At 42.8% G+C, this 62,881-nt stretch overlaps 1 protein-coding gene across 4 annotated transcripts; it reads left to right on the forward strand.

Annotated features, from left to right (window-relative positions):
• The first annotated feature begins 29,278 nt into the window (after positions 1-29,278).
• Positions 29,279-44,342, forward strand: igsf11 (immunoglobulin superfamily member 11). 4 transcript variants are annotated; one of them, XM_071546001.1, is made up of 7 exons: positions 29,279-29,427; positions 37,010-37,217; positions 37,752-37,907; positions 39,587-39,715; positions 41,852-41,909; positions 43,778-43,967; positions 44,082-44,342. In XM_071546001.1, the coding sequence occupies exons 1-7, from the start codon at positions 29,389-29,391 to the stop codon at positions 44,340-44,342; spliced, it is 1,041 nt and encodes a 346-aa protein (XP_071402102.1). In that variant the 5' UTR covers positions 29,279-29,388. The 4 variants fall into 4 exon arrangements, with proteins under 4 accessions (XP_071402102.1, XP_071402103.1, XP_071402100.1 ...); XM_071546002.1 differs by having other exon boundaries at positions 39,587-39,643; XM_071545999.1 differs by having other exon boundaries at positions 29,374-29,427; positions 39,587-39,709; positions 41,762-41,909.
• Positions 44,343-62,881: the final 18,539 nt, after the last annotated feature.

Consider the following 62,881-nt stretch of genomic DNA (forward strand, 5'->3'; position numbering starts at 1 on the left):
CGGAGGAAATTGTGTCAATGGTTATTTTGAGAGACCTGACTGAGTTTACACACCAGGTCAGGACATATCTTCTGTGAGTGAGAGAGAGTGAGAGAGAGAGAGAGAGAGAGAGAGAGAGAGAGAGAGAGAGAGAGAGAGAGAGAGAGGAGGAGGATTTGTGGGAAAGAAAGGGAGAAGGTGTGAGAGGCTTCTCTGACACGCAGTGAAAGTGAGGAAGAGATCGGGTTGCCGGTGCCGCTGAGCGAGGCGGCTATTCCAAGAGGCGGTTTACGGTGTCATCTTTGTCATGTTGAAATACCAAGGTCTGGCCCGGCCCGCCCGTCTGCCTTTCAAAGACGCGCTCTTCTAATTCTGCACCGTCTTCCAGACGCTGCTGCATACCACTGGATTCACGTCTCGAGAGGTCTCCGTCTCGCTCCGTGCCACGGAGGTGTGGAAGGAGAGTGTGTGTGTGTGTGTGTTTGTCTGCGTGTGGGGGGCCTCTGTGTGAGCGATACACAAATATCCCCTACCAGTTAATTGCTGTTGTGTCAATCATTATGTGTCAAGGTGATCTCTGCTCCTAATCTTGGTCGCTGCAATTATATGTTATCTAGCTGCTCTGGTGGTCCGGCTGTAATTAACTTCTAATACCATAAACTATATCCACTACCTGATGTCTCTAAAGACTTGTTGCACCACAGGGCCAAGCAATGTGTCTCTTATCATTCTGAGCTTATCTATCCCTTGGCTAGCATGTCTAATCACATACCATTTCTGTGAGGCGCCCAGCATGATTTACTAATTACATCGCAAAGACTTGTTTCAGAAGACTTATTTTCTGTACCTAAAAAGCAGATTTCATATGGGACAGATAATCAAATAAAACAGAATATGATTGTAGGACCTCCTCTTTTCATCTAGTAATGATGTAAATGTAAGTGTTGCACATCAGAAATGTCTTTTAATATGCAAAACGCCAGCACCAGAGGACATGTTCCACGCTAGCAGGCCTAACGAGCAGAAGTAACTAACGGGCAGAAATAATTAGTCTTCACCGGCGATCACCACGCTCGTTAATCAGCTGAGGGTAAACCATGAATACATAAGTAGCTTTCATACTACACTAAAACCACATAACATTGCAAGTATGTAATTACCAGCCGGATTACACAGAATATATGAGTCGTTAGTCATTACTTAACACGACTGTACACAGACTGTAATTCAGACTGTATTTCCACTGTAATCGTTTAGAGCTTATGTCAATGCAGTGAGTGCGCTCATGTACAGTCGATCAAAGCGTGCAAGGGGCTACGCAATAAATCAGCTGTAATCATTTCAGGTTTCTGGCAATTTAACGAGCAATCAGAATTACCAACAACCGAACAGCCCTTCATGCTTATAGTATGTGAATGCCTTACAGGCTGAGCATAGCTGTGTCTATGTACATATACAGTAAGTAAACAACACCATATAAACGCTCGGTCCATATCAGTTAGAGATTAATAGCCTTGATAATGTATTCTCATCGTGGGCCATACACATTTTCCTTGCACTATACATTCATCGTGATTTATGACAGAAGTCAACCCACTCGTTACTCCTTGGTTCCAACTGAGTTCTCACTCTCTCTCTCTCTCTCTCTCTTTCTAGGACTGTGATGGGGTGCGATTTGCTGATTTGCATCCCCCAATGCCTCTTAACTGCTTTCTCTCACTGCATATAGATAGGTAGATCAGATGTGGTGTTTGTACATGTGTGTGAGTGTATGTTTGTGTGAATGCGTGCATGGTTTGTGTGTGTAAGCGTGTGTGTGAGTGTGCTTGCGCGTGTATGTGCAGTTGTGTGTGTGTGTGTTTGAGAGAGTGTCTGCACTTGTACTATGTGTTTGAACAGCGAGTTAGCCGATATTATGCATGTCACGTCAGAGCCAATTAAGCCCCTGCTTACTGGAGCCCCTTTAAGTGCGATTTTTCACAGAAGCGAGTGTGAAATCTCGAGCATAGGATCGAAATTACACCGACTCTATATTCAGAGGCTGAATCAGGCTTCTGACTCCTCTCATCTAAACCAGCTAGTCTAGGTTACCTGCCTAATGAACGTGTTCATTCAGGCCACAGTTGCAGTCTGTGTTTTTTAACAATTGCATTCAAGTGAAAGAAACCTGAAAACATCTGCCTGGGTTTTCTGTCACATCATGTCCAAGTAACACACAGCCCATTCGGGACGGGTACAGTCACTCTTTATGCTTGACAGTATTAGCAAAGTGATCAATTTTCACCATGTTACAATCTGTTGACAAGGGCCAAATATTTTCAGTCTGACATTGCTAACATCATGATAGTTTAACAAAAACGCAAAGCCAGTGATTGAATCATTTGGATCCTGATTGTTCAATGAACAAAAGCACAATATTGGAGCATAATGCTGCCTCTCTGTACAGTATGTAACCGTTCCTTATAGTTTGGAAACTAACCCTCACACACATCCTACAGGTCTCAAGCTTCTCTAAGTCCATAGAAGTCCTTGTCTCTGGGTAGACCCCATATGGTGCCATACTTGGTAATTGATCCTGACCCTGTGTTATCATAGCGAGGTGTTTATGATTCTTCCTAGGCGCTGCCGCTGTCGTGGGAAGGGTTTTGAGGCTGCCTCTGATTCAAACTTAGTCTACCGTACCCCCTGGGCTGGAAATTATCCCTGGATAGGCTTACAGCAGAATCGCAGCCTCTCCGGGGTTCATGTGTGAAACCGAGTGTGCGATGGAGAGATAACTGCAAAGTGGGACTGACTGACAGATTGTATTTTTAGATGCCGAGTTTGTTAAAGATCTCCCCTCCCTGCGTCTCGCTCGCTCCTATCTGGTTACTGTGTTTTGCAGTCTTAATGTCCCGCCAGAGACATTAGATGGCTAATAGATGAATCGACTTGACACAAGAACGTTATTATATCAGCCTGTATTTTGGTCCTGAATGACTCGCCCTCCTCGTGTTGTGTCTGATTTTATCCTCATTTACAAGTGTGCTTTTCATCTGAGCGTCTTTTCCCCGTCACACTAACTTAAAAGAAATCTCCAAGTCGCTCGGATTAGATGCTGTGTCAGTTTATAAGAAGGTGGAAATGTTCCAGTTTTTAAATCGTGGCATCGGTTGGAGAAAATTGTGTTGTTAAGACTCGCTGTTTTGAATAAATCTACTCTTCTGGAAATCATACATCTTCCTTGGCTTGCAAAGTTGTTGTCTAGACATAAGATATCGTCCAGCTGTGTCCCTCGACCCAGAAATGTGTGTACGTCTTTGTATGTGCGTAAGAGAATCTGTGTGTTTGTTTATGTGAGTATGCGTCTGCCTCTCCGTGTGTGTGTCTCCACATCTGTGTGTGTGTGTGTGTGTGTGCCTGCATCTTCATGTGCATGAATGTGTTTAATAGGCATAGCCTTGTCGAATAGGGTTGCATCATGTGCTGATCATTCCTCTGTCTGTCCCCAGTGAGAACAGACAACAGGACTGTTTAGTCAGGCCAGCCAGAGGGACAGTCATGTGGATGGGGAGGGATACTCTCCAGCTTTTTCTAAAGGCCCTCTGTTTTCACTGCTGATCGGATTAGGGCGCCCGTCTTTGGATGTCACTGTATCTGTGTAGGAGTCCAGTGTGTTGAAGTTTGAATGCAGATCCCACCAAGCTACAGCTAATGTACTGCAGAGCGTGAGAAAGTTGATGAGTTACATTTGCCGTGACGAGCAGGTTACCAGCAGGTTTTCTATTATCTATTATTTATTTAAGTATGTTGGTGGCCTCAAACCACCTCTGCTGCTACTGATAAACATAAAAATACCAAGTGGTTTCAATATTCACTGCTTTTCTTGCAAACATACCACTTCTGGCTTCTCCAGCCACACTGGTGGAGTTGACAATTGGATAAGCTTATTGTGTAGATGCCACTTTTGTTGTGGTGGTCATTTATTTTTTAAAATGTTTGTCCTAAGGAAAGGAACTTTATGAGTCATCTGGGATATGGCAGAAATGGAAAGACCAATTTATAAACCCTTCTACCCAGTGTGACAAGTGTCTGGTGAGGAAAGATAACCAACAAAACACCAAGGTAGCTCTTATGCATTGAAACTAACCTGTAATTCCTGAATATACTTCGATACTGATCAACTTTATAACTTCTGAAGTCCACAACTTTTGCCTTTTTTGATAATAATAATCCACGACGGCCTTAATGCAACCCGTAAAGGTGCCAGTCGAGCCAATTATCTTTGCAGTAAAAATAAAGACCTCATCGCAAGGTTACACTCACATGGCCCAAATACATTAGCCACAGTTAAGCAACACCCTCCCCACCCTCCCTCCCACCACCACCCCTTTTTATCTTCACCGCCGCTTCCTCTTTGTATTAAGTAAAAAGAAAAAAAAAACTGCATCACCCAGAGCGGAATTTCAGAGAATCAGTTGATGCTAATTGATATTCTAAACTTGGCCCCTCCATGCCCTGAGGCAAACCCGTCTCTATTAAACGATATAGGATAACCAACAAAACTTCTTTTCTTGTCGATCTAAGCAGATTTTTTTGAATGCACTACCAGGAAGAGTTCCTAGAGGACAAGCTCCAGAGGAGAGAACATTTAGCTTTTTTTTCCCCTCAGTCCTCTTTTCTAGTGTTCTCTATCAGAGGGAGCGTATTAGGGAATGATATGCACAATCGTTGCAGCCTCATATGCTTGACATTGTTAGATGATGGCTCCCCGCTGTTGTAATTGTATTATACCACGGATACTGTAATGTTTAACTCACTGAGAAAAGAAGGTCATTTCTTTTGAAAAGCACTGTAGTCACTTTTCTTTCTCATTATGTCCAACATAATTTCCCATGTCCCTTGTCTTATGGAAACCTTTGTGGGTAATTATTCAGTAATGCGAGTCTCTAGTTTAAATCAGCTTGCGGTTTAAACAGTGGCTGTAATCAAAGCAGGCACCGTGAGCTTCACCTGTCTGGATCAGTGTGTAGGGTTCTTTCCAATGAGAATAGTGCCATTATGTATTTTGTAGTGAATTGGATATAGGTTAGGAGACCAGTGCCACATCTGTATAGCATGTCCCACTGCCTGAGCCAAGTCAACCTCTCCCTCTCGTTGCCATACCAAACACGTGCAGTGGGCTGTTTTGGTGCTTTGACTGAGCATGTTGATTACCTGAGCGTCTGATTAACCGGCTTTCCTCCTTGCCAGAAAATGTCAGCCGTAGCAACTCTAATTGCTGCTGGATAAAGACACAACACGCTGCGAGGGGATAAAATTGCTCCATCTCTCACTTTCACTCTCTCCCTTCCTTCCCTCTCTCCCCATCCCTCCCTCCGTCTCCTTGAGCCAGGCCCGAACCTAATAGAGTCTTTCTAGGACTATCCCCAAGACAAGATGTGGGTATACGAGTTTCAACCAAGGTCACCCATTCATTTTCCAGCCTGTGACAGTTCTGTGGTACAGATATGGGTCAAAGCTCTCAAAGCATAGCCGTACTCCCCCCCCCCCTTATTCTCCCTGACCCTCCGCTAAAGGGCTTTGGGGGGTTATTGTACATATATAGTCGCCATTTCTTCCGAGACGTCTCAGTGGAATTCCGGTGTAAATTTAGACTCTCCTGCTCGACACCGACATTAAGTGCTGGGAGGAATCCGCAATGATCTTTCATTGATTCCGTGGAGCCATATGGAGGCCCATTACATCGACTGTGGCGGCAGCAACGGGCGCAGCGGCACGCCTCACACCTCACGCCAGTAGATTTCCTCTGTGTCATTGTCACCTCTCACAAAGTCTATAATTTACCGGGTGCAGCCTCCCACGTCGCTCGCCTGATTGGTTTTCTCATTGTTTGTTAATCGTTCGGTCTGCAGACGGCCAAGTAATCACGACTTCATTAGGTGTTCCCCATGGGACCAGTGTGAATAGCGATGAGAGAGCAGCGAGGGACGGTGGAGTAAGGGTACGCTTTGGTACCAGAGGGTGAAAAGAACAACAATGAACAACATACCCTGACTAACTTCTTCTTCTTCTCATATTATACTGAAGGATCCCAAAGGACAGGCCCCCCTTGTTGAGAGTGGTGAATGGTGATAACGTTGGCCCTCGCAACACATACTGTCCTGGGTTTATTCCCATTGTCTCCATTCCTACTCATAATGAATGTACAGTAGATTAGCCAACAGAGACTCTACATTTGTGTGTGTGTGTGTGTGTGCCTGCCGTTTGCCTGTGTCTCCCCCCAACAATGAATCCTGTTCTTTGTCTAACAACAGCATATTGTGGTGCAGCGCGTTATCACTGCTATTCAATCAACATTAGAATTTACTGTAGCACACAATGATCACCTGCTATCACTCTTCCCCAGTCCCTGATAATCTAATGTGATCATATTCAGATGAGCTTATGTAAATATTCCCATGAAGGGCCCCGTGTGACATTTATTCCGAGGGTCGCGGCATATCCATTCACACGACTGAATTCATATTCCAAGGTTAGTGTTCAAATTAGCTCTGCGCCGTGCGACTGAAATAATGTTTCTGCATTATGCGTATATTAAAATATGGCTATTTAAAGACAGATAGACGTAAGCTCTCTCGTCCCTTATATGAAATATCAACCCACGACATTTTCCAGTCCGGCGAGTGGGGGGGGGGGGGGGGGGGGGCTGTGAAGTGATCCAGTTAAAAAATCGAAAGTTCTTCAAATACCGTTACTGATGAACCCATGAATCATTCATAATGTGAGCCGCTCTGAACATGATGGGTGCCTCATCTTTGCTTTCTATCTCTCTCTCTCTCTAATTCACTCTTTTTTACCCCCCACATTTACTTTACCTCCCCTCCTTTCTCTCATGCTCTCCCTGCTGTCTCTCTCTCTCTCTCTCTCTCTCTCTCTCTCTCACACTCTCTCTCGTGGAATGCCCTCTTCATCCTCCTGCTCTTCTCTGTGTTTTTTTTTTCTTCTTATTGAGGCAGTAGCCCATGTCATCGTCGCTGAGGAGGAGCTGAGAAAGGGATTGGAAATGATTTAGCTATTCAGCAGCTACTCTGATTGTTATCTCGACTGGGACCACAGATGGACGAGGGACAGTGAATACCAGATAAATGCCTGCTCTCTCTCTCTCTCTCTCTCTCTCTCTCTGTTTCTCCCTCTCTGTCTCTATCTTCTTTTAACTGTAGCACTAGTCAGGCAATCTGGCCTGCCTCTCACACACACTCTCTGTAAAGGGCTTAGCCCTTCACACTGGCCCACGTATGTCGAAACCGCAAAACAACTTCGGTCAAGATGAGGGTTGAGACCTGGTCAATCTCCTACCTCTTTCAGTAGGTGTTTTCAAAAGGTGTGTGTGTGTGTATGTGTGTGTGTAAGTGGGTTGATTCTTGTTTGTGGGAGCGCATGTATGTGTGTGTGAGTGAGAGAGCGGCGGGCAGAGAGGCGTAGAAAAGACAAGTCAACATAGTCAGTGAGGCAGACAGAAAGTGTAGAGAAAACAAGAAAGCCCAATGACATCTCTCACTGAAATAGAATCTGTAATAGTCATGTTGGGAAATCCTCTGGAGGTCCTCGGAGTAAAAGTGCAGCAGAAAGCTCTAAAGTCGAGTCAAGATGGACTGCCAAGTTTTAACGCAGAGCGCCGACTGAAGAGAAATATTGCTCCAAATGCGCGTAAATGTTTGACTTACATCCATATATATCTGCCAAAGTAGCTCTCCGTCTCCCTTTGAGAGTCAGAGGAACTAATGGTGACCCATGCGTTTTTTTTTTTTTTTATTCCCTTAAGAAGTCATGATGTGGAAAAATCCTCGTGGGATCATCTGTGTAAAGTGCAGTGAGACAGCAGTACTTTCTCTGCAACAGACAGAAAAATATTTTGTGGATTTGTATGTGCGTGCGTGTCTGTATCATCCCTGGATCTTCTGAGAGGCTGTGTGTGGACTTTATGCATTGTATCTCAAACCAGCACTGCATGATGCAGTGTGTATAGGCTTAATCCCTTTCATCCATATGTCAGAGGGCTACAGCACGAAACTGCGCATTGTATTCATAATCTGTTTTAACTCATATCTTCTGGGCGGAGAATGCAGAGCACAGTGCAAGATAACATTGACTTGTGATATAAATGAGATTACACATGCAACATTTACATGTCTTAAAGCTTAGCCTAGCATATCGGCCTATGGCATAACTCATTTTCTCTGAAGGTATTTAGCTTAAGCGTATAGCGCACTCGCGTGATACTCTAACCCTGATGACTCTTGCTTAGAGTTACTTAGTGGAGTTAACTTTACAGTATCAATTTGTGCCTCATCCATAATCTAAAGCAAAAACATTAACCAGCTCTTTCATGTCCAAGTTGCTTCATGCTCCTTTACCTTCCATCGCTCTCTCTCTCTCTCTCTCTCTCTCTCTCTCTCTCCCTCTCCATTTCCCTCACTCTACATCTACGTCTGAAGAATATATATGATGTATGATGATGGATAAAAAGTTCATAACGTTGGAGAGAGGATACTGCGGAATTATTCAATACTGAGAGTTGCATTTGCTGCTTGAAAACTGCAATGTCCTCATCTTTTTCTACATAGTTTTTGACTGAAAAGTCAATAGATACTGTTATGTTCAGTGGTGAATCTTTTGTGTGTTTGCACTGAAAACTATAGCCTTTCCTGACCACATGTACTGTGTGTGTGTGTGTGTGTGTGTGCGTGTGAAAGAGAGAGAGGGGGGATTAATTGTTTTATTTAAACATTGGTTGTATGCGTATTGTGTGTGCATAAATCTGTATCTGTGTGTATGTCTGTAAAGGGTTTGTGTGTGTGTGTGTGTGTGTGTGTCTATTCGCCCACATGGTCAAGATTTTCTTTTGCGTGCGCGTGTGTGTGTGTTTTCTCCCACATGGTCCAGGTGGCATGAGGAGGCATCCCTTCCGGCTTCCACTTGGAACACACACACACACACACACACACACACACACTCAGGCACACACAGACACACTCCGGTGGATGACTGCACGTTTCTACGGATGATTAGATTACGTAAGAAAACACTGCGGAGCCCTAATAGTTGGTAAACCCAGATTACGCCGGATTATCGTCCCTTTTGCTCCGCCTCTGTTCTCCCTCTGTGTGTGTGTCTGTGTGTGTGTGTGTGTGTGTATGGGGAGAGTGGATGGGGGGGGGGGGGGGGGGGGGGGGTGAAAAGGGAGGGGGAGGGGAGAAAGGGGTGATGGGTGCGGGGTGGGGGGGAATGATGCTGCAAACACCAGAGCCAGATGGGACAGAACCCCTAAGCAGCTTAGAGTCACAGTAATCACGCGGGCTAAGTTGCCATCAATGGTGTGTGTGCATGTGTGTGTGTGTGTGTGTGTGTGTGTGTGTGTGTGTGTTTGTGTACGTGTGGCCTCTCATACGTTAAACTGGGACCACACAGACGCACGTAACACACACTGATATCGGATCCCCCCCCTATGTAAGCAAAATGTAAGCGAGAAGAGAGAGAGAGAGAGAGAAAGAGAGAGAGAGAGAGAGAGAGAGAGAGAGAATAAGAGAAGCTTAACATACTGTACATCCTCATGCAATCAAGGTATCAGAGACAGAGAGGGAGGGAGAAAAGGAGTGGGAGAGAGAGAGAGACAGCGAGGCTGCAAGAGAGACAAAGGGAGAGAGTGTGTTAGCAATGTAGAAAGAGATAATAGAGACGAGCAGGACAAAGAGACAGTATTATTCTCGTCCCCGTACGGCTGAGATATTACAGAAACAATGGAGTGGGAAATGACACTGTGTATGTCACGCTACACGGATAAAGGCCCCAGGGGGCCAAGAATCAATAGCGCTCTGTCAATAGCAATCAGCTTTGAATTTCTGTTTGAAATTGATCACTGAGGGTCAAAATCATAATCATTTTAACATCAAAATCGTTGCGTTTGAAAACTTCCGGGTAAAAAAAACCATTCACTTACATGTCCAGATGTATGGTGCGTAAACACATAAAGAGCACTCATGTCAGGAAATGTCTTTTCAAAGCATTTTTTGTTGTGTGTCTCCCCGCACAGTGGGAGGGACGCTGGCTTTAAAACTACAGAAAAAAAAAAGAAAACCCAGGAGAGAGGATGGCATGAATGTATTTACCTACATGAATATTCAATAATGGGGGTGCAGCACTTCACAAAGGGAAGTAATCACTGATTTATTTATTAGTGTTTTTGACATGCTACGCAATTATGCCACCGCAGGCGAGCTGCCGGGTGGCTCTGCCCCGCCGCAGTGTGAGTGAGATGGCACTGGCTCAGTTTAAAGCTGTGTTATTGATTCAGATGGATCAATAGTGATGATTGTTCTGGTGCAAGCCAAGTAGCAGTGGTCGATGAACGATGGATATATGATAGGCTTTATTTCAATGGTGTGCAGATGGCCACAGTATGTGTTAGTTGTGATTAATTTGCCTTTTTCCATGTGCCAATCATGGCTTTGAAATGCTAAAATCAGAGGCTACTTTCACTCTCACCTTACCTCACTTTCACTATATCCCCCGCTTCTCTCTCTCTCTCTCTCTCTCTCTCTCTCTGCTCTCCTCTCTCCAGAGAAGAGGGTGATGACAGCTAGCCCCACTCTCTGCTCATTGAACATTCAGCTTTTGCTTTTTGATGGAATTAATTTGAATGCAAATGACGCTGTGACGAAAAAGCTTTCATTGGCCCCGGCGTAAAATTTCACACAGCGATACCACCCGCGCTACCCCCTGATGTGCGGGCTGTTCCACAGAGAGGGAAAAAAGCAGTAGAACAATATGGAGCTATTCTGTTTTTTTTTTCTGAGGCTATTAACAGCCGCGGTACATAATGAAAATGCCTCGTCACTCAACAGATTTAGTCAATGATTTGATCAATAAACGTCTTAAGTCTTAATTTGTAATTTTTGCTCAGCGCCAACGGGGCCGTTTGTGTCATGACTTATGGCCCCGGGGGGGTGGGGGGTGGGGGGTGGGTGGGGGGGGTGGTTCAAACAACACATTCTGCACCATTCAATTGCTGTTTTTTTTAAGCAAGAAGTCAAACAGAAAGGAAGTGTTGAAATTAAACATATAAATGATAATTTTTAGAAGGCAGTCAAGACTATGAATGAGATCTAAAAGACAATGATGTGCAGGAATAAGATCAATCATACTGATAAAGTAGTTACTGTTAGTATACTGTAGGATAAAATTCATAATCATTGGTTGTTTCACGTTTCATTTCGTTAAGTATCATTACTATTTACTGTACAGGTGATTTTTGGAGTGGATTTATCTCCATTTGTAATCTCACCTGTGTTTGGCCCTCAAGCTCTTTCTCCTCTCCTCTCCTCTCCTCTCCTCTCCTAGGTTCTTCTCTCCCTCCTCTCTACCTCCCCCCATGCCTCTGTGCCATCTCTCACCCCATCCACTCCTCCTTCTTGTTTCAGCTCTTTCTCTTACTTGTGCTTCACCTTTCTCATCCAACATTCATACGTCAGCCGTCTGCCTCTCTGCTCTTTCTATCTGTGTCTCAATCTAAAGTCCCCCCCTCTTTTTCTCACAAACTCTTTTTCCGCTTTCACACCCTTACTACTACTACTACTAGTACTATTACTAACAATAACATATAGGCCTACAACAAATAACCAATTGACAGACAGAAGGAAAAAACACAAAAATCACTGGAAGGTACGCTCATGAAAATCACAATAAAATGAGAATACACAGTAAATATTAGAAGTAAGTTTATCTGAGAGACAGAGGTTGAGAGAGGAAGAGATCAGCTATAGTTCAGAGTAAACAGACATATGTATTTATATTCTTCCCGGTCTCTATTAAACCCTTTTAAGATCATTTAGACACACAGTTTATATCCACCAATATCTGCGGTCAGCCCCTCTGCCACTAATCATTGTGTTTTATTAGGCAGCCTGAGCTTCCTTCGCGTTCCGAGATCCGACATGACGTTCACCGCCGTGCGTCTTTCACACCGCCATCGATTTCCACCGCTCACCCGATGGGCGCCTTCGGCCCGCTCGCCCCTCGCGCCGTACATCACCCGACATTAAGGCTTCACCTTTTATATCTCTCCCTTTATATCATCATATCCCTCGCAGACACCTCTGGTTTTACGGCTCTCTCAGCCCCCTCTGATTTCAGACTGATGCCTCTCTGAATTGCCACTTATCGCCTCTGTGAGGAAAAAGGTTGTATTTTTGAAGATATTTCTTGGGATGAGAGAGGCTTTAAAGATTTATCAGCCTATTCAATCATTCACGCATCCGCCGCTCCCTGAATTCTCTTCTTTTCAGCCATACGGGCTTGAGAGTGGATGTGTGAATTAGTCAAGATGGCACTTTGATGCTGCGTAATTCCCGTTCTGTGGTGTTCGTCTTTTTCCCGACTTTCCTTAGACGGAGGTATAAAAATCTCATAATATCTTTTGGAAATCTTATGCGTTCAGTGTTCTCTCTGGGGCTCTTGGAGACAGGAATAGACCGATGAAGTGTGTGACTGCCTCCACAGTAATTACGTGATGAATGCGTTCATTCTGCGTTTAGCCCCGAGCACAGAGCGATGTGAATAGCTCAGCTGATTATTGAGGGGTTTGTTCTGTGTGTGTGTGTGTGTGTGTGTGTGTGTGTGTGCGTGCGTCCTCACACAGGGCGGGAGCGAAGTAGATGGATTGAAACAAAGAATGTCAAAGACGAGGCCTGCCTGTCTAGAGACAGCGTGTGCTATTAACTCTCATCGATTCCACTGAACTTGCACCCAGTTTGGACTCTGGCACACAGCATTGACGTCTCAAAGAACATTGATGGAGCAACATCCCACATACACAAATCATCGACATGTGTGGTAATGGTAAAGCTGTGTTAGGAACAACCAGTTAGCTTTCCACTGGCCTCTTCCATCAGCGTGAAGCAGACATTCAGCTGTATTGAACCGGAGGCCAGATTTGCTATTTCTATAACAACACCATTTCTCGCCGCTTTGACCAAAAACGTTTAGGCTAACATATCAAGCCTTCAACATTTTAACCCCCCTTAGATAGATGTTAAGCCCCATTAATAATACCTACGGTCTCGCTGTCTGGATCATATGGATTTTCCTTCACAGGTGGGATATAGAGAGAGAGGCGGAAAGCGACAGAGCTGGGGGGGGGGGGGGGGGGGGGGCAGTGAGAGATGGATCATAGAGGGATAATGTACAATAGCTCCTATCTCCAACCGCTGCATAGAGCTAAGCCTCACCTCCTGTGTTCTAACTGGAAGGCCCTCTAGTCCATTTATGATCACACAAAAAAACAAGGCACTAATACAGTGTGTTTGCTCTCACACACACACACACACACACACACACACACACACACACACACACATTCCCGCTCTCAGGCCCAGAACCAACTCACTGCCTGTCAGTCAGGCCCTTCCTGAGGAGCCTCAGCGGACTCTCATACACCCACACACACACCCACACACACACACACACACACACAGACACACAGGGAAGATCAATGGGCTTGTGTTTATACAGCAACGTACCCCCCCCCCCCCCTCACCCACCTCCCCCACCCCTCCAAGTCTCTGACCTGCCCCTCGACAGCAGACGTAGCGGAGGTATTGATTTCCTCATATCAACACAGCCTTCATCGCAAGCCCCGGGCAGCAGAGGAGAGGAGAGGAGAGGAGAAGAGGAGGGGGGGGGGGGGGGGGGAGTAAAGAAAGAGGAAAGCGAGAGAGAGCAAGTAGTTGGAGATAAGAAGCGATAGGGGGGAGGAAGAGGAGGGCAGAAGTGGGGAGATGAGAGAGGAGAAGAGGATGAGTATGAGAAAGGGGGGGGGGGATGAGGGAGGGGGGAGGAGGGCGAGAGGAAGAGTGAGGAGCACGTCCCGGTGCCTTTGATACTGTACATCTTGCTCAAAAAGATCCACGCGTCAGATATGAGCGAGGCCTGAACATCAATACATGCTCCTGCCTTCGAAACGCTCCAAAGCTAAATTAATAGTTTGCACTGTACAGTATGTGTTTGTCTGGTATTTGTATGTGTGCATATGGTATCCTCTGAGGGGCCGGGGGATGGGAGTGCCCAGTTGCATTTACATATGGATGCACACAATGCCTTAATAATTTGTATTCGGCACAGAGAAGATCTGGATCGAATAATAATTCAAATAATTATGATTACATCTCGTTAGCTGCAGCTATAAAGTTTTGAACAGGCAAATCATGTATTTTTTGCTGGCCTGGTATTGCTTCTTATAATGTTGCATCGTTTTAATGCGGTAACACCAATAGCTGGCAAACACTAATTAGCATTGATTGGAAATTAACAGAAAAACTCAATAAAATGACCTCAGAGCTTAACATCAACCGCATCGTTTTTTAGACTTTATTCTTGTAGCCTTTCAATTAAAAGTTGTAGAGAACTGGGAAGCTTTGACTGGCTGTAATCAACTTCTCCTGCATTTTGCACTTGCCAGGCGGAACTATTTGTCATGGGACAAAATCACATCAGTAGGGAAACAAGGAAGTGTGAAAATGGGTTTGGCTGTTGACAACCGATGACTGTGAAAGTTCAGCTGTGGCCAACTTTCCCTCAGCCAACAAGCTTATTGACTGTCAACACATCGGCAGAGCTTCCCTGCTCACTCAGCTGTATAGGAAATGAATGGACTTCTGATGACTTGTTGATCATGTGAAGGCATGGTTAGTACCATACAATGAGCACCAGTAAGTTCAGGCAATCACTGGCAAGTATTTGATAGAAAACTAAGGATACTTTACTGTGTGACTGATAACTTAGCTAGCACTGTTGTCGGGCGAAAACCTTGTATCTTCAAAGCGTCAACATCTCAGGAACTAAGAAAGCAGCCTTGTTTTTAGCTTGATGTATTTTTCAGTTTTGAAAGGGTTTCATAAACCCAAAGGTCGCAGAATTCTCTCAAATTATAGAAGACCATACAGTTCTTTAGTTGAAGTTAAAACATGAAAATCACCAAAATTGGAGTTATGTTTTAGGTTTTCACTTGACAATCATGCTGTAACACCATTTGATTTGTCCTGAAGTGGTAATCCCCACTCATCTAGCACTCCAAGCAGGTAAAAACTGTCACTAAGAAGTATTATGCAAGCAGTATTTGATTTGGCCCGGTGCGGATAGTAGAAAACAGTATTGTTGGGGTGTTCAGGACATTAGTGTGTTTGGGAGTGGAGTGGATCCGTCAGCTGAGCGTAATGGGAGGCACGTGCTGCTCCTCACTCATCAGCTGTTACTCTCTTCTGCCTTCCTTCCCTCGCGCTCACTTTTCTCTGTCATGCACGCACATTCATTTTCGCTCATTTTCTCTTTTCACTCCATGCTCTCTCTTTCTCTCTCTCTCTGTGGAGGAGGAGTAGGAGGCGTGCTTGCCAGCCATATGGCAGTGCCAGGGGCGTCCGGAGCAGATGTGCTCGGCATTGGGGCTCTGCTCCATCAAACACACAAATGCACACACACACACACACATACACACTCACACACATGTACACAGGCTTATGAGGCGCCTGTTACCGAGGAAGAGGTCACAGACTGACAACAGCATTAACTAACTCCCAAAGTGCTGCCGTGCTGGCTACAGGAACTACAAAACCCACAGTGCTGCACCTCTGAACTCTCAATGGGACTACAAATTGATGAGTACTACTTTCTGAATCTCATTAAGCAACTTTAGTGTCTCAGAGTGCCGTCTATTTGGTGGAGCTAAGAGTCCCATAATAATGTTACATAGCAAGAAGCATGGCATACACTATTAGCCCTTTCTGCTTTCACCAGCCACCATCCAGGCTTTAAGAAGAGCTACAGAATTTATTTGGAAACATAACTTGAAATATATTCACATAGATTCTTGAAGAGTTTGGCTTGGACTCAGGTTTGCTTGCATACCGATGTAAGTGAACCTTTTACAGACCCAAAATGCATGTAAACTCGCTCAGCTGTCATACATTCAGTACTTGAATCAAACAACTCAGTCTATCAATTTGAGTCAAAGTATCTGAAATCAAATCAAAACACAAACAAAGCCAGTGGTGGGGTGAAACACAGAAGCAAGCACTGAGGACTTTATCAAACAGTCCAATTCATTATTGCATAATGTTTAACAGGAAACAATGCACCCTTGAACCTCTGCTCTTTAAATCTGCTGTAATAATGTGGAGAGCCAACAGTTTATACACTCACACTGGACTGTAAATTTGTAGATCTGTTAACAGCAATCATCTGTTAATCTGTCAATAGTCAACATTGCAGGAATTCTTTCAAGCCAGTCAGAGCTCTGTATGAGCATAATGAAGACTCTGTATCTTGATGTTTATCTGAAATTTGTTCCATTTATTGGGTTATCCTCAATAAGGTTTATCTGTTGTATTATCTTATTATGTTCCATTTAATAATATCTTGTCCTATTTGTTGTTGTTTTTGTATCCATATCGCATTCTTTTGTTGATCATTAAGGTTTTATCTTATCTTGTTGCAGTATATCATCCCTGTTGAAACACTATCGCCCTGCCACTGACTTTGTTTATGTGGTGATTTATTGGATTTAAGGGCTTTTCTTCACACTGAAAAATGATACAAGACTGAAAGTATGTGACAGTTTTACATGTGTTTTGCAGCTGTGAAGTTTCCTACGCAATGTTTGTAAAATGTAGATTAACCCAGACTTGTATTTTCAGTTTTGAAGCATTTAGAAAGTTCCAAAAAGTCAGTTTTCCATCTACATTCCCATCAACTCTTCAAGATCATATGAACAATTTAATTCTAAAACTCTATATATCCATTTTGAGTGAACCCCCCCCCCCCTCAAATAATTATGTATATACACTAAAATATTAGTATTTTGTCACTTTTTGTCAGTTTTACTCTACCAACAAAGTTAATTGTCACATTTTCCAAATGGTGGAAGTCTCCTTTTCAGATCAGGCTCTTGATATAGTTTTTAGCATATTCATATGAATATGCTAAAATCTTAGATGGTCAAATGCTCAAGGCCTTGCTTTTGACTGATCAGTATGTAAGAAAACTTCGTCTTTACAGTAATCACTGTTCGGTTCTCTTGAGTTCGTGGTTTCTATGCTGTGCAGGAAACAGCCCCCCAAAGAGCGCCGACTCAGCGTGTTTGTGTTGATTTTTTTTAGAGCTGCTTTTTGCTGAATACTAGAAGAATGATAGAGGGTGTGTGTGTGTGTGTGTGTGTGTGTGTGTGTGTGTGTGTGTGTGTGTGTGTGTGTGTGTGTGTGTGTGTGTGTGTGTGTGTGTGTGTGCGTGTGTGTGCTAATATGCACACGCCCATGCCAAGCGGTGTGTAAGTACAGTAAAGTTTACCCTGAATGAAATGGGATGTAAATTTGACCAGCGTGCAGAATGAGAATGTAGCCTGGTGTTCCCAGTGTTTGCTGAGCCAGCGTTCGACCCGCACCGACATTCCAAGAGCGGAATGAGTTTAAAACCATCACCGTGCCGGTCGACACCTAGACAGAAGCACACATCAAAGGGAGTGGGGCCGAAAGACCAAAACTCCCCAGGCAGAAGCACTTTCTGAGTTATTCCCAAATTACTATTTTAAATTTACCTCAAAGTTATTCTTTCTACCTGATTAGTGGAGATAGATCAGAGATACAGAAATGAAAGAAAAGAATGTGATGGTGATGCCGGTACAATTATATCAAAATTACCTGTTTGGGTCTGGTGTTTCGTTGACTGATGTTAGTCCACATGAGTGTATTTCCATTTGAAAGTATAAGCACTCACATAACATGCTCAGGTAACCATGGGATATTTTGTATTTGTGCTATTACAAAGGGCATCTATAGAGTTCCATACCTCTTTGTGATGTCATAATAGATTGAACAGGACAAGGCTGAGCTTGGGTAATAAATGATAAATGGGGTAATAAATGTAATAAATAGTATAATAGGAGTGTATCCAATGTATCTTTATGTTGCATCCTTGATATGTGTATTATGCCAGTGCAAAAGGGCATCTGTGTATCAATGCAGTATTCACTGTTAGAGCAGTTGTTTATGCAAAACTGGAAATGGGAAATTTCTGTTTTGGAAGGATCCAGTTGTTGCTCTTTCAAATAGGAAATAGGTTTCCAAAACAATTACTAGATAGGATGGGGGAGAAAAAAAAGATTGCTAAATAAGATCAAAATGGATTTAGAGCAAATCAATAGTTGTTGTTTAATAAACAACAACATGCATCACTTGGTGGGTCGCACGTCACAGCGGAGTCAGCTGAGAGCAGTTGTCCACAGGGAGATCGCAAACTCTAACCTTTGAACCGGAGACATGTGGGGCAAAAAAGTTGTGTGTGTGTGCGAGGCTGGCTGTGACTATGGTGGTGTCTCAGAGGACTGGTGTGTGTGTGTGTGTGTGTGTGTGTGTGTGTGTGTGTGTGTGTGTGTGTGTGTGTGTGTGTGTGCGTGTGTGTGTGGGAGTGTGACAGCTGGTGAAGTTTAGTCAACGGCTTCGCAAACCTTTCCTTAAAATATAGCACAAGTTTGACAGCACTAATCTTACATAGCGTGTGTGTGTGTTTTGTATGTTTGTTATTTCGACAAGTCGTGGAGAATGAGGGAAAGACAGATGACATGGAGAAAGAAAGAAAGGAAAGAAGGAAGGAAGAAAGAAAGTGAAGAGAAAGGTCAGGAAGGACAGCATTTTGACATTGCTGAAACAATTTTGATGCGTATCCCTAAGAGAGATGTTGAAGTAGGAAGTAGCGGCAGCTCCTGTGGGGAAACGGCCTTAGTTGTGCTGTGGTGTGGCTCTAACACACTCCCTCTGTTCTCTGCTGTCCCCTGACAGCCTCTCCTCCTGTCTGGCTGACTGACAGACATGCTGTCCTTAGAAAACACATCCATTCAGGACTGCTGAGGCATCCTGCCTGCTCTAGCACTATATTGCTAGGCTTTAGGGATGCACTGATACCTGGCTGACAGATATCAGGCTGACATATTTATCAACTAACAGTCTAAGTTTCTATAATTAAGCAAAAGTAATGGATTGCGTCAACTGGAAAATGCTTATTCCGACCTTATTCTGACACTCATGCATCGTACGCTCTCCCACCCTCATGTGTGTGTGTTTCCTTCTCCTCTCTCCTTGCTTGAGTTAAGACATGCCCCCCTCTGCCCCTACTTTGCTCTGATTTTCACATACTGTGCACTCAGAGCCAGCCCCTCTCTCTCTCTCTCTCTCTCTCTCTCTCTCTCTCTCTCTCTCTCTCTTTCTTCAGTCTGAATTCAGACATGAATTCAGACAAGAACAACAATATGACTTCACTATTTGACATCTACTACTACTACTACTACTATTGCTACTACTACTATAGCTACCTCCCATTGGTTATTATTGGTTTAACTGTTTATTGGTTTAATGGTTATTCTTTGTCCTTAGTCGTAGACTTTCCCCTGACTATATAGGGGTTAAGAAACAAAGATAGATGCTAGCCTATATACATTTGAAGCACCACCACAACTTATAATTAACTTCGCCCAGTTTAAAATATCTCAAATCAAATACAGCACAGGTCTTTGCCACAGCACAACTCCAGGTGCACATTTCAGCCTTGCTGAAAGTGTACAGTACAGTATATATAAGTCAGTTGCACTGAGTTGAACTAGAGTTCATTCTGAAGGTAAGTCACAGAGAGACTCAAATGGACGATAAATCATTATCGGCCCCTCATTCCTGGAGCACTGTACTGACCAAGTCACCTGCAGAAACACTGCGGCTCCCAAGTGTCCTACAGAGAGAGAGAGAGGGAGGGAGAGAGAGAGAGAGAGAGAGAGAGGGGGAGAGGAACAAAAAAATAAGTGGAAAAGGGAACAAAGAGGAGAAAGACAATCAAAGAGAGGGCAATCTGTGCCTGCAGGCCAATTACTAACTAAGGGGCCGCAGACAAGGTTACCTGAGGCTAAACGCTGCTTCCAGGAATAGCCCTCTAGTATTATCCGCTGGCTGGCTGTGTGAGGCAATGACTGGCTGACTGAGAAGCTTAGACTGTATATACCGGTAACCTGTGGCCTGCAGACAGTGGAGAGAGTGCCGGAGGTCTAGTCGTACCTGCAGACACGCAGCACAGAGAGGGAAGCTATGCTGGTTTTCTACAATACAGTGGTTTTCTCAGTGGGTTCAAAGTGGTATCTACAGTATGATATTGATGATTTTGAAGACACACTATTCCTCTTATCCAAGCTGAGTTAAGGCACTGTGAGTCGGTTTGGTTTGGGTTTGCTATGTTTACACCCCTTATCCCACCAACTGCTATTCCTATACCAGCTATTGCTTCCATACCTACCAGACAGCGAGACTCTGCCTAATGCGGCTTCATTTTTGACGTCTTTGGCATCCGTCGAACGCGGCCCGTTGTCACCCAGTTAAAAGGGACTTCAGGATGGCAGCTGCCAAATAGCAAAACAGAGCCCCTTGCCAATCATGTCATCTTACTGGCAGATCAGTATGCTTGCCAGGATGTTAGATTTACGTGCAGACACTGTGACAGGTTTGCCAAACAAGCAAGTCTGCCAGGGAGCGGAGTTACTACACACACAGACGGTATGGAGGCTGCTTGGTGGCTGGCGGCTGACGGGAACAGAGGCTATTTCTTTGGGGAAATCCAGGTCCGAGGCTTCAGCTGTCTTTTGAAAGAGTATACAGGGCTACAAGCAGCGGCAACATGCAAAGCGGTGTATTTTTTGCCGTATGCAGTATTTGTGACCATGTGAACATATGAACAGTGTTTCAGATTAGAGTTGTGTATTTGTGATTAGTGTATTCTAGTGAAGTTGGTGCTTGAGTGCATGTTTTTGGATGTGTGTGTGTGTGTGTGTGTAGCTGTGTCCAGGGCTGCATGTGCAGAGCCATCTGTTTGCTGCTTTAGCGGTAGTCTTCCAGTGCCCAGGCTTATCTGTGCACGAGGGGCAGTGGCCTACTTTAACTTTCTGCTCACTCACTCAGTGCGTGCAGCCTGGCCCGCTGCTTTGTTTGATAGCCCGCTAGCTTGTTCTCTATAGCTTCCCCCGGTTCGTTTGCATTAGTAATCAGTCTTGCGCTCATTACTAATTCTGTAATTCATAACACTACTCGTAATTACTTTTCTATTACACCCCCAAATTGACGATTGCATCCACTTACCGTCAAAAATCTGGATAATTCAATTATTTCTCCTGTTAATTTCTGTGGCATGTGGTGCTACATTATTTATGTGCCCATGCTTGTTTGTACACAACACAAAGCCAGTTTTAGATGTGTAAGCTCATTTACACGTGGTATCATAAGCACTGATGTAGCGACAGTGGTAAATAAAACTATGACCCCAAGTCAGTCATCATCATAAGGCAACCACCAACATAATGTAAATGAACATCAATTATATTTTCAGAAAAGCATTCATTTATGTTTTTTTGCCCTTAAATATCTTTCTGTAACTATGTTAATATAACATCACTTTGGTATTACTTACTATGATTTATACTATGAATTTACTATGGTTTACAAGGATTTACCCTCCACTGCATATGTTTGTGAGCCAGGCTAAAAGTGAATAGTGTGAGCAGTGCTACATGCTATGATTGCATTGATTTACTATAAACTGTATGTGGGCTATGTGGCCTGGTGTTTACAGTAGTAGTGCATTAGGAGCGCATTAAGCTGGGCTAGTCAGTCCAGTTTAGCAGGAGAGTATTAAGCTATGTAGGCTAGTCAGTGGGCCCTGTTAGGGAGTTGGCTGTTGTGGCTAATAGGTCAACCAGGATGGGCGGGGCAGGGGATGAGGGGGAGGATGAGCAAGAGGTTTTTAAGGCTCTTTCATTGGGTGAGGCTGAGGAGGGAAGGATGGAGAGAGGGAGGGAGGAGAGGAGAGGATTAAACAGGCAGAGTCATGTGAGCAAAACTTCAGGCAGACGTTCAGCTGACATCATCGCTTGAGTTTCCTTTGACCGGCCGAAGTCCATCTGCAAATGAGAGCAACCCCCTGATTCCTCCCCAAATGAGAGGGAACCATTGAGTTTTCCCAGCCAAAGAGATTAACCTGCACAAGTTCCTAACCTTTTATAGATTGATTCCTCAAACTGATGCATATTGCGGTTTTGTGTTTGTGTATTGTATTCAGTAGTTCGGATCATGCAGTTATGCATAAAGTCTGCAACCTTTCAACAAGGACAGTGCATGCAAAACAGGCAGAAGCTAAAGACTTTCCACGGCTTTAGCTCATCTGGTTTTCTTGTAAGCAGAGGTTGTGTGCTCTGTACACAGTGGAGGAGAGGACCAACATTTGCTTCTGTGTGAAATATGAATGAGGACCTTTTCTAATGTGCTCCCTATGGTCTGTGGTTATAAACAGGCCTGTCCAGAAGACTCTGCTTGTTTACTGATGTGTAACTTCCTCTTATATAAGAGCCTTATGTACAGTAGTGTGCAAAGAATTAAATAGCTTTGTTATCACACTCAGATGTACAGTAGCAGGAGCAGTTATTCAAAAGATTTAACGCAATAGGGAAAGTTGCACAAAAGTACAGTTCTTGCTTATGTGTGACACCAAGGAGAGACAAAAAGCTTAAACTTTTTCAGAAAGTGGAAGAGTGCTTGCCAAAGTGTGTAGAAAAAGTATTTAAAAGAACAACCGTTAGAAAAAGGTGTATGGAATCCTTCAGTCGAACACCATTAAAGCGGCGTACAGTAATTGAGTGGCATTTCAGGAAGGAAACTGGGTTGGTTTGTTGTTTTTTTTTTTTTTTATTCAGTGCTTTGAGCATGGTGCTTGATGAGGTTCCAGCGAGCAGCTGGGTACACAATTATACCACCTGAGTTTCACACGGATGTCTTCGCTCGCTCGCTCGTCGGTCCGCCCCGGTGCCTCGCGGGCAGCGGCAACATCACAGGGTCCTTTACATAGACGCAGCTCGCTACGAAGCCCCTGGGTCTTCGGCAAAACACAGAGCTGTTTATGTGTGTGTGTGTGTGTGTGTGTGTGGGCACAGGTGTAGGTGCACATGCGTGAATCCATGTGTAGAGGCGTTCATGCTTTGCGCTTACTTTCACGGTCTTGGAGAGCGCTTTGGTCTTGCTGCAGAGGTTGTGAGACGCGGCGGCGGCTGCACGAGGGTTAGTTCGAACGGGATGTGGGTATTCTGAAAGGATGCCGGTAAAACATGAAATGCGATCAGAGCTGCCAACTGTCACGTCTGGAGCAGGAGACGCGTGATTTTTACACTCGATCGCTCCCTCTCGCTCTTCCTTATGTGGTCGCACGCTCAGAAGAAATGATCGTGTGTGATCAGCGTTTGTGCCTGTGTGTGTGTTGGCCAATTTGAAAACGCCACGGCATGCAGCTCACAAAAGTTGACAATCGTGCATGAAACGGGTAAACGGTGATGTTTTCAATCCTTTTTTTCTGGTTTGAAAACCTGAAAATCATTTGTAATAATAAATGAAGAGGTTTGAACCAAAACAGCAGCCCAGCCAAGAGACTGTTCTGTATTCAGTGTTTAAAAGTTGAGGAATTCAGCTTGAGTGTCAGAAAAAAGGGAGATATATTTCATTCTTACATGTGTATCACGTCTTTCTCTGGTCAGGTCTTTGCTCTGTCATCAATCATCACAGTTAAACAGCAGCGTGTGTGTGTGTGTTCGCCCCCATCCCACCCAGTGAAGCTGTGCCAGAGACTCATCACATCACAGCGTCACGGGCATCTGTTTGAAACTGAAATAAAAGTAAAGCATATGAATAAAAGAGCCACATGAATAAAAACGCAGGCCTGTGATGCAAATGAATTGCGAGGCAGGGATCGAGTGTGTGTGTGTGCGTGTGTGTGTGTGTGTGTGTGTGTGTATGTGTTGCATTCACCTACCATTTGTTCTCCATGCAATCATGGCTGCACCTTGCGCTGAGTAAGTAAGCAGTCATGCACACACACGCACACACACACACACACACACACACAGATTTCCAGGCTCTCTATGGTTTTCTCATGCATTAATCAACAGCAGTTTTGACACTCGGCTCCCGAATGAGAGGAGAGAGCTGTTTTAACGGAGCCGCGCTGCTGGTTCCCTCCCTTCACTCCACAAGCACTGCCAGCGCTGCCCGGGGTGACTTTATCAATTAGGCCTCCCTGGAAACAGAGCCGCATCCTCCCTCCTCCATTTCACTCCTCCCCTCTCCCCTCTCTTTCTTCCTTTTGATTTATTCTTCTCCTCTCTACCTCCCTCCCCTCCCTATGGTGCATCCTTCTCTTTTGCCTTTTGTCTTCCTCCGCCTCTTCCGCTACCCTTTCTCTTCAAACTTTTGCCCACTCGTCACGCCGTCTCTAACTCCTTCTCCTCGCTCTTTGCCCTTCCCCTTCTGTAACTTTGCCCCCATCATCCTCTCTCCATCACTTTGTCCATTTTACACTATAGTATACAAAACATTAGGATGCTGAGTTGAACCGCCCTTGTCTCAATTGTGTCAAATCTTCAACGTCCTTCTTTAACTTGACTTCTACGTTCTGCATCTCCTTCTATTCACTGTTGAAATGGATTTAACAAGTGAAATCAACAAGGGATCACAGCTTTCGACTGGCTTCAGCTGGTCAGTCTACTTCATGAAAAGAAGTTGGTGGAGCTCATATTTTGTACACTCTGTGTATTTGGACTGTTTCCAGTGTTAATATCAGCATAAAATGAATAAGGATTATGCTCACTGACAAACTTCATTTTTTATTTAGTAACAATACCAATGATGAATAGAAATTCTCTACCATGCTGACATGGTAGGGAATAAACAGTTTTTTTTTCCATTCTATTATTAAAAAATATGTCAAAATGTAAAACACTCCAATCACAGACATGCATTTACCCTTACAGACCAGACCATGCTTATCTTTGGAGGCATGATTTAATCACAGACATGCACATTAATGTACACCACACAACGCCTGTTTTTCTATCTTGACAACGTTCCCAAAAACATCAGACAGCTCCCAGATCAACTGATAACTTGTGAAATGTCGAAATGTTGCAAATGGAATCTACAGCACATTAATAAAGTGCTAATTTTGCTACACAGTAGACATATTTTTGTTGAAACTCATACACCAATTTAGTCGCTGGTTAATTGACTAAATTAAATCAAGTTGACAAGACTACATTTTTGGCAAAAGACTCAGAATGGAACACTGATTCAGAGGCAATGCTAACATGTTAACATCCCACGGCAATCTATAGGTCTTTGACTCCTATAAGGCAGGAGCCATGGGACAGTGTTTGCAGCACTCCTCTATTATGCATATCTCTGGGCTGTAGCTGATTACCATGAGGGGATGCTAGCGTAGTTAGTTAGCTGGTTCCTGTCAGTCAGGCTCGTCTGAAACGGCTGAGCTGTGCCTCGGGGCAGCTCGGGGCTAGAGAAGAGAGCAGGAGAGAACAAGATGTTTGTTGACAGAAAAAATGGAAAGACTTGACTGGTAAACCGAGTGAGATGGACAGCCCATTTGCATCACACCCAATGCACAACATCAGCCCAGAGACATGGGGAAGACTGCATAACTACTGTGTTGTGCTCAGCCCAGGGCGAGAGTAGCAAGGAAACACGCTCGAAAAGCACAAAACAAGGGGAAAACATAATGGAACATAACGACTGTATCAAACGCTGCCCCGTCTGTGGAAATATTCCCTAAAAGGAAGATAACATGAGGCTGTTAGTGCAGTTTGCTGGGCTGGTGATGGAAAAATGTAACCTGTTCTGTTTTGGTTATAGTGATGACTATATTTTCCAGCAGACAGAGGTCCTTTGTGCTTGAGTGTTCCTTTGAACACAGCACAGCCACAGTGGCTACTGTCTCTCAATAGTGTGATACTCTGCAGTGTTACAGTAATGTGGGTGGCCATATTGGTCACTGAGTTTCTCACCCTTCAGCCTGGACAGACCAGTAGGAATGGGACGATATGTTTATCTCACGATACGATTCGATACACGATATGGGCTTCACGATACACGATACAACCATGATATGTTCTAATCAATAAAAGTCAAACAAAGTATGACTATACAGAAATATGTTTATTTCTGAGCTACAAATCATTCTAGTGATGGCACTGGCTTGCTAGAATGCAAACAATTTAAAAATGTCATTACAAAGTCACTATGATTACTACAGCAGAATAAAATGGAGCTAATATCACAATTCATTTTTCTGCCCCACGATACATTTATCACTTTTTTGCATTTCGATATATTGAATTTCGATACATCGTCCCATCCCTACAGACCACAAATCCACATCAAGCCCTTTAGATTATGTATTTTACAAGTACAATTGTGTACCGGACATACTTCAAGACCGGAGTTGAGAGGAGCTTTGGCAGAAGTCTGTGCAATGATGAGGCAATGCCAAGCAATCCCACAGTTTAGTTGGTGAGCTGTCTAGCCTTTCCTGTCTCTGTCTCTCAGATGTGTCCCTAAAGGGCCACCATACATGCCACCGGTGACACATGCTGATGCATTTGAACATGTTTGTATACGTGTGTGTGTGTGTGTGTGTGTGTGTGGTGGGTAGTGGTGTTGGTGGTGGGGGGTATGTTGTGTGTGTGTTTCTGTGGGAGTCTGTGTTCGGGGGAGCATGTGTATATATGCACATGTGTACAGTATATGGATGTGAACATATGTTTACTTTTGTGTGTGTGTATGTGCGTCTGTTTGTGACTGTGTGTGTGTGGTGTGTGTGTGTGTGGTGTGTGTGTGTGTGTGTTCCTTCTTTGGTCATGGAAGCTTACAGGCTCTGTGCGTAGTGGTTCCCTAATCCAGTGTTTTGAAATGAGCCCTCCAGCTGTTGTGGGCTTGAGAGACCGCTGCCTTGGAGGAGGCTTAGAGACGATAAAATGCTCCTTCCATCTCCATCCCTCTAGGACCTCTTCTTTCTTTTCTTTTCTTCTTTCTTTCTTTCTTTCTTTCTTTCTTTCTTTCTTTCTTTCTTCCTTTCTTTCTTTCTTTCTTTCTTTCATTACTTTTCTCCTGTTCCTTTCCTGACTTTTTCCTTCCTTCCTTCCTTCCTTCCTTCCTTCCTTCCTTCCTCACTCCCTCCCTCCCTTCCTTCCTTCCTTCCTTCCTTCCTTCCTTCCTCTCTTCCTTCCTTCCTGACTAATCTAGTACTTTCAATATCTATGCAGACATGAGAATGAAAAGTTACAGTAATCTCATGCTGCTACTACAATCACACTCACTGCTGAGGTCTTAACCTTCCGTATGAACTTCCTCCTCTTCTCCGTTAATCCTCCAATAAGAACGCAGATTGATTCTGCGCAGGAAGTGAACATTGTGTACACAGAGGATGAAAGAAGATCTCTGGGATTAGAGTAGTGACCTAAGAATTATTTATTTTATTTACAATGACGATCTGAGATTGATGTGTTAAGGGGCATTGGGACTTTTATGGGACAATGAGGCAGCACAAAGAAGAACCTGAAGATGATACTTAAAAAAACACAAACGGAATAAAATGTTCAGCAGAAAGATGAAAATGAACTTTGACTCACACTAGGCTGTCATTACGAATGAGAAGGCTTATTAAAAATGAATAATAGATAAAAATATACATATATATTGAAATTCTAGTGGAGTACAGTGCCACCAAGTAAAATTACTGGCATATTTCATCGGAAGCCTTTTCAATGCCTGAAAGAATATTATACAAGAGTCTTGTATAATATTCCATAATTGAGTGGAGCAGTGAGATCCTCTGCAGAGTGTCTCCTATCTCCTATCTGTCAGCAGTGAGGCTGCAGGTTGTGTGTGGCGTCTGCCAGCAGAAGGGAGGCGTAGGAAGGCCAGCATGCTTCGGACAGACAGAGAGGGAGCAACAAGCTGTCTGTCAGCTAGAATGTGACGGTGATATTCAAAGCCCAAACTTGGCAGAACCGACACATGCTTAAATGGAAGCCCAGATTTCATAGCGGATGGAAAAATGCCTTTTAAATGCTGTGCCTTAGAAATACTACAAATATATGGATGTGTAGAAATAAATGATATAATTTAATATATGATATTTAACATGTGAGAGGTCTTCTTTTCTTGCACTATAACATCATGACATCTGGCTTGACTCCGACCGACCATAATAAATGTGTTAGCGGCTTATACTGTTGGCTCATGACGTGCTTATCATTTTACATTACTAACAAGGACGATTCACAGGACATGATCAATTACCTGAAATCAAATCACTGCCATCATCCTCCTCACCACGTTCAGATAAGATTACTTCCCATCAGGGTTTTTGGACATGGATACATGTTTGCGGGGGAGCTCTAACTTAATTTAGGCTGTAATGTCTTTAGCTAGTCTAGAAATAGGATGATTCATGTACATATTTGTCTCTCTGGGTCTGTTATGCCTGACAAGAAGAGCGGCTCTTGGGTTCCTTGGAGAGGATGCACCTTTGTTGCAACAAGACAACAAGCTATCGCAGTTGTTGAGTATGCAGCCTGTGCACAGGAGGCACCTAAAATACCCATTATTATCCCCACTTGTCAGATTCATTTAGTATGTATTGATAAAAACCCGCACAAGAGCCGTGCAAGAGGCGAGTTGAGAATAACTCGAGAGACGGCCTATCGCATTTCCCCATTTAACTGCTACATATTTCATGTGAACGTTCACAGCGTGGTTTGGATGTTTGCTGAGTTTCTCCGAACATTTCAGAAGAGCAGCTCGGTTCAAAAATCATGTTTGTTTTGCTGTAAAGATGAAAAGGCGGAGGAGAAGGGGACGATGTGTTGAGAGATTAAACGTGACCTTTCTCCTCTGAAGATATACTGTGCATTAATCTGTACATGGCAGAGATTTCACTCACTATGTCTGGTATTTATAGAGCTACTTCTCTCTCTCTCGCTCTCTCACTCTTTAAAGGCAAATTTGCCAATATAGTCATATATACATAGACCCAGCCAAAATTGTCTTGATGATCTTTCCCCTCTTTGTACCATATAGCCTGCAGATAGACTTTGAACATCAAGAACTAGTTTCTCTTGCCAAACTCAAAGGTCTATGAGAGAGATCATGGACGATGAATCCATTGGGAATTGTTATTGGTTGAGTGCTTCAGTAAGACGGCTGATCCGCTCTCTCTATCTCTCTCTCTTTCCGTTCTCCTTCTGTCTATGGGTAGCTTGCTTTTTGTTTGTCAGTTATGAAGTGTGTTTGTCAGTTATGAAGTGTGTGTTATTCACGCTCTCCTCCTCCCTCCTGCAGTGTGTGTGCGGGCGCTGGACGTGACGGTGTCCCAGAGCAGCATCCAGGTGGCCCGCGGGGCCAGGCGGCCATCCTGCCCTGCTCCTTCACCACCAGCGCTGCCCTCAACAACCTCAACATCATCTGGATGGTCATACCGCTGTCCAACGCCAACCAGCCAGAACAGGTACAGGGCACGGACTTTACAAAAAACAGCGAGTTCTCAAGCTTCTTCAGCCGAGGACCTGTCAGAGTCAATTCACTGTCACTGTGTTAAAGGATCCTTGCAAAACATACTCTTGTTATTTGGACCCAGCAGGGATAGTTCCCAGTTCTTAGTCACTAATTTAAGAGCCATTGTGATGAGAGTATTGCTGTGATGTTTGTGATTGTGTAAATGTGTAGATCATATGCCAAACAGCCAGAGCGGGTGTACATTGTTTAGAGACATACTGAGATATACTGTACTATCTATCCCTTGTTTCAATGCTACTGTTTATGCATCATCTGGATGGTCATACCGCTTTCCAACATCAACCTTACAGCCAAAGCAGGTACAGATGTTTTATTATTGATTTGCTTTAGGCTATTATAAAGTTATAGATATATTAGAGTAATATAGAGTTAGAAGCCTACAGGTGTGTCCTTAGTCTAGATAACTGTACCACTATTCATTGGCAAGCAGCCAGTGCGCTTTAATAAGTTCCACTGTAGCTTGCAGATTGCTATATGATTTCTACCTCTAAAGGAATACATCAACTTTAAGACAAAGAAGATCAACTTTGAAGAAGTTCAACTTACTGTTTTGCAGTCGTGTGAGAAGATGATGAGTAGCAGTTTCACTGATGTGTGTTCAGTATTTTGTGTGCTTTATCATGCAAAGGTAGCAAGGACCAGTAAACACACACAGATTGCTTGAGTATTTGCATGCAAAAAAATACTGGAAACACAGAAGGAAACTGCTTCTCTTTGCTAAATATGGAGCTGATCAAAAGCTTGCCAACATGTTGGCGGAACAGGAAAGATGACTCTTCACTCGGTTGGCCGTATAAATCCGAAACTCAACAGAATGAGACGTGCTGGGTGAGGTTTAGATGAAGTTAAACGGTGGTCAGTACACAGCTGTACCTGTGCCACCATTGTCACCACTAGAATGATATTTTCCCTGAAACGGGGAGCATGTGTGGCCAAGGTCAAACGTGTGCAAGCTGCTAAACCACATGCATAGAAGCGTGCTCTCTCTCTCTCTCTCTCTCTCACACACACACACACACACACACAATAACCAAAAAAAACCCTACATAATCAGGAGGTGGCCCTCTCTCTCTTTCTCTCACTCTCTCTATATCTCACCTTAAGCTATGTGCCTCTCAGTTTTGCCTCATATTGGCCCTTCTCCATCATCCCTTCCTGGCTCTCTACTCTTATTTTCTTTTGTTTTCTCTCACCTTCTCTCTCACCTTCTCTCTCCCTCCCTCTCTCTCTCTCTCTCTCTCTCCTCTCTCTCTCTCTTCTCTCTCTCTCTCTCTCTCTCTCTCTCTCTCTCCCCCCTCTCTCTCTGCGGGACCTCTGTGATTCCATTTGAGTTGTTTAACATGCAGCTGCAGGCCCTACAAGCTCACCTGCCTCCCTTCACTTTGAACCCCGGCGCTGGTCGGCCGTCCACATAATACAATCATCTTCTGCACTAATTACCCCACGCCCACGACAGGCTCTATATCGCAGCTGTTCTCACCACACACACCAGCACACGAACACACACACACACACACACGCACACACACACACACACGCACACGCACACACACACAGACTGGCAAAAGACAGAGTGCTGGTACAAATGCAATGCGGACAGACATGCATACATGCAGAACTTATACATAGTTACTGGGTTCACACACACATACACACAGAGGGTGCACAAGAAGAGTGTGAAAACTGACACACACATCCACAAATTCAGATAGTCACACATAACGTTGCACTTATGTGCACACCTAGGATAAATGCATATACTGTCGCACACACACATGAATACACACACACACACACCCACACACACAGAAAAAAAAACACAAACATGTATAGGCACTTACTCAGGGATGAATGCATGCAATGTTCAAATGCCAACCAGGTGATGATGGGTGCTGATACATGCAGAAGGCCGTATAAAAGTACTAACATGCACCTTGCTCTCACACCATACCTTCACACCGCTTCACTGCACATGCATGGACAAATAAACTATCTATATAAAATATGTATATATATATATATATATATATATATATAACTGTATGTCCATGTAAACCAGGGAACAATGGATACAAGCACACTGAAGCACATACACAAGTATTAAAGTGCGCATGAACACACTCAACACATACAAATTCACACACACTGACACACAGACATAAATAAACACACACACACTTATATATAGAAAGTAAACTAGTATTTGAGATATGCTGTGTATAGCTGCACAGTAGTTGCCATCAAATTGTGTGCGTGAATCTGGCTAGTGAGCTCTCCAAAAAGTGAGCTATGACATAAAGTGCTGCATGGAGCGACAGTACAAGGTAATTTCAGAGGAAGCGAATGTCATAAGTCGTTATGGTTGATGCTAAAAGCCATTAAGAATTACTGAACAGAACTTCATACACTTACACACCCGTACTTTGGTGAGTGCACTTGGACCATCCATTTCTCTCTCTTTGAGAATCTGTCACATATGGACACCTTGTTCAGATAGGGCAACAATTCAGAAGGGTAACAATGCCCAGTGAGATTTCTCAGCACTCTAACATTGCTTATATGGCTGTTTCTTGTTGCCCAGATAAATTCTGTTGTATATTTTAACCCTAACCCTAACCCACAATCAACTCCACATTATACAGCATATTACTCGATGAGTGGAGTTAAAAGTAAGAAATCCCCTCATATATCAGAGACCTCACACTGCGCATGATTATCTTATGTATCCATCCACCACCATGGCAACACTTCTGTTTGTTTATGCACAGAGCGAGTGTGTCTGCCTGGTGTGTCTGGAGCTCCCTGAGGTATAATGAATAAGAAACCTTTTTTTGTTTGTTTGTTTGTTTTACCACTAATGTTGTTTAGCTTCTTAACCCCCCTCTCTCTCCCCACTCTACAACCTCATGTAATGGTAGTCGAATAAAGGAGCAGTCCATGAAAACTTTATAAAACAGCTTTAGCTAGTTTTCTAATGATTTTCAGGTATTTGTAATATATTTATAATGAATTCCATGTCATTTTCAATGAAGCAGCCACTGGTGAAAATGCAGTGAGGGAAATCTGTATAAACCATAAAAATTCATGCAGTTAATCCCGAATGCTCAAAAGAATGACAGTAATGCCCATCCTCCAATCTGGTTCTGTGTCATTGTCTAAACCTTAAGCCTGACATTCACTTAAACCAAGCTGGTCAGTAGAACTAGCTGTGGTAGTAGCGCTGTTTGTATACACTAATCATCTGACATGTCCAGCCCCAGATTACACATAGCTCAGTGGAGTGTACAGTATATACCGTGTATATATGTGTGTGTGTGTGTGTGTGTGTGTGTGTGTGTGTTTGGGTGGGTGTGTGCATGTTCATGTGTGTGTTCTCCGTGTAATAATCTGTCCATCATGCTGTTGTGATCAAATGTCCTGACCCCTCACTCCTGAGCCACTAGGTGTGAGATAATCCAGATAAAACACACACACACACACACACACACACACACACACACACACACACACACACACACACACACACACACACACACACATCCAACCAGACAGTAGTATTAAGGTTCCAAACTGTTGGCTGGATATTGATGTTTTTTTTTTTTTTCCTTTAATAAAAGCCACAGTTTCACTGTCCTCTTGCAACACCTATGAAACTGATTTTGCAGTTATATCAAACTTATATCAAACTTATATCAAACACTTTCAAGGAGATGTGCCTTCGATGTGGCGAGCCTGGCAGTTTACTGTAATATCACCAGTGTTGCCTGAAATCATTTAAAATCCAATTTTGCTACTTATTTTTCTGTATTTACTTGAATTGAAGAGAGAAAGCTGAGGAAGCTTCATAACTCCTGGACTGATGAAAATCCTTCACAAAGTCATTGTATCATTTCAAAACAGTCATCAGTCAGGCGAAAAAAGGATTAAAGAAAACTTACAAAATATTTTCAGCAGTTCCTGTGAAGCGAGTCTTTTGTCAGTGCAAGATTTTCACAGAATTTATCAACGTTTTGTAATACAAATTGTACAATTGCACATTTCCAGGGAAATGAAGCCCTGGTGAAATTGAGGCCATAAAGACCTCGCGGTGCAGAAATGATGTTAATCTGTAATGGAGAACATCTGTCGTAGTGTTTTAGATGATCAGGTTCTGATCCTTGGCTGAACCTAGCAATCTGCTGGAGGATGGATCAAGCAGAGGCGGCATTCAAATACTCTCAGAGTGTGACCTTGTTACCTTCCCTTACCCCCCTCTGTAATTTTTTAGCTGGATAGATCAAAGAAAAATAACAAGAGCTATTTTAGACAACATTGAACACGGCATATGTCTGAGGTTTCTGTGGCTGGAACTCCTTACTTGTGGAGAGGTTGAGAAGAGGTTATGTTAGGTAAGCTTGGAAACTACTGATAGTGAGACTACAACTTAAAACTCAGCTTCAGCTTCAACACAATCTCCTATACAATAATGTGATACTTTTTTGTGCAAGGGAGTGAACCTTGACCTTAACGATTTCCTCCAAATAGGACAAAGTCCATCAGAAACCTGTCCATCAGCCTCAAAGCATATACAGCGTTTTTCAGTCTAAAGGGCATAGTTTGAGTTTAAAGCTGTCATAGTAGCACAAGGTTGCTGGGGTTAAGCCTGGGAATCCGGGTTCATATATGGTACTGCGGGATGGATCTGGGCCAATATTGTTCAGAACATATCTGAGAGGATAGAGAGAGATAACAGCGGAGGCTTACAGTCAGTGGATCGAAGGGAGGCTGTGGCGGTTTAGAGGTTTATTCAGGCTTTATTGAGGGGATGGCAGTGTCCCTAGTGTCCGGGGGCCAACAGGCTCCTTATAAAGGGATCGGAGATGGGGTCAGCGCTAGGGTCAGTTAGAAGTAGGCTATGTTCAGGAGACTGGTAGAGAGAGAGAGAATATCCAGAGGTTTTACTGTGCGTCCGGTCGAGCCTGTGGTCAACACAGTTCTGACAGGGGGGGATCGCGGAGCTGGGGATGTAATTGGAGTGTGGGTGAATGCTTGTGTGTGTGTGTGTGTGTGTGTGTGTGTTCATGTGTCTCTGTACACGCACAACTGGATGTGTTCGGCGAGGGTTTTACCAGGGGACGGGATGTAGCAGAGGTTTACCGGCGGGCCAGCAGCGGTACGTCCAGTTATTCGCTCGGGCCAACAGAGTTCTTAGGGCCGTCCGCCATCTGTACGCCAGCCATGACCTCCTTTCTCCCCCGCGCCTGGCTACAAAGCCAACCAGGTCACGCGAGAGGCCGAGGTGATCTCACACAAACACACACACACACACACGCACACAGATATGGATCAACACAGTCGACAGAGACACAAAGCACAGAAAGAGGTGAGATGTGGCATTTTCTGCTGGCAGAACTATTATGTGCATATTATTGTGCTCATAAATGTGAAAATGACACATCCAGACACAATAATAGAGAGTATGAATGCAGTTAAATACTGCACATGTGGTGCTCTTGATTGCTTGTTGTAGTATTGTCAGGAAGCACACAGGAACACAGAAAAATACAAATATTATAAGATGCAACTGTACGCTCATTGAGTATTGAAAACACATACGGGTAAGAAGTGATATGCACTCTCAGAGCTTCCATTAAGGCTTGACTCGCACACAGACACACACACACACACACACACACACACACTCACACATACACTTGTGCGTGAGGCCGATTGATTGGATCGCTTTCACCCAGCATGCAGATTATAGTGTCAGGTCATCAGGAGTGTAGAGCCAGGTCAAACCAGTGCCGTCTGTTAGAGAGAGAGAGAGAGAAAAAGAGAGAGGGAGAAAGAGAGAGAGAGACCACACAGAAAAAGGAAGGACAGACAGTATATCACAGTCAGACTACACTTATTGGCACCTTGTAGAGACTGGGAGAGAGATACCGTGGTGGAATAATCACACACACAGACACACACACACACAAACACATACAGCTGAACACTGATACACTCCCCTCGAGTAAATGCATCTACACTGAGACACTGACATGCACTCACACACACACAGACACACACACACACACACACACACACAGAGGAGATGCAGTTGCAGGCTCTCATCACAGCTGAGGAGCTGCCTATTCATCTGCACATAAGAGGACAAAGCGAGCGTACTGCACTCAGGAAATTGCAGTAGCGCAATTTACAACCGTTAAGCAGCAGTGGAGGACACACACACACTCACACACACACACACTCCTACACTTTCATCAGAACTCTGCCACATAGACTCACACACACAGACACACACACACACACACACAGACACACACGCAGCTTCACTGTGCTGGTTGTTTCCCTGCCTGGGTCTTTGAACTGTTCAATGAGGGCTCTTTTCACCAAAGTGAATAGCCCCTCTGATTCCTCTCCACGTTTTGTGTGTGTGTGTGTGTGTGTGTGTGTGTGTGTGAGAGAGATCGTGTGAGTTGGTGTGTACTGTGTATGCGCACACAGCCTTGACTCGTGTGTGTGTGTGTGTGTGTGCACATACCATGCGTTTGTGTGTGTCCTCTTCATCTTTTGTGTGGGCCCAGCTGAGGGGTGAGAGCTGTTTTTCATGCGACTGGGTCTCACAAATGAGCCGTTCAGCCTGAGTTGGAAGCCTGAGGGAAGCTTTTCAACACCTTGGTCCTTCATCGCTCTTAAATTTGGACCTTGGAGACGGGCCCGCCTCGACCCGAGGGCTCAAATGCACCGGCGCTACAAGTGTTTCCTCGCCACGATTATTCCAAAAGGTCACTCGATAATGATAAAGGGTTAGGTTTTGATTGAATTTGACTCGACTAAATGGATTACATGTGCAGAGGACTGCCTGCCCGGCTGCTCTCGGATTCATCAGATTGCAGTTTATATGTTTCAAGTTAAAATGTTTTCAATTATACATGCCATTTAGTGGATGCTTTTATCCGAAGTGCCTCACAGTACCAAGAGAGGATACTTTTAGTGTGGGAGGCCACCGAGGGAAACGAGTCCCTTACGCTGGAATCGTTAGCCATTCTCTTCCCACTGAGCTAAAAAGTACCATTTACAAATAAAAGGTTTCTTGGTTTGTTTGTTTGTTTTTTTTCCCCCAGAAAAAAAAAAAAAAACCTTGTCTGTGCATAACAGTCTATCCACCCAACCACTTCTTCGATCCACTGTTGAGCTATGTTTCAGTATTGTAGTAGAACTAGGTCTCCCTCTAGTGAGAGATATTTGTAACTCGCCTCTTAAGAAAATGATCACAGCTGTGTGCGAGAATCACATTCATAAACAAAGATGTTCCTTTGAATATTCACCCCATGACATGATGTTCAGTGACAGACATGAAGACATGAAGTTACCAGGACTACAAAGAGCCTTCTGAGGCTTCCTTGGAAAACAGGAACTTTTTTGTAAGATTAAGAACTATGACCGAGTGGCTGATTCTTTCTCTCCTTTTTCTCTGTCCCATTTTTTCTCCCTTCCTCCCTCCCTCTGATGTCCCAATCCAGGTGATCATTTACCAGGGCGGCCAGGTGTTCAGCCTAGCCAACCACCTCAATGGCCGTGTGGGCTTTGTGGCCACCATGCCTAGCACAAGTGCCTCCATCTTCATCAACAACACCCAGCTGTCAGACACGGGGACCTACCAGTGCCTGGTCAACAACCTCCCGGACAGAGGGGGGCGCAACATCGGTGTCATCGGGCTCACCGTGTTGGGTAACTGACCACACAACACCGCTGAGTCAGGAAGCAATAGTGATGCAATTGTGAATGAGGAAGCCCTGCATGTGGGAGCATAACTCATGTCCCCAGTTGCAATTTAGTTATTCTCACAGTTACAAGGGGCTTAACAAAAAAGAATCAAAACATACACTGAACCTGCAAAATATTAGGGATCTTCCTGATATTGAGCTGCAGCCCCTTTCCACATGTCTCAAAGCTAAAAAAGATCCTTTGCTAACTCATCTGCTTCTCTTTATCTACATCTCCTCCTTTGTTATTGTAAAGATTGAATAAGGGAAATGAATGAGGGATAATGGGTTTTACCTGGAGTCACCTCATCAGTGAACTTCATGAAAAGAGTTCAGTGTCCCTAATAATAATCCCTGTTTTATCAGTCTAAAGAAGAAGAAGAGAAGAGCATCCCATTCCCTGTACTAATTGCTGTGCTAACATTTTGTGTATCAGTGTCTAAGTTCTTTGTCAGGATCCATACGTTTCTGACCTCACCCACTCTCTCCCTCTGCGCAGTCCCCCCCTCGGTGCCGGCGTGTCGGATCCAGGGCACGCTGGACGTGGGCAGTGACATCATGCTGATGTGCAGCTCGGACGAAGGCATCCCCACGCCGTCCTACTCCTGGGAGAAGCTGGACGCGCTGCCCAAGCTGCCGCACAACGCCATGCAAGGTACTAAAAACAAGCTGGCCGTCGGAGTGCCCTTTTGCCCCACCTTCGCTGGTAAATCTTACACACATAGTGTTGCCAGACTCAAGCAACAACCCCACCATCACCGCCACCTCCCATCTGCCAGGCCCAAACAACCACCCGCCCGAAGATCCCCCACTGATCCTGCTGAGGGGTGATGATGGATGGATGGATGTGTGAGTGTGAGGTGTGAGTCAACACCTTGTGAATTTTGTGAATGAGTGTGAGTGTGTGGGTGTGTGCGTCAGGTATGTGTTTTACGCTTTTGTGGTGTTGTTTTTTTTTTCTCATGCTGCACACCAACTGTGCCCCAGTTTTTCCACCCAATCCCAACACTTGTCGTTCTGAGAGCTGGACTGGTGTAATCAATATGGTCTATTTCCTTGGTCTCTGCCAAGCAAAGACCATTACACTCATTCAACTTCTCTCAGATTGATCAGGATGACAAGGGCAGGTGTGTCGGGGCTGCAGTTGGTCTTCAGCATTGCAGAGCATTGGTGTAGTGGCCTCTCCTCTCTTCCCCAGCTGTGCCATTAGCACGGTCGAATGATCATCTCCAGTCACCTGCTCTACCTCTACACTACTGGTCAACATAAGGTTACTATAGAAGGAGACAGGCATCTTCATCCATCAGTCAACTGCAGACAGTGCAAAAAAACGATTGTTTTTGTACAGCTGCGATATACAGTAGATCCACACAACTATCTTGCACAATCCATGTTTCCATTGTCTCAAGGTTTAAAAGCCCTCTTGTAATCTGCCTCCTCCCCTTCATCTGCATCTCCCCTTCTTGACTGAAGTGGATTTAAATGATGGAGCAGATAAGGGGTCAAAGCTTTCACCTGGATTGACATGGTCAGTCTATTTCATTGAAAGAACAAGTGGTCTTAATATTTTGTGCGCTCCGTTTATATTTGGGTTCGTCTTCTGCTGTTTGCGTGCGATTCAAATTGAAATGGGCTGTTGGATTTGTCCCTGTCACTCCTACTCGTGTCTCTCTGTGTGTATAGTTTGACACAGACAGCTGTTGAGCAGCGACAGCGATATCTATGTGCCAACCATCACATGTCGCTGTCAAGAGAGCAGACGAGAAATCTGGGTCAAAAATCTGGCTCACTTCCACAACTCATCACTGAAACACCCCAGTGGTAGCCTTGTTATGAATCCAGTAGTGTATTGCCCTAAGACTCTAAACTCATCTGTTCATTATCAACCGACAAATCATTTGTGAGAGAACGTGACTTGCACCTTCACCTTCAGATTCAACATACAGTATGTCCCAGTGAATCACTATATTTTTTATAGATAAAATTACACTTGTATATGGCACCCTCCATTGGTTGTTAGAAGTAGTTCAACTGCACGTATTCTCACATTGAAGAGATTTATGTGAGAGAAAAAAACCCAAAATGTCATAGCTGTTATGCAGATTTAAAACCAACAAATGATTAAATTTAATTTGAGTTCATTGTGTTTTTAGTGTTGATTTTCTTCCATACAATAATTGACTAATGTGCTTTTTACTGTTTGTGTAAATGAGTTAGGGTGCTTGGGCATTTGCGTGCGTGTGTGTGTGTGTGTGTGTGTGTGTGTGTGTGTGTGTGTGTGTGCGTGTGTGTGTGTGTTTCTAATTGCCCTGTCTCTCTCTCTGTGTCTTCCAGACCAGATGCAGGGCACTGTGACACTGAGGAACATCAGTACCAGCACCTCAGGACTCTACCAGTGTACCTCCAGCAATGCTATTGGCAAGAGCACCTGTCTGCTCAACCTGCAGGTTGTAGCACGTAAGTACACATACACACACACACACACACATTCACACATACATCTTTTCAAAATGGATTTAATAGGTGAAATCAATCTTAGCTTTCATCTGGATTCATCTGCTATTTTATGGAAGGAGCAAGTCTTAATGTTTTGTACACAAAACGTAACGTGGAAATTCCACCTTGGTTCCCAACATCCATTTATAACTCTTGTATTATAAGACCATAATAAACCAAGCTCCCATCACCATGAGTTGCATTTTCACCATATGACAGGTTCTTATGAGTCATACATGCTGCTCATTATGCTGATGCAAGATGACACTGTTATTGTCATATACAGATGGGCTGACAGATGGCTGTGTTAAGGGATGAACATTTTATAAACGGAAAAGCCGTCTCCTCATCTCACTCAGACAGACAGACAGACAGACGGACAGGGATGAAGTTAGACGCCCTCTCCTTGAATGACACTTGTCAAACAGACAGACAGATAGAAAGAAAAACAATAAAAAACAAACAAAAACCAAACAAACAAAGGACGGGACAGGAAGATCTTGCAGTCTCCTCGTCTGACGCTAATCATATTATAGACAGACAGAGTTTGTTAGGGGCCATACAGGCAGACGGACAGTTTGGATCGCTCAGCTGGGAGGATTGTAACAAGGATTTTATTCTCCTCTGATCTGGCTCTGTGTGACAGGCTCTTGCTCAGTTTCAGAAATATAGGCACCCAGACAGCTGAGCACTAACAGAGCCTGTCAGGTAGTGCTGAAACCATTAGTCGTTTAATCAATTAGTCGATTAAGTATCCCTTATTGATTTCCATTATAATTTTGATAATCGATTTATCGCTTTAGTCATTTTATCAAGTAAAAGTACCAATCATTTGCTGGTTATAGCTTGCTTTTCTCCATTCATATTGTTATAAAATGAATACTTCTTTGGCTGCTGTTCAGACTAAGCAAGCAATTAAGACATCACTTTGGGCTCTGGGAACTTGTGCTTTTATCATTTCATAGACTAAGTGATAATTAATTAATCAAATAATTGTTAGATTAACCGATAATGAAAATAATAATTGGTTGCAGCACCTATTGTCAGATATAACAGCGGGTCTCAATCCTTTTCGGTTTGCGAATCTGGAAAACAAAGCTAGTCCTAACTCTGCTCAGAATGGTTAAGTTTTACAAGGGCAAGAGACAAGGGCACTCATCACAAAGATGAATAAATATGATATTAAATTTGTGTATTAGAAATTATCTTTTTCAAATTCTATAAATGAACACAGAACACCTCAAATCCCAGCCCCCCAGGTTGAGAACCACTGGATTATAAGACCTCCGTTCTCCAATTTGCCTGCCTAAGTCAGTCAGTCAAACAGACAGACAGTGACATTGCTAGATACTTTGTCACTCTGACAACCCTGTCTCATGATATCTAACAGGATATCAGTGTATATACTGTTACTGCTGGTGTGCTGTCACTCTGTGAAAGACAGAAAAATTGTCATCTGAGACAGTAGATTTGACAGTTAAGAACAACAGGAGCTCATTATATTATATAAGACTCTTATAGTGCGAGCTGTCTCACCTGTTCAAGCCCATACTCCTCTTTTTTGCTCTCTTTCTCTTGCTCTCTCCCTCTTTCCATCCATCTCTACTGCATGTTTAGTTCAGGATTGAGAGAAAGGCCACCAGAGAAACCACAATATCATTAACATTCAACCTCAGCTCACATACTCCATGTTTTATTCATATCATAATGTACACAGTGGCTTTTTAGAATAGGCTGAGGACCAAAAGTACTGTAGTGTGATGGACTATGATTAGGTTTACAGGTATTTTAAGAGTTGAATTATAAGCATAATCTTTCTGTGTCCTTACTAAAATCAATAATTGCTTGAAGGAGTACACAAATAAACTTTTTGATCAATTTACTGTATTACTGTCTCACTGCCTGGTATTAATTTAGTTTGCTGCAGCCCCAGGAGACACAGTAGGACTTGACTACTGACTATTTCCCCCGGTAAATTATTTGGTACCTTCCTCCTCCCTCTCTGTCCCACAGCTCAGCCTCAGAGTGTGGGTCTGATAGCAGGGACCATCGCCACAGGAGTCCTGGCTGTCATCATCTGCTCCCTACTCGCCGTGGTGACGCTCTTCTACTGGAGGAACAAGAACAAGTACGATGAGGAGGAGATCCCCAATGAGATCAGGTCGGGCTTCAGCTGATCATCTTCTCTCTCCTTCACAGTATGCCGCTTTGGGTCAGTTGCAACCAAGAGCAGCGATAGTCTCCGGTGCATAAAGAATAGATAGAATTTGCTTAGTGCCTCTGTTGGAATCAAGCAGAAGTTGCTTCTATGAAGGCTGTGCTGCAGTGGAGGCTAAATGAGGCCGATCTGCTGTATTTTCAATGGTAATGAGATGCATAATGCAACCATGGCGTTGTGTTTCTTATTGTAGAATACTAAATGTGGCAGCGTTGCAATCACAATTATTCAGCGCAGAAAACCCAGACCAGTAAATTGGATTTGAAGTTTTGAGTTTTCAACTTTTATCTCTTGGCAGCAACTTTTTTTGTATTCATCACAGCCTCATTTGTCTTTTCAAACAGTCTGTGAAGCTGTGCGACTTGTTAAAATGGGCGGCAATTCCTCCCCTAAATTACTTCATAAATCAATTGGAAGATAATCTTTGTTCAAATATTTCAGGCTTTGGCTGGTTGGGATAACATCTGCCTCATTTTGGGCTCAGCTACATCCCTGCATTCACAATTTCCTCCCCTACAGGCTTCTGTTTTCCCCACTTGCACAGCAAATCACAATGGAGGTTTTCCTCCTCAGTCAAATGTGTCAGGAGCCAAGCTCTTCTACCCAATATAGGCTAGCACCATTTAAATGAGTGGCGTTCGAATAAACAGGAACTCATAGGAAATGTTTTTGTCAGTTTAATTTCAAAACCTCGACTGTATAGTTCCTGAAATCATTGGATTTTCTAATTAAATCTGGTAGTGTTGATTGAAACTATATGTAACATGCTGCAGAGGTATCTGTGGGCAGAAATGAATAAAAATGGTATTTAGGTTTTCTGTGTGCATCGTTACTTGACTGCCTGGAGGTGCCCCCAAGCTCTTTTAACTATTAATTCCTGATAGAGGATTTTTGATAAATATTTGAAGATGCTCTAATTGGCTGTCTCGCTGCTATCTTTTCCTATATTACTGATGCCTTCACAGCTATCAAGTCCAAATGTTGATTCAGTGGAGAAGGATCAGGCTATTCACACAGTTGTATTTCTAACTAGTCTGTGATCAAACAGGGTGTTTTGATAATGTTTGCTTTGTTTCAAATTCAGAGTACAACACATACCTAGACTCATAGTTAGACACTCTTTCCTGTTAAATCAATATGTTCAAGCCTTTGCAAAGAAACTGTTACCTGTGAATCTTCTAAAACATTCAAATGAAAATTTAACCAAGGCTTGTGTTTTGTATTTGTCTTTCTGATATTAGATAGAATTTTTGAGCTGATCAGCTAAAACCAAAAGATATCTGAAGTAGCAATCCCTACGAAAAAGTAGAATACTTCAAGTTAACTTTTTAAAGTATACATAAAAAGTAGGCTACACTAAATTTGGTGAACTGAGTGTACTTATAAGTATACTTTTCTGTTATTCTTTGGGACTAAATTGGCTTATTTTTTAGTTGAAATATAAAAATGTAAAAATATACTTGTAAGTATCCTTAAAGTACGCTACCAGTATACTAGATGGGACTGAAATAGTCAGTTTAAGTTTGTATATGTATACTTTTAGTAGGCTGTACTTGAAGTTGACTCACACAAATAGTAAAAGTGTGCTAAAATACACTTCTCGGAAAACTGCAAGTACTATCCCAGCATTCCAGAAGGTCAGGAGCAATCCCTCTTTTAAAACCTGTCAATAGATTGGATCATCTTTTAATTTCTTTCAAACAATTCAACAAATTCTGGATTTATAGATAAGTGACTGAATCTCGTTTATCTGTCTTGTTTGTCTGTGTAACTACACTGGCTGACCTGTGTTTGAATCATCTTCTCAACAGAGAAGACGACCTTCCTCCTAAGAGGTCGTCATCAGTGAAGGCGTTCCACGCGGACGCCTCGTCCTCGGAGAACGACACGCTGACCTCCACCAACACCTACAACAGCCGCTACTGGCACAACCCCAAGCCCAACTACGACACCAACTCCTACACGCGCTACAACGGAGACACGCGGCAGACCTTCTCCGCCGTCGCCCACGGCACGCACGGACACGGACACGCCCACGCCCCGAACGCGGGACACGCGGGCCACGGTTCGGCGGTCACGGCGCCGGGTTCGGCCCCGCTGTCCCGCCACGCGCAGCCCGCGGCGCCGGCGACGTCCACCTTCGCCAACGGCAGCCACACGCTCCCGCCGCCCAAGACCCTGGTGGTCACCACGAACTCCGCCCCCTCCCCGCCCACCATGGTGCGCAGCAACGGCTCGGTGAGCCTCAAGCCGGTCCCGGCGTCGACGCACGGGCAGCACACGCACTCGTACGCGGTGAGCCAGGCCACGCTGGAGCGAATGGGAGCGGTGCCCGTCATGGTGCCCGCCCAGAGCAGAGCGGGCTCACTGGTCTGACATTAGACTTGTTGAACCCAAACTGTCCCCCGTCCTGACTGTGACCTTTGAAAAGGAAACTAAATGAGTGTTCGGCTGCGGAGGCCGTGGTGGTTCAAATCTCTCTATGAAAAACTGATCCGGTTTGTGAGACTGAATAGGCTGAAGCAGCCTGCTTCCCTTTACGACTCGTGTCTTTCTGTATTCTGTCTTTCTCTCTACCTTTTTATCTCACAATAAACCAGGATTTTACAGCGCAGAGTTCATCTAATGCCAACTCCTTGATGACAGGACCCTCTGTTTTGTAGACAAGCAGCACCTGGTATTACATCAACCCCTATTGGATGGATTTTCCTGCTGGGTGCGGTCTTCACTCGATGGTATTCTGTTTCAGCGAGTAGGAGAAATCACTTTATTTTTCAACAAATGGGACGATTTCACAAAGCTGAACAGAAATGTCCTGGGGAACCTGGGTTTCCTGGGTCTTTTTCAGCACCGGATCATTGTGATGATTGTGTGTTTCTGGACTCAAAAAAAGCATTTTCTTCTCAGTGTGTCCGTAGCGCATGGTCAGGCCGCAGCAAGCTGGGATTCCCACATAAACACAATTGAATATGCATGTGTACTTTGTTCAAGGATAACAAGATCAGTTCGGTATTATTTTGTAATGTTTTCTTCTCACAGTTCTTATTTTGATTATGACAACGATGATGGTGATGCTGATGCTGATGAGGAATTAAAATTGTGAATGTGATGATGTCTAATGGATGTGATCTAAATGAAGAAAGCAAATTAACTAAATGATGTTGGTTGAATGGCCTTAGAAGCTTAGTGAGAGAGGATGACGGGGTGTGATACAGTGCTGCTGGCCTTTATGGTTTAGTATCTCACAATACACTTTACTTCATTGAACGCAAACACTTTGATTTAGTTTTTGCACTTTCTGGAGCAATTTTTATATCAAAACTGCTGTCTTATAAACAATAGCTCAGTCTTACTAACGAAACGCTTTACCCACATGAAAATAAAATTGAGACCTTTCTGCACATACTAGGGAATATGAGGAAATACTGATGACAACTGGAAGACAGGTATATGTAGTAATACAAGCTGGACTTTCAGAAAAATAATTGCACAACACTCTCACTCTGGAAAGCTACTGATCCCTTGATTTAAACTTGAAACTGCAGGCAGACATTGTTTGTTGTAGTCCACGCTGTGTGTGTGTACTTGCTGTTGACTTGTCCTAATCCGGTTCATCTCACATCAGTGCTGCTTTGAAAAGACGTAGAAAGGGGGATGTCTTATTTCATAAATGCTTTTTAAAGAGAAAATATATATATTTAAAGGTGATTTTTCCCTTGAAAAAGGCTAACAACTACTGTTTTCTACTGTACATATTGTAACTACTACAGTAAGCTAGGTTGTGAATCAAAGAAAATACTTTACATGTCTGATTGATGCATATTTTATAACGCGTGTCTTAATTTTCAAACGGTCCTTTTTGTTACAGTAGACACCAAGTTGGGTTTGATAGACAGTGTTGTTGGTTTTAATGAAGGGATGCTTCTTTTTTTATTGTATTTTCATTTCATAATGATTTACTGCCATTTCATTGCAAGGTCTGAGGTAAAATATGTTGAAACACTAATGGCCATATGTTTTATTAGAAATAGCACAGATCTACTGTATATGGTAGCAAGTACCACTGTATATCTGACCTACTGTATTCATGTTTTAACCAAATCTCGCCACTGGAAAAACAGTCGTGAACTGTTACAGTACTATTGCAGTATTCCTAAATTTAGCCAATCCTTATTTCTAAATGAATGCACAGTACTAATATTTATCTTCCAGCTATGATGCAATATTTGAAAAAGCAATTCTGTGTGTTATATGCCAGTGCATTATTAGAAACTTTTATTTTTCTCTTAGACTATTTTTATCTAAGTCTTATGGGTTTTTAATGGATTTTGCAATAGCCATTCTGTATTTTTGTTGCATTTAAAGTCTTACTAGATGAGTTAATGCTGACAAATTTGTGTGCTAACATTATAAAATGTACTCCCACTAACAAATACAATTGCATCACTTTTTGATCTAAACCATTATCACTCCTAGATTACTTCATTGACTACAGCAGTACTTCTCTCTATGAGGATTATTAAACTATTTCTGTTTTTCATGACATTTGCCATTAAGTGATAGATGCACTCAAATAAACAGTGTTATTAAAGTTAATTGAATGAGGAGAATAAATTACTGGGTTGGCAGTTAATTTAGAGTACTGTGGTATTAATTCATAATTTTAGACTTACTGAGGAAAGCAATATGAATAGCAGCCAGAACACTCTGTAATCCCAATGAATATTCAGATCATAGGAGCAATAAATACCAGCCAAGGAGATGTACATTTTTCCAAATTATTGATGATGTCATCCAGTTTATACACAAGTATTAGACATGATGTGTGCCAGTCAACACTCATGGTTTTCCATCACAGTTTGTTATCCAAAGATGTAGGCCTATACTAGCAGACCTGGGTCAAACAGTAATACTGGGTTTTGTCCTGATGGGTTTGTAGATTTTGTACTATTCCATTGGCTACTGTGGCCCAGGCCAGATCAATCAAAAACACATCTACTTTTTGACCCAGGTCTGACAGCTCAATGTTATGTTACTGAAACACTGTGGCTGAAACATTGTGGCTTCTTGTGTACGGTCATTATGAAAAAAAATTGAGTTTATGAGTTTATCCAAATGATTTATTAATCTTTTTTGTTTTGTTTTTTTCTGATAACAGCTCCAAGGCTGTCTGCTGCAGAGACACTGCAGAGATACCCTTATGTCTGTTTGTCACACACAGCTGCACACACACACACATATACACACACAAACACACACACACACACACACACACACACACACACACACACACACACACACACACACACTAGTTCATTTAGAATCGCAGAGAAGCCGACTGAGATCAGATGATCAGAGTTCAGCTCATCTTTGACCCTGACCACAAAACCCAGATGAATCTTCTAGCGTCTCTCCTCCATTCTCTCTGGAAGTGTATTGAGAATGGAGTTGTCTGTCTCAGTAGATTCTTCTGAATTGCACTCACATCGTTCCTGGCGTCCCTCCCCTGAACGCTGGCTGATGAGGTCAGAGGTGATGAATTAGTTTTCATCTGAGGTCTCTGGCTTTATTCTTCCCAGAGAGAATGGCAGGAAGATAGAAAGCTCAGTCTGGAGATTTCTTTACTGTTGCTCTGCCCTGCAGAGCCAGGGAGGGAAGAGAGCACAATCAATAGACTATTGAGATTCTAGCCCAGACTAAATAAATATGACATCATCTACCCAGGCCATGAGGTGGTATCTGGTACACAAAGTGGTATGTGGGTTGTGTATATAGATAAATAATGGCATATTATGTGATATATTGCCAATAGTAAAAACCAATCTGTAAATATGTAAAATATATATCTTGTTCTTACTGTTGGGTTGAAATGAAATCTGAAAAAATAACACTGGAAGTTGTAGTGAATAAATATTGTTAATACATTCTAGTCAGCATCCTGCTTGTTTGTTTGCATGTGTGTGCGTACGTGTGTGTGTGTGTGTGTGTGTGTGTGTGTGTGTGTGTGTGTGTGTGTGTGTGTGTGTATGTGTGTGTGTGTGTGTGTGTGTGTGCACTAAAACAACAATGTACTTCATCGTGCAAATGACCTGGCTGCCTCACGGTTTAAAGTGGAACCAAGTTGCAATGTATAGTTAAGTGTCAAACCATTTCTAATAGCAGCCTCTTAATCAACTTAGCTTCAGATATGCTCAATTAAGTCTTTCCACACATTATGATGTTTCGATAGAATATATGTTGACTCAGAAATGAACAGGCTCTTATTTAGTTTAAAAGCAGCAGAATTCAAGAAGGTCAAAACCTTATCCATCAACAGCCTACTCATATGGACTCGCACTGTAATGGTATTCTTCAGCTCTTAAATACCAGCAACAAGGATGTTAAGAGAGTTAAAGTGCATACCAATTTACAAATAAACCAACATGTTCACAAACATAAGATTAAACGATAGCTGCCCTCCACACAAGGGAGAGGAATGGTTTCCACAAAGGTTTAATAGCATCCTTTGATACGGAATAGTGTAATACATTCATGAAATTTCACCATTTGCTTTGGGTCAATATGACTGTAAGACATTTTGAATGAGATTGTCAGAAATTACTATAAATCATCCTATAATAAGTCAAATCATATAATGTATCTTAGCAGTGTGCCAGATTTTATGTAAGCATACTAATTTTCAGCTTTCTACAAAAAAGTAAAATCTCTCATGCAGCTATTTGCCTGCAGGAGGAGATGCTGGGTCCCACTGTGGAGAAATATTATGTAATATGAATAATACATTTCAGGCTTTGCTCAGCAAACCTTCTATGAAACCTGTTTATCGACCCTTATGTCCTGCTGCAGGCTACAACAACCATCAAGAAGGGACCCGTACAGGCCTTTGTTCAAATTATGAAAAAAAAATATGCAAGTGTGCCAAATTTCAGGATTCTATTCCCATATACAGTTGTGTAATACTGTGCATATGACCTCCAGGTAGCACTGCAGGAAGCCCTGTGGACCAGCTACATAACATAAATACAGGGCCCTCAGCACACAAAGATAAGCAAATGTGCCATCAGTTTTCTATTTCAATATGAAGGATACACTGTACCTATTCATTGGAATGGACACTACAGAGTTTCACATCATCAGATTTTAGTTCAGAAAAAGTCAATGTGCATAAATGCAAAATTTTACATTTCTGCTCACTCTTGGCCATCTACTCTGTACTATGTTATATTAATCTGAAGCACATGGATTTCATAAGTTTGGAAGTTAATAGAAGAGTGATTTGTTCTCTGATACATGTTTCAACACATCTCATGATTTTAGGTGATAATGAGGAGGAAGTTCTATTACAAAAGATGAATTCATTTGGCTAAAATGCACTTTATATTTTCTAGGTGTGTGTGTGTGTGTGTGTGTGTGTGTGTGTGTGTGTGTATGTGAGAGAGAGAGAGAGAGATCGCTCTGTTGATGGGACAGTGATTTATGCATGACCATGATCATCTCATTCCGCTCAGCACCCCCTGCGTTGTGAAGTCTCTGTATTCAGAAACTACAATTCTCAAGTTAACCACTAGGGTGCACTGCTTGTACACTCATGCAACTTGGACTCAGAGAAAGTTGCTCTGGCATAGGCAAAGACCAGACTCATGCGGTAGAATACTAAGCCAAGGATGCCACATCCCATAATAACCCGACTAAATCTTCATCTGCAATTCTGAACTGCTCGTTGTACAAGGCAAGCAGGGAACTGATTTCTTCAAAGGGAGCCGTTAAGAATGGATTCAAGGTTAATAGACTTTGGGTTTTTCAAATTCAATCTATTGATTTAGAGGAGTGGAAATACCATTCAGTGTGATTAATTTACACAACACTTGACTTAATACAATCTTAATCAGCATACTTTAATTACATTACTCCACATGGTTTCCTTTCTTATCGCTATTTCCATCAATATGTTCCTTTATTCTTTCTCTAACTCTTTTCTTAAAGAATTAGCAGAAGTGATCTTTGCATGCTCAGCAGCCAGAAGAGAAATTGGAGACCTGTGTTCCTAAAGATAGTGCTCATTATTTGTACATGAGACGATCATCCTGGTGTGTGTGTGTGTGGGTGTGTGTGTGTGTGTGTGTGTGTGTGTGTATGCTGTGTGTTCCCATACTCATAAGTAAGATACATAGAAAAGGAGATAAAAAAATATGGTACATATTTATGGCTGTACCGCACAGTCAAGACCTGGAACAACATACTGCAAAAAGCATTTTTTTTATTTTAAGATCATAAGAAGATGTATTGATGTGTACATAACGAAACATGTCACCTCATTAGGGAATAGGTGTACATGATTCACCCAATTGTGTACACAGTTTCCAAAGTGCAATCTGCAATAAACCGCTATGTAAGCCAACAGAACACCCTTCCCCACCCATGCAAACCCATCCATCCAATAATTGGAGAAATCTTTACAAAAATGCTTCAAACACTGGGATAGCATCAGACGTTATGCCCAATGATACAGATCGAAATATAGTAATCCACAAAAAAGCAATACTCCAATGACTGCTGATATCTCAGCAATAAAATAATCTGAATGCATAAATACATAGCAGAAAGCTACATACATGGCATATAGGAATACATAAGTTCAAAGGAAACAACTAAGGTCTAATGACTCATTAAGGCTCATGAGGCTCCGTGCTGTTGAGTGTAAAAATCCATAAGGCCTCTCTTTGTAGGAGCCGTTTTACTGGGTAAGGGAGAGATTCTTTCGAGGCCTATGAATTTCAGAGTGGCTGCTGAGCCAGGCCATCTGTCTTTGTAATGCCATGCTAGAGCATACTTTATGTTCCCATTGAGGATTCTGCAATGCGTAGTTTAAGGTTTCATTTGGTTTGTCCCATATAAATCACTTAAGCACAGGACATGAAAGAACGCTTCTTGTAAAGGGGTTATAAGGAGAGGACTATTATTAGAGCCCTCAACAGAGCCAATGACAAAAAGAGGTACGACCTCTTAAATCCCACCACTGGAGAGAACCTGGGACGTTGGAGCAATTTTTGTGTGTGAATTTAACAACAAATCACGTGTGGTTCAGAAAATTATTTGGTGACACTTTATCTGGATAGGCCAATGTTGAAACTCAACAAACTATCAGGTGACAAAAACTACATGTTCAACAAAGTGTCACTTGCCTATTTGGTGCTTCTCCATAGACGATGTAACCCTAACCCTGACCTAAGCATAACCCTAGTCCCAACCCAAACCCTGACCCTGTTTCTAACGTTAACCCCGACCCTAAGACTACCTAGACCAGACACTGAATATCTACAGACTACCTTTCACAAAATGATCTCTTAAAACTCAGACTTAGACTTTTAGTGACACATTATAGTCACTTGATAGGAAGTTGAGTATCAACATTGGACTATCCGAATAAAATTTGAATTGTGATCCCCAGTTGAAATCATTCGCCACCCCACCAAGATGTAATTTTAGAAGGGGCAGAATTTGAAATTTGACAGTCTGGTCTTATCTCTGTTTGTGTCCCCCAGCTCTAAAACTACAAACACAGGGCAATTACTGTTGTGGAATATCAATAATACTAAAACCTTCAACCATCCACAGACAGGACAGGAATACACTATAAGGATTTTATCAACTGAAATTCAACTCATATTGTGTATTCACTGAAATGCCCTTGTGAAATGATTTATGTGGGACTTTTTCACTGTTTTCTTTTTACTTTGATGTTTTAGACGAATAAATAAGCAAGACAGTTCTGTGTTCATGTTAAACCCAATGCTGTTGTTTACGTGTGTTGTCTTGGGGCGGCGTGTAAGCTAGCAAACCAGTGCAAGTGTTAGCTAACATTTCTGCTAAAATCTTCAGCAATGTTATGGGCAGCTTAGAAAGCGAGGCAAAAATTGAGGCATCGTCACTTCACTTCATTGTAGTTCAGTGCTAAACAAAAACAGGCTGAAAATCAACAGACTGAGATTGTGATGTCTGATAATATCTATTGCTAGGTAATGTTAGTTAGCAATTTGATTAACCCTAACCCTAAATATCCTATAGTCAGAGAGAACCACTGACACGGGATGGCTGCTGCCAACTATATACTAGCTAAAAACAAGGCTGAAGAGAATGGAGACTAAAAGCAAAGTGTGTTTGCCTCTTTTGCTAGCCTTACAGCAAGGTCCCCCAAAGCAGTTTGGGGAAATGATGGTAGACACTGCGTTAATTGCCATGGCTCCTGTTGCCAAGATTCAAGACTTCATGGAGGGCTGACAGCCGGATCATTGAAGGAGGTACGATGTCCTTGTAATGCTTTAACTACACATTATTATTATTCTATATTAAGCCCCCAGAGGGGAAATCCGTGTTTCGAAATTCTGTGTTTCTGATTGGAGAGTGAAGGTTGCAGATGAGTTTGCAGAAGGAAATTATCAAATGCAATTTCTTACCATCATTGCACCTAGACGTTTGAGCATAGATATATAAGATAACTCTGAGGTTGAAAAATGGTTGGAAAATGTTGCACATCCAGCAGATTTTATGAACTGTCACTGTTATCAGTTAATTATGCAGCACAAGCTATGAAATATTCCATAGTGTGAAAGTGTTTACTTTACATTATTACAGGGTTAAATTACATTCGGGAATCATTCCTTGCCAGAGAATGACCAAGGACCCCAGAGATCCAACTCATCTGCTGAAGAGGACATGTTTTCATCAAAGGAGCTGAGCAAGCCTGATCCCACAGGAGAACAAGCAGCTCAGACAACATGGAGCTTCTCAGCTCTTTCCCCTGCAACTGTCAATGTGCTTTAACACGGGTCTTCCTGCCTCTGCAGTGTGTGGGCGCCTTTTCACTTGTGCTGGACAAGCAAGCAACGATTGACTGTGCCAAGTTGAAAAGGAGTTTTATTCAGGTTGACTGAAACAAATAACGCCCCTGAATTGTATTATTATAGCACTTTTAAGTGAAGATGGACTCTATTATAGCACTTGTTGGCTGTGGTTTTGGAGATTTATATTCTCAACATAATTCTGGTCTGTCTAGGTTATTTACAAACAGGATATGGCTTATGTCAACTGTTGATTGTAGACATACAAAAAAAGTAACTCAAAAAGTAAAGTGAACTATCTGCAGCAGCAGTAGCACTCCTCCTTGTAATTGCTTGTATCAAAGGAATTTTTCTACGCTTCCCTTCCCTCCCATATTCTCTTTCCCCATAATGGCTCTCTCTTCCTTCTTCCTAACATGTCTCTCTTTCAGTGTTGCCAGATCTCGTGAGAGAAACAAGCAACCAGGTCTATGGAAACCAGCCCAAAAGAAGCGACCCCCCCCCCCCCCCCCCAAAAAAAAAAAAAAAAAAAAAAAAAACCTCATTCTGAATCCACAAACTCTTTGTTTATTATTGTTTATTATTGTGTATTATTGTTTTTTTTTTTTTAGGTTCCAGGACTTCAAATATGGACAAATATGAAAGGTTTGCTGATGACTGATGTCTGACAAACAATTGAAGTGAATAAGAAAAGTCTTAAATAAACTAAAATGATGTGAAAAAATGTTCTTAAAACCATTTGAACAGCTGGTGAAACTGGTGGAAAATGAGCCAATCAGAGGCAGAGTAGAGCGGGTCTTCGCAGAATGCGGGTGGGAAAACAAATAACGTCCGAAATACATGGGACACGGACGCGACGCGTCACGTAGGCGGGGCGGAGCGGGGTTTTTTACCTGCTACACAGACTCCGTCTTTGTAGCGTGTGGTTGCATGGTTTTCTGAGGAGATATCAAGTAGGATACTTTGGTTTGGTTTGGAAGTGTAGGCTATATTAACTGGTATTGAATTAATTAACTAGATCGTTTTAACTACAGGATCATGGATACACATTGATTTGATTGATTTATTTTAATGTGCAATGTAAAAACACCCACAAGGTTGCTCTGCTGCGTCACATTGCCTCTGGTACAATGAGGTATTTATTTTAATCATTTTTAAACAGATTGTACTCGTTTTTTACACAGTTCTATGGAGTTTTTACCTGTTTGAGGGCCGCGCGTAGAGGGGGAAAAATAGACCAGACGCGCAAAAATAGAGAAGAGCCGGGCGATGCCCGCGCGGGTGCGCGCGACTTCCGTGGTCCGTGTAGCAGCTTCAGTTGATTATTATGGACGCGCTCTGTTGCGGGCACTCCGCGGCAGACGTGTCGCACCGCGTCCGTGTCCCATGTATTTCGGCCGTAACGCCTCACTGACTGTCACCTGTGTGTATGGGGGAAGGGGAGGGACGGAGGGACCGGGGTTATGGCCGGATCTTGCAACAGGACAAACTATCGAAAACATCTGCTTGACAACAAGGGAGCAAGCCCAAATAAGCAACTACACTTTAGAAACAAGCCCAAAAAAAACACAACCCGCGACTACCAATATTTGTAAGCGACTTTACAGAAAAACAAGCCCAAAGTCGCTTATAATAAGTGGACTTGGCAACTGTGCTCTCTTTCTCCTTCCCTCCCTTTCTTCCCTCCCTCCTTCTGTCCTGTATAGCTCTGATAAATGTCTTTATGGGTGACATTGGCAGAACAGAGTATATATTTTAACATCCTGCCAATGCTGATCACAGCAGAAAGCTTTTAACTTTATTGAATTGTCAAGATGCCATCAAGCTTTATGGTGGCCACCGACATCCAGGGAGCTAGGAATGAGAGCCTCTGGTATAGAAAGCTTCTCTAGACTAAACTCTTTTCTGCTTTCTCTCTCTCATGATTCCCCTATCTGCTACTCTCAGTGGCTTTTTAAAATTTATGGCTGCCATTAAACAGTATTTTGAGTCACAAACTCAAAATCAAATTTTTACCAGGTGTTCACCAAAGTCCCTATAGTGATATTTCTTAACGCTTTAACATTGTCTGTATGTTTGCGCACACATGGAGGTTAATGGCATAATTAGCTACAGATCTGGGTATCTGTGGGTGCCTCATGTACCACAGTGTAGGCCTACATGGGAAGAATGTCCATGTCACTATTTATATGTTTTGTGATATAAAATGGGTTTTCAAATGATCAGGCTCATTCTGTCCCACAGCGCTGCTGTGCTCATCTCATGACTTTTTATTAGACCATGTTGACTTACTGATGTTTAAAATGTAGAATAAAACAGTGTTCATAATGTAAATTAGCACTATAGCTTAGAATTGTAATTCTCAGCAGCTCAGGCAAGATATAATAATAATAATAATAATAATAATTATTGTACATTAAAAGTTATGTCATACAAAATAGGGCTGAAAGGGGAAAAGGCAATGTCAAAAATGTGTGTCTGTCAGCGACAAGTGATGGCCAATAATCAATTGTTTGTGAACATTTAGGCTAAATAGATAATGATTTATCGTGACGACATCGCAAAAGTTCTATATTAGATAGCCAGAGAAAAAAAGAACAGAAAAGAGCAAGTCCTGTGTGGCTGTGACACTAGAAAATCCTTCCACCAATAGTCTGCTTATGACTTCCATCACACTGGTGCTGAGATATTGACCTGTGGCCATTTTTTGGCCATGACGGTCGCCATTTTGATGTCCTGTTGTGTACCAAGATGCATCATACAAATATTCATCATTTAACAGATTCCCCACTGATCTCAAAAATCTAGAGGGATATAGGTTCACAAATGTAATATATTTGGCCCATTATCACTAGCTAGATTTTATAGGTAGCTAGCTTAGTAAGCTATAGCTAAAAACTTCCCTGCTAAATTCAAGCAGTTGTTGTGGTTGTTGTTCCCGACATTTCTTGCTAATTTGATAACTGTTAGGTCTATCTGAAGTCCTCACTTACTGTGTTAGTAATGCTAGTTTTATGTATCCCATCCAGGTAGAGTTTCCCATCCGAGCAACCAAAATGGCATGATAAAACATTCACAGTGTTACTAAAAACTGGGGAAATCGGTACTTAACCATAACTTCTCCACAGTGGTATGGTGGTGATCAGAAGACAGTAGTTATAGGCTAGTGAACAGATTGAAACTGAACTTCAATGTAACACCAGTGTGAGGCCTGGAAATTTCACAAAGATGAGGAAAGAAAAATTACATTTTCATTACAATTTCATATAAAATGTTATTGGAAAGAATTACAGCCATAAAAAAAGAAAACAAAGCATCATTATGAGTCCAGCTATGTTTCTGCAGTTTACACTGGCTTTAAAAAAAAAGGCTGTATTAAACCCTAACAACCACCTAGCTCTTCAGCAACACTATTGACTTTACCCATGAATAGAAAATCAATGCACGCAGTTAGAAAAAAAGTTAAAATGTCATCCAATTTTGCATTTTGTCCTCAAAAGCAGAAGCTAAATATCACTGCCAGAGAGAGAGAGAGAGAGAGAGAGAGAGAGAGAGAGAGAGAGAGAGAGAGAGAGAGAGAATAAATAACACAGCAGAGAGGAGGAGTGAACTGAATCCACCAGCTGCCCTTTAAAGATCTTCCTCATTTTCGTTGTACAGGGCTGCATTCCACATAAAGTGCTTTCTTCTAGGTGTTGTCTTCCCTTGAATCGAGGGGAATCCCCAAAATGACAAAGTGGTATTAGGTTCCAAATTACGTTAAACAAGATAGCATATACGCTCCCTTGCAAATGCAAGCTTCCAGCATGAAGTGTATCCCACAATGCACCGCTCAGCTTCGATTGCTGAATGGAAACTGTGATAGAAATTGGCTGATAGAAATTGTGCATATCCTATAAAATGAAAGCTGATTTGGCAACTTCCAGTTTTTATATAGTTTCTGTGTTTCATTTTATCATAACACTGCACCATTAAAGTGGGCAGATTGTCTAAAGATGCAGCGTTATAAGTATTTCAATAACCCAATACCCTCAAAAAGGCTTTATTTGATTTATAAAGACTAAACAATTTTAGCTGCAGTTTTATTTGGTTTCAAACATGATAGTAAAACTTCTTACTGCAAAGACTTGATCCCTCACCTTTCCTCCCCCACTGAGAACCAGAAGGGTTTGCTTGCCGTACGTCAGACATTTTGTCACTAGGGGGCTCACTGAGGGGAAGACATTAAGACAACATGGTAATGTGGATCCGAATTCAGGCCAAGCCTCATTGGGAGCTATTTGATTGCTTCCTATCCTCTGATTTCCTTCTCCAAATGCAGTTAAAGCAGATGTTCAGTCACCGGGAGCTGTCAATCATTTCCTCTTTCCTCCCAATTTTGAACTCTAGCAGAGAGGCAGAGCTATGTTCCCACCATCCTGTTTCAAGTACAGGGTTTATTATTAGTCCAGGAATCAACCAAGGCCATCCAGTGGTTCAGTTGGAGGTCTTAATGTAACCTGACATTATGGAAATGTTCAGGTAAGACCTCCGAGTAGAATAGCTCTACTGGTGGAAAATCTAATTACAAACATTTGGAAATAATGGTTGATGATGGTTGTACTGTAGATGGTGATGGTAATAACAGTGGTCAAATCACTGAGCCCATTGGTTCAGTCAAGAGTCTCTAAAAGCATTCATAATCTTTCAGACCTTCCATGTTGCTGGTTGTTCCATATCAAACTATCAGATATCAGAGAACAACCATAAAGGATTCAGGCCTCAGGAAATGAACTGCAGTTGATCCTGTGTGGCGATGAATCAGTGTTGATGGTTATTGAATAAAGATCCAGATCATTAACTGATTCTGAAGACTGATCCAGTTGTTATTGGCTCCAGTAAATGAAAATGGAGAAGTGCTGCCCTGTCAGCATCTTTTCTCTGTTCAGAAGGCTCTGAAAAATCTCTTACAGACAGTATATTGGCTCTGCTGTGGTCAGAGGAATTAAGTCCACCTTCTTAACAGATCTGTTTGGTTTATATGGACACTGTGGAAGGGGCAGAAAATGGAAGAGGAATGAACCCAGGGATGAAAAAGGATCCATATAGGAAAACAAGTTGTGCACACTGCACACAATAATTATTTTATTAAAAAAAAAATGCATACAATGTTTTGGTCTATAAGACCTTCCTCAGATATACAAAAACAAAAAAGGCTTACAGGAAAAAGAGAAAAAAAACACGATTCAGACATTGAAGGCAATTTAATAAAGGTGGGTGTTTAAGGAGCGTTTAAAGAAGGACAGAGTGCGAGCTTCTCTAAGCTCCCTAGGGAGGGCGTTCCAGAGACCATGGGCAGCTACGCTGAAAGCTCTGTCTCCCCAGGTTTTTAGCCTGGCTTTGGTCATGGAGGCCACAAGATTCACCTCAGAGGAGTGTAGTTGGTAAGGAGTACTTTAAGGTTATTTCTGGATTTGATAGGCAGCCTGTGGGTTGCTGAAGAACAGGTGTGATGTAGTCATGGGAGCTTGTTCTGATAAGGATCAGGGCAGCTGAGTTTTTTACATATTGGAGTTTTTTGAGGAGTTATGTGGGGGAACCAAAGAAAATACTATTGCAATAGTTGAGTCTGGAGGTGAAAAAGGCGTGGATGAGGGTTTCAGCATCAGTGAGGAACAGTGAGGGGCAGAGGTGTGCAAAATTGCGGTGGAAGAAGGTGAAAGAAGGCAGTTTTGGTGATGTGGTTCATGTTTTTCAAATGCAAAGTCTGGTTGAAGGTGACACCAAGGTTGTGGATGTGAGTAGAGGGGATGACATTGTGCCCATCAATGGTGAGAGAGAAATCAGTTTCTGGGTGGAAGTGGGATTTGGGGTTAATGAGAAAGTTTTCAGATTTGTTGCAGTTGAGTTTTGGGAAATTGTGATGCATCCATTTTTGATGGCAGAGAGGCAGTCAGCGAGAGTGGCAGATGTGGAGAAGGTGACGTATTTGGTGAGAGGTAGAGTTGAGTGTCATCAGCGTAGCAGCGGTACCGGAGGCCATGGTGGTATATGATCTGTCCAAGGGGGAGTATAAGTAGAATGAAGAGTAGGGGGCCAAGAACCTTGAGGGATGCCTTGGGTAACTAGGAGTTATTGATGTGGATGTATTGTCTGTTGGTATTGGAACCAGGTGAGGACAGTGCTGGACATGCAGACGCTAGTCTCCATGTGCTTGATGAGGATGTGATGGTTTATAGTGTCACTGCACTGAGGTCATTGGTGGTGAGGGCTGTTTCAGTGATGTGCTGTGCTCAGAATCCAGATTGTAATGGCTCATACAGGTTACTTTTGTCAAAGTGGGTTGTCAGTTGAGTGGCAACAGTGCATTCAAGGATTTTGGAGAGGATTGGGAGATTTTAGATGGGTCTGTTGTTGGGGATGTTAGGGTCAAGTCCAGGCTTTTTCAGAATCGGACTAACAGCATCCAGTCAGCTGGTTGGAAAGGTTAAATTGTGGAGAGCAAGACCCTAGGATGAGCAAGCGGCATTAAGAGTGTCTTTGTACAGCTGGAGGTGTTGTTTGTATGCTTCAGCATATACTGTCAGACTAGTCTTTTTCCTTAGCCGCTCAAGCTGACATCCAGATGACTTCATGGAGCACAGTTTGGGGGTATACCGGGGGGGCTGATTTGGTGAATGACACTGTTTTTTAGGGGGGCGAGTTTATCAAGGCAGGAGGAGAGGGTGGGGTTGTAGGTGTCTACCAGGTCTGAGGATGAGAGTGTCAGATAAAAGGGTGAGTTGGCAATGGACTCAGAGAGACAGGAATGACTCAGAGAGTATAAGAATGTGTATCTAGGTGTCAAACTATTGTATTAGCAGGCAGCTGAGCTTGACTTATGCAATACTTTGGTACTTTGTCTGTCTGTCTGTCAGTCTGTCAGTCTCTCCCCTGTTTATTCCTCATAAAAGCATTCCACTCCTCATACAGAGTCAGACATGGAGAAAAACACCCCTTCATCCCTCCCATTATAGCCAGATCAATTTTAGAGAAGACGCCTCCTCCGTTTCCTCAAAAGACTACCAGCCTGATGGCTTTGTTCTTCTTCTTCTGATGGCAGCAGAGCTGCTCACACATTCAGCCATGAACTCTGCAGCAAACAATATACAAATCAATCATAGATGAGTGACCAAACCTGATGGTCCCTTCTGGAGAAGAGACCAACTGGAGTGTGTGTGTGTGTGTGTGTTTCATCTAGTAAGGCTTTGCCTCCCACAGTCTCCTAGACTTAAGAAGGTCCCAGAGGAAACCAAGTACTTCCTATTCACCTGGAAACACAATGTTCTACAATAACACAACAGTGTTTTCATAAATAGATTCAATAGATATCAGAGAAATGTGTTAACCCGACCAATATGAAGGCAGAGCTATTTGATTGGTTTCTATGTACCTCTCTGTTCTCTTCTGTTCAGCTCAAGATATTCAGCTTGCCTATTTCAAAACCACAAGGCAAAATCCTGTTTCTTTTGTTTGAAAAGACTTTCCCATTGAAAAAGTCTGCTACTCTGTTGTCCTCAATTACCAAAACAAGAATGTAACATGGGTTTCATCGTAACTAATCCCCCCATACACAAAGACCTAACAGAACATCAATTACATCCTAATGTTGGGAACAGCATGGTGGGCCAAAATGGGCCAAATTGGTCCACTGCTCCTCTCCTATGTGTGTGTGCAGAGAGAGCAGCCTGTAAGTAAATCTAATAAGCTGCAGATACCTAGAAGAGCTGCATCACTGATGGCTACAAACACACTGGAGCCAATGCACAGTACAAACAACACATTCACAGTAGTTTGTGCATAATACACCTGGGTTTGTGTCTGTGTGGGGGGTCAATGGGTTGCTGTGACATGCTGACAAAGAGTGGAGGCCTTGATTTTTAACTCTCATTTCTTTTAAAGTGCAGTACAGTAGTGTAGTTATTTAATATCTTGTATTATTGAGTAAAGTTTTCTTTTGATGTGATAGTGATTTGAGTGTTTCTGTTTTTACCTGGACTAAAAACAGAGACAAAATAAAGGTGTTTTAGAATTCAAATGCTCTCTCTCTATCTCTCTCTCGGCCTGTGAGTGTTATCTTGACAGTGCTGTCCTGTTCCTCTCTCCTGGCCTCCTGCCTGCTGTGTCTCTCTTAACCTCTTTCTGGCTCACATCCACTCCTGAAGCCTCTCCTGACCCTGTGGCCAAGCCCCAACACAGCCATCATGACCTTATCATCACAACAACAGACCCTGTCCACATGCATGGAACCCAGAGCATGCTGTCTGTGTGTTTGTGTGTGTGTGTGTGTGTGTGTGTGTGTGTGTGTTTGTGTGATGGAGTTTCTGTGCATTGTAGGAGTCCAATTAAGGTTTTATTCAATGCAGAGTGCTACTCAGTACAACTCAACACATGAGCGCATAAACAATCAGTAGCACAACCTCTGTCTTGCCTCTCTGACAGGAGAGAGGCAAGACAGTACAATGAATCACAGGCAGCTCCATATGTTCTGCTGGAAAAAGACTCTGTAAAGGCTTTTAAAACTGACCTTGGTTAGCCTTTAGTTTTTCTCTGTTTCAGAACTTTCTTGTTTTTTTTATTTAAGCCTAGGCATGACGAGCGAAACATAGACGCTCTAGATCTAGAGAGTTCAGCCAGATACTGACAGGAAACTGGAGTGGAATCAATTTTAATCCACTAAAATAGGTAGTTACTATGAATGGTAAATTCTACCTGCAGTGATCTTTAATCCAAATTCAACCCTGAGTTCAAACAGACTCCAACAAAAATCCAACTGAAAAATAAATCAGTGGTCAACTGAACAGAATTGAACTCCTCTCTCTCTATCTCTTTCTGTGAGTGTGTGTATATAGTGTGTGTACAGCTGTGTGTGTGTGCAGTCATACGTCTGTATGTGTGCACACAAGACTGAGTGCATATTCTCCAACATACATGTCAGTGTGTGTGTGGGTGTGAATGTTGTGTGTGTATGTGAGCCTCTGTGTTCACCTCCATGTGTCTCTGCTGAGCTCCAACCTGATTCAGTCTCTTGTAGAAATGAAGGCAGAGCTGCTGCTCAGGGAGCAGAACACAGATGCTGGTGGAGACCTCAGGGAGGCTGGAGGGCTGCAGGGAGCAGACCAGAGGATGGGCTCAACAACCGGGACCATGGCCCTCTGCTCTGGTTGACTGGGTTTGTGTACTTTTGACACTAGTAAAACTGAGAAATTACAAGAAATTAATACAAGACAATACAATAAATTAAGTGTGTCTGACACTGGTCCAGGTGGGCAGCAAACTGTTATGGCTGAACAAGACCAAGACCAAGAACAAGACCATTCATTTGACCACTAGTACAGACTAACAACTGTCTTGATTGGTTGCTTTAACATCTTTCTGTTGAAATCCTTCAATTGACTCCAGCTGTAATGCTATGGTGCAAGACCGATGAAACAGAGTAATCTCCTTTATACCATCTGTTGACACAAAAATGAAAGAAATCCAACACGACTCCACTGTTCACAACAGTTTGCAAACCAATTGACTGTGGCTTTCTTTCCCTCTACCTTCATATGATCAAATAGACCACCACACATTCTGTGAAAACATCCTCACAAGACACCAACGCAGCAGAAACACAGCTATTATTACTGCAACTTTTCACTGTAACTGTAAGAATCCATGTGACAGATAATCATGAATCTCTACTATGAAGCTCTACCATTCACCTCAGCTGTACTCCTCCCTCATATTGTGTTTTCAACTGTCAAACAGTTTTATTTAACAGACAAATCAGTGCCATAACAGAGCTGTCTGTAACAGTTTGTCAGCACAGAAGCCTGAGAAGCTGCTGCCTGAGTGGCCCAGAGGAAATGAAGTGAGGCTTGGCTGCTCAGAATAAATAAAGGCACCTGGAGGAGGTCAGCTGTTTGTTTAAGACACTTCGGCTCCACTGGGCGTTTCTAACAAGGTCAGAGGTCATTCTGCAGGGTATTGCCTCCTCTGTATGAGAGTCTCATAAAACCATAGAGACCTGGAGCACTTACTTTAGCTGAGAGGAGAGAGAGAGAGAGAGAGAGA

This window comes from Centroberyx affinis, unplaced genomic scaffold (genome assembly GCF_046629955.1).
Source record: "Centroberyx affinis isolate AG114_WGS23_722 - 3 ecotype Tasmania unplaced genomic scaffold, CSIRO-AGI_Caff_v1 ptg005087l_1, whole genome shotgun sequence".
Taxonomy (NCBI): domain Eukaryota; kingdom Metazoa; phylum Chordata; class Actinopteri; order Beryciformes; family Berycidae; genus Centroberyx; species Centroberyx affinis.

What these genes read in the sequence shown, in the direction of transcription:
- igsf11 (XM_071545999.1), top strand. Translation starts at nt 29,389, where the DNA reads ATGGTCATACCGCTGTCCAACGCCAACCAGCCAGAACAG. An exon ending in ACGCCAACCAGCCAGAACAG is followed by an intron (nt 29,428 to 37,009) that starts GTACAGGGCACG and finishes GTCCCAATCCAG; the next exon opens with GTGATCATTTACCAGGGCGG. An exon ending in CATCGGGCTCACCGTGTTGG is followed by an intron (nt 37,218 to 37,751) that starts GTAACTGACCAC and finishes CCCTCTGCGCAG; the next exon opens with TCCCCCCCTCGGTGCCGGCG.